Source organism: Psammomys obesus, unplaced genomic scaffold (genome assembly GCF_907164565.1).
Source record: "Psammomys obesus unplaced genomic scaffold, mPsaObe1.curated_primary_1811, whole genome shotgun sequence".
Lineage (NCBI taxonomy): Eukaryota > Metazoa > Chordata > Mammalia > Rodentia > Muridae > Psammomys > Psammomys obesus.
In genome coordinates, this window is record NW_026586550.1 from 533,359 (window position 1) to 605,447 (window position 72,089).

A 72,089-nucleotide genomic window follows, 5' to 3' on the forward strand; every position below is an offset into this window, starting at 1 on the left:
AGGAGTTCTCTGGTTGAATTTTTAGGGTCGCTCATGTATACTATCATTTCATCTGCGAATAGTGACACTTTGACCTCTTCCTTTCTGATTTGTATGCCCTTGATCCCCTTTAGTTGTCTTATTGCTCTAGCTAGGACTTCAAGTACTATGTTGAAGAGGTATGGAGAGAGTGGGCAGCCTTGTCTTGTCCCTGTTTTCAGTGGGATTGATTTAAGTTTCTCTCCATTGAGTTTGATGTTGGCTATAGGCTTGCTGTATATTGCCTTTACTATGTTTAGATATGTGCTTTGTATTCCTGATCTCTCCAAGACTTTAAACATGAATGGGTGTTGGACTTTGTCAAATGCTTTTTCAGCATCTAAGGAGATGATCATGTGGTTTTTCTCCTTCATTTTTTTTTATGTGGTCGATTACATTGATGGATTTCTGTATGTTGAACCACTCTTGCATACCTGGGATGAAGCCTACTTGGTCGTGGTGGATGATATCTTTGATGTGTTCTTGGATTCGGTTTGCAAGTATTTTATTGAGTATTTTTGCATCAGTGCTCATAAGAGAGATAGGTCTGAAGTTCTCTTTTTTTGTTGGATCTTTGTGTGGTTTAGGTATCAAGGTGACTGTGGCTTCATAGAATGAGTTTGGTAGTGTTCCTTCTGTTTCTATTTTGCAGAATAGTTTGAGGAGAATTGGTGTTAGCAGTTCTTTGAAGGTCTTGTAGAATTCTCCGCTGAAGCCATCTGGTCCAGGGCTTTTTTTGGAGGGGAGACTGTTAATGACTTCTTCAATTTCCTTGGGAGATATAGGGTTATTCCCTCTTTCTACCTGATCTTGGCCTAATTTTGGTAGATGGAATCTGTCAAGAAAATTATCCATTTCATTTAGATTTTCAAATTTTGTGCCATATAGGTTTTTGTAGTATGACCTAATAATTGTTTGGATTTCCACAGTGTCTGTAGTTATGTCCCCATTTTCATTTCTGATTTTCTGATTTGGATAGTTTCTCTCTGCTTTTTAGTTAGTTTGGCTAAGGGTTTGTCTATCTTGTTGATTTTCTCAAAGAACCAGCTTTTTGTTTCATTGATTCTTTGGATAGTTTTATTTGTTTCTAACTGATTGATTTCAGCCCTGAGTTTGATTATTTTCAGCCATCTGCTCCTCTTGTGTGTATCTGCTTCTTTTTTTTCTAGCTTTTTCAGTTGGGCCATTAAGTTGTTTGTATGTGATGTTACAAATTTCTTCTTGCAGCACTTAGTGCTATAAATTTTCCTCTGAGCACTGCCTTCATTTTGTCCCATAAATTTGGATATGTTGTGCCTTCATTTTCATTGAATTCTAGGAAGTCTTTAATTTCTTTCTTTATTTCTTCCTTGACCAGCTGTCATTGAGTAGTAAGTTGTTCAGTTTCCATGTGAGTGTAGGCTGTTTGTTGTTTCTGTTGTTGTTGATGTCCAGCTTTAGTCCATGGTGGTCAGATAATATACAAGGGATTATTTCAATCTTTTTGTATCTGTTGAGGCTTGCTTTGTGACCCACTATGTGGTCTATTTTGGAAAAGGTGTCATGCGGTGCTGAAAAGAAGGTGTACTCTTTTGAGTTTGGGTGAAAAGATCTGTAGACGTCTGTTAGATCCATTTGATTTAGGGATTCTGTGAGTGCTTTTATTTCCCTATTTGGTGCCTGTCTAGTTGATCTGTCCCTTGATGAGAGTGGGGTGTTGAAATCTCCCACTATTAAGGTATTAGGATCAATGTATGTTTTAAGCTTTAATAATGTTTCATTTACGAATGTAGGTGCTCTTGTATTTGGGGCATAGATATTCAAAATTGTGATGTCCTCTTGGTGAATTTTTCCTTTGATGAGAATATAGTGGCCCTCCTTATCTTTTTTGAATAATTTTGGATGAAAGTCTAATTTATTAGATATTAGGATGGCTACTCCAGCTTGTTTTCTGGTACCATTTGTTTGAAAAACATTTTTCCAGCCCTTTACTCTGAGGTGGTGTTTATCTTTGTTGCATAGGTGTGTTTCTTGGATGCAACAGAATGTTGGATCCTGTTTCCTTAACCATTCTGTTAGCCTGTGTCTTTTTATTGGGGAGTTGAGTCCATTGATATTGATAGAGAGTAGTGACCAGTGCATGTTAGTTCCTTTTGTAATGGAGTCGGTGATCTTACCCTGTTTCATTGCTTGTTTTCCTTTCATTTCTGTTGGGATGTTATCTGTATGCCCTGTTTTCTTGGGTGAAGTTGTTTTCATTGGATTGGCGTTTTCCTTCTAGTATCTTTTGTAGGGTTGGTTTGCTGTGTAGATATTGCGTAAATTTAGTTTTGTCATGGAATATTTTGTTTTCTCCATCTATGTTGAATGAAAGCTTTGCAGGGTATAGTAGTCTGGGTTGACAATTGTGACCTCTTAGAGTCTCCATGATACTTGCCCAGGCCCTTCTGGCTTTCATAGTTTCTGATGAGAAGTCCGGTGTGATTTTGATAGGTCTACCTTCATATGTTACTTGGCCTTTTTCCCTGGCTGCTTTTAATATATTTTCTTTGTTCTGTAGATTTAGTGTTTTGACTATGATGTGACGTGATGTATTTCTTTTCTGGTCTAGTCTATTTGGAGTTCTGTAGGCCTCTTGTATATTTATGGACATCTCTTTCTTTAATTTGGGAAAATTTTCTTCTATGATTTTCTTGAAAGTATTTTCTTGACCTTGGAGCCTGGAGTCTTCTTTTTCATCAATTCCTATTATTCTTAGATTTTGTCTTTTCATAGCATCCTTGATTTCTTGGATATTTTGTGATTGGAACTTATCTGATTTTACTTTTTCTTTGAGAGAAGTATCAATTTCTGCAAGTGTGTCTTCAGCTCCAGAGATTCTCTCTTTGTCTCTTGTATTCTGTTGGTGATGCTTACTTTTGTGGTTCCTGATCTTTTCTCCAAGTTCTCCAGCTCAAGGGTTTTCTCATTTTGTGTTTTCTTTATTGATTCTAATTCTGTTTTCATGCCTTGCACCATTTCTTTCATATGCTTGAATTTGGATTCCTGTCTCTCTACAATGGTCTCTATTTCCTTGTTCATTTCCTTTTTATATACCACTAATTTTATCTCTACTTGTGCCTCTATTTGTTTGGCTATGTTTGCCTGTGTTTCTTTAAGGCTTTTGTCTACTTCTTCTTTCTTTACAGCCAATTGACTGTCCAACTCTTTGAAAGATTTGTTCATTTCCTCCTTATGAGCCTCAAATAATTGGGTAAGCATGGCTTTAAGGTCATTTTCCTGTGCTTCTGATGAATTGGAGTATCCATCAATTTTGGGGTTTCCTGGTGAAGTCATGATGTCCTGATTTATGTTGGAAGTGATCTTTCGCCTACCCCTGGCCATTGGCTTATCTGAAACCTTCCCTGCTTGTTTTTGGATTCTGAAGATCAGACTGGTACTGTCTCTCTCTGGCATCTGGAGAGTTCTTCAGCAAGCTGAGAGAGATCCCGTGTCCTTAGCATGTGCTGAGGACTAGCTGTACCTGTGCGAGAAAAGTATGCAGGCGCAGACGGGGCAAATGCAAGTGTGTGTGTGTGTGTGTGTGTGTGTGTGTGTGTGTGTGTGTGGAGGTGTGCGTGGACATGTATCTCAAGGGACAGAGTGATGGCTAATGTTGAACCCTTGAGTGTGTGGGAGAGGCTCTGCACTGTATATGTCGCAGGTGCTAGTGATGATCGCAGTGCAATTTCTGGCATTAAGTGCCTTAACTCCTCAATTAGACCCACAGAGCAGGAACTTCAATGTCCCAAGTGCCTCTCTGTTTCCCAAAGTGGGTATATGGGTGGGAGGGGGTTCGATGCCTGGCTTCTGTTTTAGAAGGACCCAGGATCTGGGGATCTGCAGATTCTCAAGGGTGCACTCACTTACAGGCAGGTCACTTGGCAGAGATCAGGGTATCCGAGCTCTCTGCTCTCTGGTTTGGCCCTGCTTCTTTGATGTGCTCCACCAGCTCCGTGCTGCTGTCACTGCCAGGTTATGAGGTCTTGCTGCAACTGGAGATTTCAAGGTGGTTACGTCAGTAGGGATTGGGGTAATCAGGCTTTCTGTTCTCTGGTTTGGCCCTGGTTAGTCTTAAACTGGAGGGCTGATGTGCCCTGCTAGCTCAGTGCTGCTCTGCCACCAGGTTAGAAAGTCCCGCTGTAACTGGAGACTGGATTGCTAGTCCAGATGCTTTCTGGGAAGTCCTGGGGTCTATTCACTGTGCTCTCCCAGCGCCTGGTGTGCCTAGCTAGTGTGGCGTTTCTGCCTGGTTTTGGTGAGTATATAGCATATTTTCTGTCACTGTGGGATTGGGCGGGCCGTACTGTCAGTGATCACGATCCTGTGGAGCTAGTATGGTGTCTAGCAGACTCGGGCCCTGGGAGTATAGTACAGCTGCTGCGCGGATCTGGGACTCCGAGACACGTACTGCTGGCACCTGCTGCTAAAGGCTTGGAGCTCCGCCTCAGCCGCTGCAGACCCCAGGCAGTTACATCTTCCCCAAACAAGTCTCCGGGTGACCTGAGACCAAAGTTTTCGCCTACTGTGATGTTCCCTGTTGTTTAGGAAGCCTCACCGTTGTTTTCCTGGGTTAGAGGTCCTTCCACGCACCAACTCAGATGGTTAGCACTTCCACAGCTCAGAAACTGTGTGTGCTAGTCACCATATTGGCTCTGCCCCGAGCCCCTTGTCCCTTCTCAATCTCACTCTCCCTCCCCTTTTTCCTCCCATGCCCCTCCCCCTTCCCACTGATCCTAGCCTATCATGTCTTATCAGGAGTGGCTGTATTGTCTTCTTCTGTGGCCTGGTAAGGCTGCTTCCCCCACAGGATGAGATGATCAAAGAGCCAGCCACTGAGTTCATGTCAGAGACAGTACCTGTTCCTATTACTAGGGAACCCACTTGGAGACTGAACTGTCATGGGCTACATTTGTGCAGGGGTTATCTCTATGCATGGTCCCTGGTTGGAGTATCAGTCTCAGAAAAGACCCCTGGGCACAGTTTTTTGGTTCTGATGCTCTCCTTGTGGAGCTCCTATCTTCCCATTCTTTCATAAGATTCCCTGCACTCTGCTCAAAGTTTGGCAATGAGTCTCAACATCTGCTTTGATACCCTGCTGGATAGAGTCTTTCAGAGGCCCTCTGTGGTAACTTCTGTCCTGTTACCTCTTTTCTCCCTCTTCTGATGTCCATCCCATTTGCCTTTCTTAATGAGAATTAATCATCCCACCCAGAGTCCTCCTTCTTGCATAGCTTCTTTAGGAGTACAGATTTTAGTATGATTATCCTATATTATATGTCTAATATCCACTTATAAGTTAGTATATACAATGTGTGCCTTTCTGCTTCCTGGAATACCTTAATCAGGATAATCTTTTCTAGTTCCTACCATTTGCCTGAAATTTTCATAATTTCCTTGTTTTTAATTGCTTGGTAGTGTTCTATTGTGTAAATGTACCACAATTTCTATATCCATTCCTTAGCTGAGGGACACCTGGGTTGTATCTAGATTCTAGCTATTACAAATAAACAAATAAAGTCTTCTTAATCTTGAAAATTTTCTGAAGCCATTCTGTACTGAGTTAGCCATCAGAAGCTGAAGTCGGTGGCTCTAGCATCACTGTAGTTATAGGGTTACTTCCATCTGGCATGTTCTTGAAAAACAAAATCTGAGAAAGACTTAAAATATCCAGGTTGCCACAATATCACTCAGCTGTTTGCCAATAGAGAAGCTGCTTAGTTTGATAGCATCCTGCCAAAGCAGATAGGCACAAGGAAGTGACTGGCAGCTGTCAATAAAACTATCAAATTGACCAGATCACTAATAGCTTAGCTTAATTAAAGGAAATATAGTCTTTAAAGTGAGCTTCTTATAAAAATATATAATTAGCATTTTCAGCACAATTTAATCATTCTTAACTCATAGCCAAATATTTTAAGGAGAATTGAGCCTCCCTTATTTGTTTTATTAACAGATTTTTATTCTAGTATTAGATAACAATTTGAGCTTTTCTAATATTTAGTATTTCTCTAATCTTAGTGAATACCATCTGGATGTTATACAATTTAACATAAATCTGACTAAACACTGAATGTTAGAACAGACCTCACAGTTTAACAGCTCAGTCTTATCAGATTATCAAATAGCTTCTTCAGGTTTTAGGTATCATTGAGTCCCCAGATGATTCACAACATCTGTCTAATTTAGCTGTAAAAGAGAGGTTCCCAGAGTCTTCTCACAAGCAACTTCATTTTAATAATTTACTTTAACAATTACCAAGATATAGGGAAAAAGTTTGGTTCCTATTATTACTAAGGAATTTTTAAATATACAAATGAACATCTACAGTAAGAAATACATATGGTCATATCCTTAGTCAAAATACATGAATGTCTCCTCCTCTGTATATGGCTAAGTTACTGTGTTAGTCGTTCATGTGTACCTGGGACAAAATCTTTAGTTAAAGCAATGTAAGGGAGGAAAGGTCTAAGTTAGAAGGGAGGTCACAATGGCAAGGAAGTCATAGCAGTGTAGTGTGTGGTGTCTGCTCACTATGCAGCCAATCAGGAAGCAGAGAGATGAAAGCTCCCTTTCCCTGGTTTGTGCAATACAGAACCTCATCCCGTTCTGTCATACTGTGCACATTTAGGATGAGTCTTCTGACTTTAGATAATCTAATTCAGATAACCTTAATATTCAGAATATAGTCTTCCAGGTGATCTGAGACTCAAGATTCAAGTCACTAACTTTACGGTTAGTTCCTTTCAAAAAGTCACAAATTTCCAATACACAATAAATAGCACAGGATAAACATTCTTAGTCCAAAAGCGAAGAACGGAGGCAAAAGAAGGAGGGACTGAATAAAAAAAGATGGAAACCCATCAGGGCAAACCAAATTCCACAGCATTATGGCCAGCTTCTAGGAATGATTTTGGAATTGTCTTGGCTCCAAAGAACTTGGGTAATCTCACCTCTCTAGCTCAGCCACTAGCTGTATACATAACTGTTCTTCAGGAAGCTCTACTCCATTCAATAGCTTTTCTTGGTGAACAGACATCTCAAGTTCTGGAAATCTCCAACATCTTGAGGATGACATTAAAACTTGAATTTTTCCTTCACAGATTCATGAAACAACCTCTTAAAGGAACTTTTATCATGGAACATGAATTCTGTTTACATTGCCTACACTCAGAACCTCTCTGTAATTATCAACAAAGACTCTACATCCTTTTTAATCTTCTTTCTTTCATGTCGGTGAACCAGGAACTATATGCATGATAATGTCAAGTTCTGATGCCAGTTTCAGATAGAGCCTTACTCTCTTGGAACACAGTTACATTACCTTGTATGAGCTTGTAAGGCTGAGCATGCAGAAGTCCTTACATAGCTGGTTGTTTTTAAGTCAGAAAATGGTTCAGGTTCTTTCCTTTCAAACAACAATTTTCACAAGTTGGGAATTTTAAGGGATGGGCAACTTTCCCACTGTTCTCCTATAGAGTAAGTGGTTTCTCAATAAAAATTATAGATGTTGGAAACAACATAGATGTCCCTCAATGGAGGAATGTATACAAAACCTGTGGTACATTTACACAGTGGGGTACTACTCAGCTATTAAAAATAAGGAAATCATGAAATTCAAAGGCAAATGGTAGAAACTAGAAAAGATCATCTTGAGTGAGGTATCCCAGAAGAAGAAAGACACACATGGAATAAACTCATTCATAAGTGGATATTAACCATGTAATATAGGATAAACATACTAATCTGTACTCCTAAAGAAGCTAAACCCAGGCTCAGATGTAGCCAACAGACTCAGTATACAAATGGGGTCTCTAATAAGGGGAGCAGGGACATTCTCTGGCATTAACTCAGTGACAGGCTCTCTGATCACCTCCCCCTGAGGGAGGAGCAGCCTTGCCAGGCCACAGAGGAAAACTATGCAACCAGTCCTGATGAGACCTGGTAGGCTAGGGACAGAGGACCTCCCCTATCAGTGGACTAAGGGAGGGGCATTTGGGAAATAGAAGGAGGGAGGGTAGGATTGGGAGGAGAGGAGGAAGGGAGCCACAGACAGGATACAAATCGAATATATGTAATAAATGATAATACTAAATAAAAATTTTAAAAAAAGAATTACAGATGTCACTCAGCACTAACGCTGGGTGCAACTTAAGTTGCTTGTTTCTTTTTCTTCATCATGCTACATCTTTAAATTTTTCTTCTGTCCTAACTTTTGCTCATATTCATTGTGTGTGTGTGTGTGTGTGTGTGTGTGTGTGTACAGGAAGCAACTTCGAGCCACAGCTTGAATGCTTTCCTTTCTTAAAATTTTCTTCGTCAAACAAATTAACAGACGACTTGTGAATATAACCCCACTCTACTTACCAGTACACGGGCAGAATGCAGCCATATTCCATGCCAGAACATTACATAAATGGGACCCTAGCCCAATTCTTAACCGATTATTCATTCCTCTTTGAAAATTCTGAGTGAAGCTTTCATCATCTTTATTTTCCCACCATTCTGTGTGCCTGTCTTCTGGCAGTGTGGACAGTCAGACTCTGCTTACAGTATTAGAAGAGCATTTATCCCAAGGTTCTAATTTCCTTCATATTCCTCCAAATCATGTCTCCAAGCCTAAGAACTATGCAGTCGTAGCATTGCCCCAACTTTGTGGTGCTATTTTTCAGTAGTAGTTACTATGCTAATGAAAAGTAACCTGAAAAGGATAGTTAAGAGAAGGAAGTGTTTATCTTGAACACACTAAGAAGGAAGTTCATCATAATAGCAGGAACATCAGGTTTCTGGTCAAATTACACATACAATCTGGAAGCAGGGAAACACAAAAGCTAGTGTTCATTTCATTTTCTCCTTTCTTACTACAGGTTAAGACACAAGTCTATACTCCTGTGTCAGCTGACCTTTTTTAGATAAAGCCCCACAAAAATATGCACAAGCTGATCTAATGTAGACGTTTCATTGGCAATCCAAAACAATTGCTTTCCATTTGATTCTATAATATACTTTCAGATTAGCAATCAATATTATCAATTACATATACCTCGTCACCCGGAAGCTTACTAAACTCTATTGTTTATAATTTCCATGAAAGTTTTACTCTATGGGCATTGATTGACTAATTTGTGTTTGTAACTCAAAAATACATCTCTTCTCTTTAGAGACTGGGGGTATTTGGATTAATATTTTGACTTTGTCACTGTTTTTTTTTTTTTTTTTTTCCCCTTGGCAATCAGCTCCCCTAGCTCGATCAAAGTCACCTTATGAATTAATGAAACGTTCTTTTAGTTTTTTTTAACTTTTATTAATTACACTTTATTCATTTTGTATTCCCCCATAAGCCCCTCCCTCCTCCCCTCCCGGTCCCACCCTCCCCCCCTTTCTGCATGCATGCCCCTCCCCAAGTCCACTGATAGGGGAGGTTCTCCTCTTCTTTCTGATCTTAGTCTATCAGTTCTCATCAGAAGTGGCTGCATTGTCAGGGTTCTAGGTTATCTCCATGAATTGGAGTATGAGTCTCTGAGAAGTTCCCTGTGTTCAAATTTTCTTGTTCTTTTGCTCTCCTTGTGGAGTTCCTGTCCTCTCCAGCTCTTACTATTTCCCACTTCTTACATATAATTCCATTCATTCTGCCTGTCAGTTGGCCATCAGGCTCAGCATCTGCTTTGACAGTCTGCAGGGCAGAGGCTTTCAGAGGCCCTCTGTGGCAGGTTTCGAGGTTGTTTCCTGTTTTCTTCTTCTGACTTTCAGAGGCCCTCTGTAGCAGGTTCCGAGGTTGTTTTCTGTTTTCTTTTTCTTCTGATGTCCATCCTCTTTGCCTTTCAGAATGGGGATTGAGCATTTTTAGTTAAGGTCCTCTCTTTTGCTTAGTTTGTTTAGATGTAGATTTTAGTGGGTTTATTCTATGTTGTATGTTTATATGAGTGAGTATATACCGTGTGTGTCTTTTTGCTTCTGGGACAACTCACTCAGGATGATCCTTTCCAGGTCCCACCATTTACATGCAAATTTCATGATTTCCTTATTTTTCATTGCTGAGTAATACTCCATTGTATAGATGTACCACATTTTGTGCATCCATTCTTTAGTTGAGGGGCATCTGGGCTGTTTGCAGCTTCTGGCTATTACAAATAAAGCTGTTACAGACATGGTTGAGCAAAAGTCCTTTTTGTGTACTTGAGGCTCTTTTGGGTATATGCCTAGGAGTGGTATGGCTGGATCTTGAGGCAGTGCTATTCCTAGTTGTCTGAGAAAGTGCCAGATTGATTTCCAGAGTGATTGTACCAGTTTACATTCCCACCAGCAGTGGAGAAGGGTTCCCCTTTCTCCACAACCTCTCCAGCATGTGTTGTCACTTGAGTTTTTTAATCTTGGCCATTCTGATGGGTGTAAGGTGAAATCTCAGGGCTGTCTTGATTTGCATTTCCCTAATGGCTAATGAGGTTGTGCATATCTTTAAGTGCTTCTCTGCCATTCGATATTCCTCTACAGAGAATTCTCTCTTTAGCTCTGTTCCCCACTCTTTTAGTTTTAAAAGTATTGTTATAACTAAAAGATATTTGTTTCATCTCACTATTCCAATACTCTTTCAGAAACTTGGAAATTATAGAAAAAAGTCATTAAAATTATATTCTCTGTGATGGAGAGATGGCTCATTGGTTAAGAGCACTGACTATTCTTCCAGAGTTCAATTCCCAGAACCAACCAGGCAGCTCACAATTGTCTGCAAAGCCAGTTACAGAGATTCTAACATCCTCATACAGACATATATGCCAGCACAACAACAACAACACCTACTCCCATATATGCATAAATATATAATATATATTATATATTTATAGATGTAAATATATATAAATTATATATAATAGTATATATTATATGGAATATTATATATTCTATATAATATATATATTATATAAATATATATTTATATATTTACATTTATATATGCACCACCCCTATCATTTAGGAAGTTGCACAGTTTTTCAAAGAGTTCTATCAAGAACCATGTATGAACACTAATTGCACATATTTTTCAACACCCAGTGTCAGATAAAATTTGCTTTATAATACATTTCTTAAAAGGTTATTTGATTCAGGTGGCACACACCTGTTATCCCAGCACCCAGGGAGGCAGAGGCAGATAGATTACTACTCTGACTTCAAGGCCAGACTGGCTTACAATGTGAATCCAAGATACCCAAGGCTACACAGAAATCCTGTCTTGAACCAAAAAGCCAAAACCAAAACCAAAACTAAACAAACAAAAAGATTACCTGACCTGATTCATACAGACAATGAGTCCAAAATGTTAAAAGTCAAAGTATATTCATGTTCACAGTAACTGAGGTAAACTGTGAAAACGTTTTTTTTCCTCAGATGATGAGATGCGATGAGAGCCATACCCAATCTTTACTAATACATGGCTTGGGCTGAGCCCAGAGAATTTCTACCTAAGTATCCCTGGGCCTAAACCTGGAAGCTTCTAGCCTCCATACAATCTCATCTTTATGCCTGTACCTTGAAGTTTTCAGCTTCCAGTCTCTTTCTGCTCACCTAGGCCTAGATTGTTTTCAGCCACTGAGATATACTGCTGAATAAACTCATCCTTTCCAGTTATTTTTTTCCTGAAATATGACTGGATGATTTGACTCAGTTATTCTGGCCCAAAATTCCTCTTCAAACAGTCTAATTCAAATTGGCTTCTCTTAGCTTCTCACTGTATTGTTCTGCTTTGAAAAATGTCCTCTGAACTGCACCACTATATCCTTTACTGACTTCATGAGCTGAACTCTACTGTACTCATCTCTACTTTCTGTCTTTTCTATCCCCTACCTCTTCTCTGTGGAGCTCTGAAGTAGCTTCTCTTTCCTGTCATTTCTCATAAGAGTTGGAGTATCCCATCTCTGACTCATTCCTTCAAAAATTTCTCTGATTCATCACTTTGCCCCTCAATTAGATGTCATTATTCAGGATCAAATGTGTGTACTAAAGAGATATCTATATTCCAGTCAAAGGACTTAAAGGTGTGTACAAAGGACATGTCTGTATTTCTGTCGACATTACAAGGCTTAGGTCTTTGGATGTGATCCCTTGATGGAGCAACCATGTTGCTAGGTTAAAATTCCTTTAGAAATTGTCAACAGCTTAGTTTGCAGCAGTTTTACACTGAGGGACTTTAAGTTAAAGAAACAATCTACTCAAACTGAGAACTCACAGATTCTTTATAATAACATGCTCAGTCTACGTTTAGTTTTTGATTCCACAGTTGTTTTGCAATGTTACAGATGTAAAATACTATGCATGAGCATCATTTCTGTGAAGTCCTGCTAATGCTCAAATATGGATGAACAGAAAATGCTAAAGACAGAATACATTGGGTATTTGAGGATGATGTGACCACTAAACAGATAAGGAGCTGCAATCTGAAGAAAGTCCTCAGTGATTCTTATGGGCTAATAAGGGTCCTGAAAATCATCACTGCCAGTTGTTAGTAAAAAAGTTCACTGTAATTTGTGAATTATTTTTTAGAGTACTCATTAGAAAGATTGAAAGCAGAGAACAAACGCTGAGAGATTTTCATTGAACAGCAGGATTCAAAACATTTACTCACTTTCAAAATACTTTTTCTTTGTTATTCAAGTGTGAGTCTTGATATATAGCTCAGTTGTTGTGAAACGTCCCTCTCCTGAAAGAAAACTCTGTATTGGTGTCGTTGCTACTACAAAAATTGGACATGATAGCACATGTTTATAATCCAATGACTCAATGTGTGGAGGCTGATAAGCAAAAGTATAAGGTCATCCAGAGAGAAAAAGAAAGAAAGACTGAGGAAAGGAGGGAAATAGGGAGGGAGGAAGAGAAGGAGAGAGATAAAGAGAGTAAGCAAGAAAGAGAGCTGTAAGCTACAGAATAAGGAGCAAGGAGCATTCTGTCTCAAGACCAATGCTTTTACCCTTAGAAAAGGGTAAAAGAAACATTTTCTTTTTTTTCCTACTGTTTTACATTTTAAAATTTTTAAATTATTTTAATTATGTAACTGTGGTTTCTGCACAGGAGTGCAGGTGCCCATGGACACTAGAGATATTGGATCACCTTAATCTTGGTTTATAGGTTGTTGAAATTGATTCTGAGAGCTGAACTTGGGTTATGTGCAAAAGCAATTTGCATTCTTAACTACTTAACCATCTATACAGCCCCAAGAAGATTTTGAGGAAGACAGAGAAAAATGAACTTTCTCTGGTCCATGATGTTAGAGGGAGACTAAGATACTGTCTTATAAGGCAGAGGTAGTGTGGTGATTTCCCTTTTTATAATTTTTAATTATTTATTTACTTTATACCACTATCATAATCCCCCCTCCTCTTCTTCACAGCCCACCCTCCCTAGTTGTTACTCTTATATTCCGTTCCCTACTCCTTAGAGAAGTGGAGGCCCTGCTACCCATCCACCCACCCCTGCATACCAAGTCACATCAGAACTGAGCACTTCCTCTTCCCCTGTGTCCTGATGATGCAGCTCTGCCAGGAGAAAGAGGTCGAAAAATTATGTTTTGTTCTTTTGTTTTGTTTTGGTTGAAAGACTTTTCATATCTGCTTCTATTTCCTCTGGGGATATAGGACTGTTAAAATTGTTAATCAGATCTTGATTTAACTTTGGTAAATGGAATCTATCAAGAAAATTGTACATTTCATTTAGATTTTCAACTTTTGTGGAATACAGGCTCTTGAAGTAGGACATAATCATTCTTTAGATTTCCTCTGTGTCTGTTGTTCTATTCCCCTTTTCCTTTCTGATTTGAATATTATCTCTCTGGCATTTAGTCCATTTGGTTTACTCTAACCAAGCAAGTGAAATACCTTGAATCGCAAGAACCTCAAGTCACTGAAGAAAGAAATTGAAGAAGATATCAGAACATTGAAAAACCACACAAGCTCATAGATTGATATGATTAACATAGTAATAATGATCATTTTACCAAAAGCAAGGTACAGATTAAATGCAATTCCCATCAAAATTTCAACAAAATTCTGTACAGACTTTGAAAGAGCAATTCTTAACTTCATACAAAAAAAAAGGGTGTAGCAAAAAACAATCCTGTACAATAAATGATCTTCGGGAGGTATCACCACCCCTGATTACAAGTTGCACTACAGGGCAATAGTAATAAAAACTACATGGTATTGTAAAAACAGACAGGTTAATCAATGGAAATGAATCAAAAATACACAAACAAACTGACACAACTTGGACACTTAATTTTTGACCAAAAAGCCAAAATTATGCAACAGAAAAAAAGAAAGCATTTCAGGAAACTCCACCAAGAAAATATCTTAATTCTGAACATCTGCACACAAAATACAAGGACAGACACATTTGCAAAAGAAACATTAATAAAGCTTAAACCACACATTGATCCCTACACATTAATAGTGGGAGAGTCCAACATTCCACTCTCACCAAAGGACATGTCAATGAAACAGAAACTAAACAGAATGAAAATGACATTAACAGATGTCATGAATCAAACGGACCTAACAGATATCTACAGAACTTTTCACCCAAACACAAAAGACTATACCTTCTTTTCATCACCTCATGGAACTTTCTCCAAAATGGACCAAATAGTTGGTCACAAAGCAAACCTCAGCTGATGTGAGAAGATTGAGCTAATCCAACAACAGAAATAGCAAAAAGCATATACACACATGGAAACTGAATAATTCTCTACTCAATGACACCTGGGTCAAGGAAGAAATAGAGAAAAAATTTAAAGACTTCCTAGTATTCAATGGAGATGAAAGGCCCAACATACCCAAACTTATGGGACACCAGGAAAGCAATGCTAAAAGGAAAATTCATAGCACTAAGTGCTTTCTGAAAGAAATTGGAGACAGTGAATACAAGAAACTTAATGACACATCTAAAAGCCCTAAGGGAGGGGGGATAAGAAGAAGAAGACACATCCAGAAGGAGTAGCTGGCTGGAAATAATAAAACTCGGGGCTGAAATCAATCAATTAGAAACAAATAAAACAATTCAAGAGTCAATGAAACCAAGAACAGATTCTTTGAGAAAATCAACAAGATAGACAAACCCTTAGTCAAACTAAGAGGCAGAGAGACACTATCCAAATCAACAAAATCAGAAATGAAAAGGGAACATAACAACAGACACTGAGGAGATACAAAGAATGATTAGGTCTTACTTCAAAAATCTATATGTCACAAAAATTGAAAATCTAAATGAAACAGACAGTTTTCTTGATAGAGTCTACTTACCAAAGTTGAATCAAGCTCAGGTAAAAAAAGCCCAAGGACAGATGGTTTCAGCTTAGAGTTCTACCAGACCTTCAAAGAAGAACTAATATGAATTCTCTTCAAGCAGCAACTCCACAAAATAGTAACAGAAGAAACATTACCAAACTCATTCTGTGAGGTCCAGGCACTTTGATACCTAAACCACACAAAGACCCAATAAAGAAAGAAAACTTTAGACTCATTACCCTTATAAACATTGACAATACAATACTTGTAAACTGAATCCAACAACCCATCAAAGATATATTTCAAAATGACCAAGTAGGCTTCAAATCAGGCATGCAGGGGACCAATCAACGTAATCTACCAAATTAAAAAATGTAAAGAAAAATGACAATATCTAATATTATTTCATATTTAAAGTCTTAGAGTGATTAGAGATAAAAGGCACATAACAAAAAATAGTAAAGGCACTATACAGCAAACCTATAGCCAACATCAAACTAAATGGAGAGAAACTTAAATCAATTCCACTGAAATAGGGGGAAAGGAAAGGCTGCCCACTGTCTCTGTGTCTCTTCAATAGCACTTGATGTCCTAGCTAGAGCAATATGACAACTAAAGGTAAGCAAGTAGATACAAATCAGATAGGAAGAAGTGAAAGTATCACTATTAACAGATATGATAGTATACATGGATAACCCCAAAAATTCTACCTACAGCTTAGAAACAACTTCAGCAAAGTGGCTGGATACAGAAATAAAAAAAAATAAAAAATAAAAACATCAGTAGCCCTCCTGCATTCAAGAGTCAAATGGCTGAAAAAGAAATTAGGGAAACAATAGCCACCAAAAATAAATAAATAAATAAATAAAAAATAAAAAAATCTTGTTATAACTCTAACCAAACAAGTGAAACACCTTTATGAAAAAAATTTCAAGTCTCTGAAGTAAAAAATTGAAGAAGATGGAAAGATCTCCCATGCTCATGGATCTCTAGGATTAACATAGTGAAAATGGCCATCCTACCAAAAGCAATCTACAGATTCAATGCAATTCCTTTCAAAATGCCAACACAATTTTTTACAGACCTTGAAAGAACAGTTCTCAATTTCATATGGAAAAACAAAAAAACCCAGAATTGCTAAAACAATTATGAACAATAACAAATCTTCTGGCGGTATCTCTATCCCTAATCTCAAAATGTACTATAGAGCAACAGTAATAAAAACTGCATGGTACTGGCATAGAAATAGACTGGTAGATCAGTGAAATTGAATAGAAGACCTAGAAATAAACCCACACACCTATGGACACATGAAATTTATAAAGAAACCAAAACCATACAATGAAAAAAAAAAAAAAGATAGCATCTTCAACAAATGGTGCTTGACTAACTTGATGTCTAAATGCAGAAAAATGTAAATAGATCCATATTTATTACCCTGCACAAAATTAAAGTCCCAGTGGATCAAAGACCTCAATATAAAGCCAGACACACTAAATATGTTAGATGAAAATGTGGGGAAGAACCTTGATCTCCTTGGTACTAGAAACAACTTCCTGAACAGAGCACCAATAGCGCAGCCTTTAAGATCAACAATTAATAAATGAGAACTCATGAAACTGAAAAACCTCTGTATAGCAGAGGGGACACTGTCAACATAGCAAAATGACAGCCTAGAGACTGGGAAAATATCTTTGCCCACCCTATATCCAACAGAGGTCTAATATCCAGAATATGTAAAGAAATATATAAAGAACTCAAGAAATTAAACACTGACAAACCAAATAATCCAATTAAAAATTGGAACCCTTCTCCATTGCTGGTGGGAGTGCAAACTTGTACAATCACATTGGAAATCAATCTGGTGCTGTCTGAAAATTGGGGATAGGACTACCTCAAGATCCAGTTATACCACTCCTGGGTATATACCCAAAGATGTCCCACCATTCAGTTAGGACATTTGCTCAAATATGTTCATAATGGCTTTATTTGTAATAGGCAGAATCTGGAAACAACCTAGTTGTTCCTCAATGGAGAAATAGAAACAGAAATTGTGGTACATCTACACAATGGAATACTACTCAGCTATTAAAAACAAGGAAATCATGAAATTTGCAGGCAAATGGATATAAAACATCCTGAGTGAGGAGGACGATCTCCAGAAGTAAAAAGAGAAGACAGAAACAGAAAGACAGGCATGGTATACATTCACTAATAAGTAGATATTAGCAGTACAATATAGGATAGCCATCTACAGACCTAAAGAAGCTTAACACTAAGGAGGACCCTAGGGAAGATGCTTAAGTCTCATTTAGAATGGCAAACAGGATAGACTCTAGAAGAGGTGGAAGAGAGGAAATAGGCTGGGAGTCTACTCTAGAGGGAACTCTAAAAGAATTCACCTAACAAAGGATCAAAGCAGATGATGAGATTCAGGACCAAACTTTAAGCAAAGCACAGGGAGTCTTACGGAGGAAGAGAGGGATGGTATTAGAGGGACATGGAGAGGACAGGATCCCCACAAGGAGACCAACAAAACTAAAAGTTCTGAACCCAGGGGTTCCTGCAGAGACTGTTGCATCAAATGAGGACCGTGCACGGAGAGGAGCTAGAACCCCTGCTCAGATGTAACCCATAGGCAGCTCAGTCTCCACTTGGGTTCCCTAGTAAGGGGAGCAGGAGCTGTCTCTGACATGAACTAGGTTGCCTGCCCTTTGATCACTTCTCCCTAGAGGGGCAATCTTACTAACCCACAGAGGTAGAAGATCTATGCAGTCCTGACTATACTTAATAATATTGGTCAGATAGTAGGGGAAGAGGACTCTTTCAGTGGACCAGGGGAAGGGGAGAATGAGGGATGGTGGGGTTGGGAGGAGATGAGGGAGGGGACTACCATCAGGATATAAAGTGAATAAATGGTAAAAAAAAAAAAAACACAATTTTTAAAAGCATCTTCAACAAATGGTGCTGAGTGAATTGGGTGTCTACATATAGAAAAATGCAAATAGATCCATATTTATCACCCTGCACAAAACTAAAGTCCAAGTGGATCAAAGACCTCAATATAAAACCAGACACACTAAATCTAATAGAAGAGATAGTAGGGAAGAGCCTTGAACTCACTGGCACAGGAGACAACTTCCTGAACAAAACACCAACAGTTCAGACACTAAGATCAATGATTAATAAATGGGACCTCGTGAAACTGAAAAGCTTCTGCAAGGCAAAGGACACTGTCAATATAACATAATGGCAACTTACAGATTGTGAAAAGATCTTCACCAACCCTACATCTGACAGAGTGCTAATTTCTAAAATATATATAAAGAACTCAAGAAATCATACACCAAAACAAACAAACAAACAAACAAACAATCCAATTAAAAAATGGGTACAGAGCTAAACAGAGAATTGTCAACAGAGGAATCTAGACTGGCAAGAAGCACTTAAAGAAATATTTAATATCTTTAGTTATCAGGGAATTGCACATTAAAATGACTCTGAGTTTCAATCTTTTACTCATCAGAATGGCTAGGAACAAATATCAAGTGACAGCACATGTTGGTGAGGATGTAGAGCAAGATGAACACTCCTCCATTGCTGATGGGACTGCAAACTTGTACAACTACTTTAGAAATCAATCCGGTGCTTTCTCAGAAAATTGGAAATAGCTCTACCTCAAAACCCAGCTATATACCACTCCTGGTCATATACCCAAAATGTGTTCCAGCATACAAGGACATTTGCTCAACCATGCTCAAAGTAGCTTTATTCGTAATAGCCAGCATCTGGAAACAACCCAAATTTTCTCAACTGAAAAATACATAAAGAAATTGTGTTACAGTAACAAAATGGGATACTACTCAGCTATTAAAAAAGAAAAACAACAACAACAACAACAAAAAAAAAACCACAAGGAAATCATGAAATTTGCACGCAAACGGGTAGAATTAGAGTTGATCTTCCCTAATGAGGTAACCCAGACTCAGAAAGACAAACATTGTATGTACTCACTTAGAAGCAGATATTACTCCTATACTACAGGATAACCATACTACAATTCATAGATTCAAAGAAGATAAGTAACAAGGAAAACCCAAGGAGTGGAAATAGAATAGGTAGCAGAAGTGGTTGAAGCAAGTGATCAGGGTTGAAGAATGAGAAGAGAGAGAAATGAAGGTATAGACCATACTGTGGAAAGGAGGAGGGAGGACAGAGGGCTTGCAAATGGAGGAGAACCATGAGTGGAGACATCTCTGAAAGAAGTGGGAGACCTAAGAAAGGTTAAGTTCCGGGGAGGATGTGCGGTAACTCATGCTGAGACTCTTAGTAGCAGGGATCATAATAACTGAAGAGGCCACCATCTCACTAGATTGGACTCCTAGATGAAGGAAGGGAACACCAAACCACTCACAAAAACATATACTCATAGTTTACCCTGCTTTCGAGATGTGCAGAGGTAAAGTTAAAGCAGGTATTGGGGGAATGTCTAATCCATCCCTGGCCGAACCTGAGACACAGCCCACAGAAGAGCCAACACCTAATAGTACTGACAGTACTCTTCTATGCTTGCAGATAGGAGATTAGCATAGCTTTCCTCTGAGAGGTTCGACCCAGCAGTGGATCTAAACAGATGCTGATACTCACAGCCAAACATTGGGCATAGCTCAGAGAATCTTGTAGAAAATAGGAGAAGACTAGAATGACCCAGAGGAGATAGGAGCTCCACATGAAAACTAACAGAGCCAACTCTCTTGGACACAGGGAGGGAGGCAGCTAAGCAGAACTAACCAAGGACCATGCATGGACAAGACCTAAGACCCTTACACATACATAGACAATGAGTAGCTTGACCAACATATGGGTATCCTAGAAAGAAGAGAGGGACTGTTTCTGATATGACTCAGTTGACTACTTTTCAGTCACTTCCTGCTGGTAGGGCTACCTTGCCAGGCCACAGGGGAAGAAGATGCACTAAGTCCTGATGCTACTTGATGTGCTGGTATGAGGTGGTAGGGGGTGAGGTTCCTCTTATCTGAGGCACAGGGGAGAGGGAGAATTGGGAGGGAGTAAAAAAAGGTTCACAATAAATAAATAAATAAATAAATAAATAAATAAATAAATAAATGAAATGTCTGAGTCTTTTATTTTTTTAAAAATATGTTCTTAAGCCATTAGTACGAGTACTGAGAAGGAAGCAATGCACAAGCCAAATATTAGCACTCACTTGAGAATAAGTAACTCATATTATTACACACATAAACTTAAATGAATACTTCCTCTTTTTCAAATTCTGACTAGAGATTGCATTATGTAAAACACTGAGTAAAATTTATTGCAGGTGACAGATTTTTAGAGAAAGGGAGAAAGCTGTACACAGTATAAATATGCAAATGTGAAAATTGGTATAAACTAAATACCTATTCACATAGAAGGCCATTTTGAATTATAGATGCATTGGACTCTTCCAGTTCCCACATAGTCTCCCATTATATCTCCATAATGTCATAGATTATCCTAACCACAATTATTTAATTGACTTTCATAATTACAGCTGGTAATGCAGTTATATCATTAAAAGACTTTTCTTTTTGAAATACCCAATTCAAAATGTTATGTAAAACTCTGTTTGGTTTCTACTCTAATGGACACTATGTCTGCATCTAGCATTTCTATATAGTGAGTCCTGACACCTTCTCTCATTTGAATGATGTTATTAGCTTTTTAAATGAGGTAAATGTTCTTCAAAACATTATAAATTACACTTAAGTATCTGGTAATGTGTTTAAATGGGCACCACACCAACAATGTCTTGGGGAATCAATAATGAAGCTTAATTCAATCTACTCCAGCTCTGCTTGCTAGTACAGCATTTAAAAATTTAACACTATTTAAAGTGTTGAGAAATTTCCTGGCATCTTTAATAGCTGCTTTTATAGCTGCCTTTCCCTTCTTATGTAAGCATTTCAGAGCTCATTGTGGTTTTCATTCTTTTTTGGTTTTCCCCATTGAGAATACCTATTTTAGCCCATCATTTATTACTGAATATCCTGGCAGAAGAAAATTAGGTCCACTAATCAGATATAACTGCAGGGAACACTTTAGGTAGAGTCAGGATTCAGCCTTTATTATTCTAGAAATCAAGCATACAAAAGTAGAGAAAAATGTGGTGTTCCAGGGGTGTAAACAAACACCTGGAAACAACATGGAGTTACCCTGGGAGGATGTCAGTCTTGACCTTTCCACTAACTCACAGTTTCAGCTAACATTTTTGTGACTTTTGTCCCTATGTCAAATGAGATTTTTAAAACAACAAAGTAGACTCCTAAATTTCTATCAATTTACATTTCTGCCATTGAGTTAGCCATCAACTATACCAAGACAGCATAGAGATTTTTGACAAATAATAATAAAGCAGGGTGCACTGAAGAAACATTGATGTTTTCAAGATCTCAGACTTTAAATGTAGTAAAGAAGTTCAGAATTAAAATTTAGTAAGTGAATTTTGGGGAAAAGGACATTTCTGTATTCTAAATTATTTTAACATGTACATTGATATTCATCTGTCAGCTATCTGTGGCTATCTATCACCTGTTTATCAATCATCTGGCTTTCCTTTATTTTCCTCCAAAGTCTGTGGATGTTTTTATTTGTCTGGTTTTTATTATAGGTAGATTTTTAAAAATTAAACTTTCCCACTCCCCTCCAAATTCTCTCTCTCTCTCTCTCTCTCTCTCTCTCTCATTAGGATACAAACAAGCATCTAAAATAATAAAATAAAATGAGAACAAAAATCCATTTATTTCTTAAGTAAACCTAAGTAGTTTTATCCTTACTGATAATTCCCAAAAGTTAAAGAACTGAAGATTTTGCTCTTTTCCTAGCATAATTTTTGAGATTCTCAACTTACCAGAAATTTCTCTGTGTAGAATTTACTTTCTTTCTAATTGCCACAGAGGGTTTCTACAGCTCTCTCAAATCAAACATGTCTAACAACATGAATATTGTAATTTTTGTTATGTTTTTATAAATGAAAAATAGGAAGTGATTTCATGTAAGTTAAAATAAAAATATAACTCCTCATGTATGTAACAGTAAAATTTAAGAGGCTTTGTAATTTAGTGTAGCTCTGACAAGGACTATCCTTAATTTTTGCTGGCTCATTGAATGTCATAGGTCCCTATACACATTTCAGAATTGTTTGTCCAAATAAAGCAGGTTGCATAAACAAAAATCAGTTTGTTGTTTGAAGATAAATGTTAGCACCTTAATAGCAGGCATCTAGACTGCATTTGTAGAAAGTACCAAAGAAATGCTTTGTTATGCACATCTTATCAGGAGGCTCTTCTAAGAATAATCATCTCGGAGTTCAGGTGGATATTTTAAATTGGAAAATCTGCTTGGTCTTCATGTAGGTTGTCTGGTGAGTGTGTGTGTGTGTGGGGGGATGTTTCTAACATGACTCTATTGCCTGCTTTTGGATTACTTCTGCCTGGCAGGGTTGCCTTGCCTGGCCTCAGTCAATGAGGATATGTTCAGTCCTAATGTGACTTGATGTGCTGGGGATGGTTGATACTTGGTGAGGGGAGCTCCTCTTTTCTGAGAGGAGGGAAGGGGAAGAAGGGAAAAGAGAAGGAGAGGAAGGGCAACTGGTAGGAGAAAAGGGAGGGGTCACCCTTGAAATGGAAATAAACTGAAATAAAATTAAAATTTTAAAAATATCCTGTTATTCTTTAAATCTTTACGTACTCAAAACAAAACCTGAATATAATTTTTAAAAGCACTATCTGAGAGGCAGAGACAGATGGATATCTGTGAGCTCAAGGCCAACCTAGTCTACAAAGTGAGTCCAGGACAGCCAAGGCAACACAGAGGAACCCTGTCTCAGAAAACAAACAAAAATATCTAAGCTGGAATAATAATAAAAACACATAGCTATTACCATACAAAAACAACCATCAACGGATATAGTAACATGGATTAACTTCTTTATATTCTCTTATTTTGTATTTTTTTATGATGGTGATGATTTTTTCTTTCAGTCTTTTTAAATAATCAAGTAGATTTCCTATTTTTTTTTAAAGTTAGTACAGTGCCACATAGGAAGATTTCTGTTAGACATGGAGAAAAAAAAGAGTGAAGTAATACTATTATTTGATTCCAACTTGTTTGTGATTATGCTGAACAGACTTTTATTGGAATACAATTATACTGCATGGAGTACCAAGAAATTTTTAAACAATATTATCAAAATGAATAGAGTGTGAAAATGAGTGTTGATTTCTAATTAGTATAGAGAAATGAACACTAAACTTGATTTTGATTAATATGAATGCAATTTGTAAACACATGTACAAACCCAACCTGAATATTCTTGCTGTGCTGTCTTAGGTTATTCTCACATTTTTTAAGATAACTACTTCTATGAGAAAACTCAAAAACAAAACAAAACAGGTTAAGTATATTTCTTTACTCTCCTGATTATTGAAGCAGAACTAAGCTTTGCAACTCTTGATGCAATTTACACACATTTTAAAATATATATATATATATATATATATATATATATTTCTAGAGAGAGGAAGGGAGAGAAAGAATGCAGCCTATAAATATATCATTATTAAAGAATAAATAAAAATTTAAGACATTACCACAAAAATCACCTTCTCCTTTTAAGAGCATGTTTCAATCAAAAGAAATGACTACACAATATATAGCAAACATGTAAGTAAATTCATGAGTAATGCATATATGGAGTAACAGTGAAATTTCTTCTTTTTCTATATTGTTGTCTTGGTTGCTTGTTTTATTACTGTGTTAAGGCATTTTGATCAAGATGACATATAGAAGAGTGAAGAAAGACTTTACTGGGGCCTCTATTTCCAGAGCTTAATTCCATGACCACAAGAAAAAGAAATATGGAAACAGGTAGAAGGTGGCAGGCAAGAGGCTTGTGCTACAGCACTAACTTAGAAGTTAATTCTTGATCCATAAGTAAGAGGCAGATAGAGAAGTATCTAAGAATGGCTTGGGGTTTGAAACCTCAGATCCTACCACTGGAGTCTCCTGTACTACAACAAAGCCACATCTCCTAATCTTCCCCAAGCAATTCCATCAATTACAGAACAAGCATTTAAATATATGAGCCTGTATGGACCATTCTTATTTCAACAACCTCACCTTTATTTTCATTCTCAACTTCTAATATGTCATCAGTTTGTATAATTCCTGGTTTTCTATGCCTATAAAGATACTGAATTCAGTCATCATAGAGGCACATACATAGTTATGTGCATATACAAATACATACATAAAACAATAAGAAAACTGTAGCATTTAATAATTTTTATAAGTTTGGTTTTTCATCTAAAATACATTTTTTTTAATCTGTCCACATTTTTATGTTAGCTTTTTTTTTTTTTTAAATCTGCACAAGCTGGTGCTATGTGGATTGGGTATTGTTTAGTTTAATGTTTAGTATTCATAATGTTTACAGTTTTATGCTAATTAAAATAAAATTAATTCTTTAATTCCTCAGGTATACTGGAAGAAAAATCTTGAACTTGACTGATAGTATCCATTTCAGAAGATAAGATGCAGGAAATTTCAGTAGTCACTACATTTTTCACATCAGAAATTACTTTTGATTTTTAAAGTTTGAGTTATTTTCTTATATTTTATTTTTATTTTTGCATCATCGATTTATGCACTCAATATATTTAATTGAAAAACTTCTGTACACAAATAGCACTCTTTGTAAAACTGAGAACATAAGGATCAGTAATGTACATCTATTATCTGCTCAAGTTAGAGATTTTCATTCTAATAATATGGCAAAAAAATAGACTCAACAAACTTTTAGTAATTATTTCAAAACTATTTACTGTTAATTATGGACTCATCTTCATACACATTTTCCTGATATAACTTCCTTAATAATACCTTAAATATATGGTTATTTTAAAAAGCCTTGTTAACATTTTCTTTTTGTCAAACCAGAACCTTTTTCTAAAGATTTTCTCTATAAACAATCTAATTTTGCATTTGTTATTTTTACTTCATTTTTAAAATGTTTTATGTGAGACAGAATCATATGACTCCTACTTCTGTTATTTTATTGTTTTTAAGTGTGTGTGTGTGTCTACTAGTATATCACTAAACTGATGAGTCCTTTTTTCTTTAAACGTTTTATAGATCAATTTTAATCTAGCAACAAGGAAGTTCTGGCAAGGAATCACATCTAAAGACCTTCTAGGTCTTTGTGAACTGGCTAGAATGCAGACACCACCTTTAATCCCAAACAATGAAAGAAAGGTAAATTTGAAAGTGACATCTCATTGAGGGGCAGACAAAATGAGGAATCAGAGAAAAATCTGACAGAATGAGTAAGAGATAGTATTTGCCCAAGTCTCAGGAACAGGAGAAAGAGATTCCTTAGGGGAAGGGCAAGGGGAGCAGGAAGAGTAGAGTTGAAGTCCCTGAAGTAGTGGAGTGAGAAGGTATGCCTGATAGTTTTAAAGGGACAGTTGCTATGATATAAACATTAGTTGCTGTTCAACAGGAGTAGTGCAAAGAAGTTATTATGGGAAGTTGAGATAAAGACAGACAGATAGTGTGGGAGAGCTTACTGGGGAGTGAGACAGACAGAGGGACAAGCAGAGAATGCAAGGGAAGAGGAAGAAAGGTGATTCCCTACTGCCTCTTTCTAGCAGAGAGGGAGGTGAAGACATCAGATTGCTAAGCAACCGAGAGCAGAGCTGTCTATATGCTAACAACAGTTTTAGAAAGTCAGGTTGCAGAAAGAGCAAGCCAGAGAATGAGGAGGAGCCAGATTAGAATGTACTGCCAGAACAACTCAGTCAGAAGCTGAGAGAGAAGTCAGACCTAACTGGAGAGCTTGGAGAGGAGTTTGAGCCAGAACAGCTGAGTTGAACCAGGAAGGGAGAGTTCAGATAGAGTTAGAAAGGGTAAGTTAATTCATCAGTAAGTCTTGTAGGCTGAGATCTGTAGACCTAGGTTAACAGATGGAGTCTGGAAGCTGAAGCCTTCATGGCTCAGGTTTGCAGATTATATTGTAAGGAGGCTAGAAGCTTCCAGGCCTGAACCTTGTTAGAACAAAGAAACACTCTGCATAGCCCAAACTGTGAATTCCTACAATTCTCTTCCCAACTCCCCCTCTCCTTTTCTGAGGAAATAAACAACTTTTATACTTTTTATTTGTTCTTTGTAAATTTCACACTATGTACTCCAATCCTACTCATATCTCCCTCAGCTCATCCTCCACCACCCCAACTCCCTCAAGAGAGAAAAAAATCTTGTGGAAACCATAGTTGTTTCACAGTGTACCTTTTAGTCTACACTTGGCTTGCAATGTTCATTGCAATGACACATTGGTCTGGTTCAAGGTCTCTAGCTTCTGGTACTCTGCCAGTACTGGAACCTCACTGGGACGTCACTCAGATATTCTGTTATTGCCTTTTGTCATGGAGATCCTGTAGTTCTCGATCTGTAGGACTGGACCTCTCATGAAGGACAGCAGTTCATTGATGAGGAAGATGTTGGGGTGGACCATTTCAAATCCTGTATCTGGGCCTAAGAGGTAGCTGAGCTGGCCAGACTACCAGCAGCCCTGCCTTCCTGCCTTTGGGCCAGCTCACTGGCATCCTCTGCACCCGGGCATACCTCCACCCTGCTGCCCAGGCAAGGTTTTGAAACTGGTGAGGAACATGACTGGCTTTTTTTTTTAATTAAATTTTTATTTTTATATTTAATAAATAATTTATTTAGTTTTTATTTTATTTTATGTGCCTTAATGTGAAGGGTTGTCAGACATTTTGGAAACGGGGTCACATATAGCTGTGAGCAGCCAGATGGGTGGTAGGAGTTGAACCCTGGTCCTCTGGAAGAGCAGCTGGTGATCTTAATCGCTGAGCCATCTCTCCAGCCTCTATGACTGGCCTTTTTATTCTCATAACCCCAAGGCCAACTCTCCCACCTGCCATAGGTGGCAAGGAATGCTGGAAGGGGTGAGGGCATCTCTCCCTTGTCCACACCACCACACCAGAAGACAAGAGGCAAGGCTCTTCTGTGCTTACACCCTCGAGGGATGGTTCACTTGCAACCCCTACAACCAGAGTCAGCTCTTCTGTGCTGCTCAGGCAAGGTGCTTACTACAGCTGGTGAGGGACTGGACTAGCTCTCCTGCTCTCATGATCTCAGGGCCAAGTCTCCCTTTGGATGCAGGTGGAGAGAGGAAAGAGAATAATAAGGTATCCCTCTTTCTTCCATGATACCACATGGAAGAAGAGTGGTAGGGCCAGCTCTCTCTAGTATCCTCAGGGCCAATTCTTCTGAAACTCTCACAGTGTGTGGCCCCACACTCCTTAATACTGCACCCGGCTAGGGGTAGGGTCATCTCTCCTGCTCTCATGCTTTCAGGGCCAGCTCTTCTACAATGCCCAGGTTAGGTGGGACCAGTTCTGCACAGGCCTCAAACATCAACCTCTCCCCTGGTGACAACTCACATCAGAGGTGTCCACTAGAACTTTGATGGTAACAGACCCCTGCTCCTGAAAGGCCACTGACCCAGATGTGGCCACCAGTGGCAGCACAGGCAGGGACTCCACCATGGTCCCAGGTGCTATCACTGGCTACTCATATCCCTCACAACCCTTGAGTTTTCAATTTTGCCTCTCTTTATGTTTGCACATCTTCTGTTTCTCTTTCTCTTCCATTTATCCACCACTTTGTTGCACTTCTTAGTGATGTGGGGTATCTCTGAGTGTCATGGGTTGTCCCAGGAGTGATGTCAGGAGTGCTATGTTCACATTCTTGAATTAGGGCACTAGGCAGGGGTCACCTCAGGTGTGGTCTGCCTCTCCAGGCATGTGCACCACCAGACTGGTGGTCATCTCAGGCTAGCTACTTGTCTAGGCTCCATGGCACTGGTGTGGTGGTCATCAGCTCTGGGAACCCATCTGGGCTTATGTACCAGATTGGTGGTTATCTCTGGCTATCATCCTGTCTGGACTTCCTGGTGCCAGAATGATGGTCATCTCAGACTCACCTTTTTCAGGGATTATTTGGCTCCTAATTATTCTGATATCCACAGGTCAGAACTCTGAGCTTCGGCATAGCCTTTCTCCTCTCTGCCACATACTGTCATGCATGTGATACAGTAGCCGTCTCCAGCAATCATTAGTTGTTCTTAATTCTATATCTAGTAGGAGAACCCAATAAAATCTTACCCTTCCATTGTCTATTACTGCCATTGTTCCAGTCTTGTTTATACAGCCATTTCTAAAAAAGATACCATTTCACTTCAGAATTTTTAGTATTCTGTCTCATTGAGTATTTCTTCTCCCATCTTCTGTGATGCTCCCTGAGCCCCAAATGCAGCAACAGTAAGGGAGTTGTTTCAGTTTTACCTGGGTGGCCCAAGATCTCTATATTGCATCTCCTATGGTTTCTGTCACCATCTCCGTTTGCTGTGAAGAGAAGCTTTCTTGATGGTAGGAAGCATGTATACTTATCTGTGGATATGAAAATAAACACAGGGTATATATTCACTCATAAGTGGATACTAGACAAATAATATAGGGTAAACATACTAAAATCTGTACACCTAAGGAAACTAATCAGGAAGGATTAGTTGTGCATTGGCTAAAATGCGCAATCCCCATTCAGAAAAGCAAAGAGAATGGACATTGGAGGAAGGAGAAAACAGGGAACAAGACAGGAGCCTACCACAGAGGGCCTCTAAAAGGGTCTACCCTGCAGGGTATATCTAGGTAGTTGTTGAGACTCATGGTCAAACTTAGGGCAGAGTGCAGGGAATCTTATAAAAGAATGGGGAGATAGAAAGACCTGGAAAGAACGGGAGCTCCACAAGGACAGCAACAGATCCAAAAAGTCTGGCACAGAGGTCTTTTCTGAAACTGATACTCCAGCCAAGGACCACTCATGGAGATGGCCTAGAACCCCTGCACAGAGGTAGCCTATGGCAGTTCAGTATCCAAGTGGCCTCCATAGTAATGGGGACAGGAACTGTGTGACATGAACTGATTGGCCTGCTCTTTGATCACCTCCACCTCAGGGGATAACAGTCTTATCAGGCCACAGAGAAAGACAATGCAGCCACTCCTGATGAGACCTGATAGACTAGGGTCAGAGGGAAGGGGAGGAGGATGTTCTTTTTCAGTGGACTGGAAGAGGGACACAGGTGGGGAAGAGGGAGGGGAGGATTGGGTGAGGAGGAGGGAGGTACAGGGGGAATACAAAATGAATAAACTGTAATTAATAGAAAAAAATAATTTTAAAAATTAAAAAAAAAGAAACCTTAGTGTACAGATAACCAGAATATACAAATAACTCAGGAAACAAAGATTAAAGAAACAAATGACCTAATTAAAAATAGGCAGGGAGACAAAATATCATATATACATAGAACAAAAATTAATAATAAAACAGCATGAAATTGAAAGACCAAGGTATATTACATTACAGTGATATGATATTATAAATTCAAGAAAAGAAATAACAAAAAATGGTCTAAGCATCTACACAGAGTTTCTAGTAATAGAAATTAAAATGACTAAGAAGCACCTCAAAAATTTTTACCATTCCTTTTTTTTATTTAATCTCCTATTTTTTTATTTTTTTTAATATTAGTTACATTTTATTAACTCTGTATCACAGCTGTATCCCGCTCCCTCATTCTTTCCCAATCCCACTCTCCCTCCCTCAACTCCTCCCTGCCCCTTTCCAAGTCCACTGATTGGGGAGGACCTCCTCCCCTTTCATCTGACCCTGGTTTATCAGGTATCTTTAGGACTGGCTGCAAAGTCCTCCTCTGTGGCCTAGCAGGACTGCTCCTCCATTGGTGGGGAGCATCAAAGAGCCCACCATTAAGTTCCTGTCAGAAATAGTCCCTGTTCCCCTTACTAGGGTAACCCACTTGGTTACTGAGCTACCATGGGCTACATCCGAGCAGAGGTTCTAGGTTATATCCATACATAGTCGTTGGTTGGAGAAACAGTCTCAAAAAAGACCCCTATGCCCAGATAGATTTGGTCCTTGTGGAGCTCCTGTCTTCTCCAGGTCATATTAACTCCCTCTTCTTTCTTATGATTCCCTGTACTCTGCTGAAGGTTTGGTTATGAGTCTCAGCATCTGCTTTGATACACTGCTAGGTAGAATGTTTCAGAGGCCCTCTGTGGTAAGCTCCTGTCCTGTTACTTATTTTCTCCTACATCCAATGTCCATCCCATTTGTCTTTCTAAGTGAGGATTGATCATCTTACCCCAGGTCCTCTTTCTCGTTTATCTTCTTTAGGTGTATAGATTTTAGTATGTTTATTCTATCTTATAGGTCTATGTAAGTGAGTATATACCTTTTGTATCTTTCTGCTTTTAGGATTTTCACCATTCTTAGCAATTACAAATATGTGAATTAAAAGTAACTTTGAGATTTTTGCCATACCCCAGTCAAATTGAATAAAATAACAAAACACCTGACAAAAAATGCTCTCAAGACTGTGTAGAAAAATGAACCCTCATACACTGTTGCTGGGAAGTCAAATTGGTGTGGTCCTGCTGGACATCAGTTTGGAGAACTCTCAACAAAAACTCAACATAAATGTTCCACATGACTCAGCTATGCCATTCCTTAGCAGAAGCCCAAAGGCCTGGACATCTTTCTTTACAAACACTTGCTCAGCAATGTATATAACTGCCCTATTCAGTTTCCGGGAAATGGAACCAACATAAATATCCATCAAAAATGAATAGATAATGAGCAGGTCTGAATACTATCAATTAGACACTATTCATATTTTATTATTCATTTAAATAAAAATAAAATCGTGAACTCTTCAGGCAAATGATTGAGTGAAGTAGCAAATGCCACATGTTATATATTATCTGTGGTTCCTCAAAAGTGAATATACAACATGAAGTCACCACAGAAACCAGGAAAGTATAGAGAGACCATAGCAAGGATATGGGTGGAACTTCAGGGGAACACAGCAGGATACATGATATGAAGTGAATAATCAGAAAAGGAGAGGATGCTCCAAGTAAGGTGAAGGAAGGAGGTCAGTAATATCTAAAGTAGGACAAAGGACAAATAACACCAAGGTTGTTTGATAAACTTTCAAGGAATCATTTTATTTTAAATTTCCCTAAAATTATACACAATAGATATAAGCATGTGTGTGGATGGATTATGTGTTTGGGGGGAAGGAAGGTGTGTGTGTATGTGTGTGTACCTGTGTTTGTGTGAACTGAAGAAAATTAAAGCACTTGAGCATATAACATTCCCCACATAAAGAAACAAACAAAACAATAAACAAAGAAAGAAAACAAAAACAAGCAGACAAAAAACATAGTCTAAAAAAAATCCAAGTACAAGACAAAACCTACTTTCAAATGTTTGGGGAGGGTAGACCATGTGAGTGCTAAAACAATATAGATTTATTAGAGAAACCCTGATGGGTTGCAGTTCTCACCTGATCCAGATGGCCATTGTGAGCTGGGTGTTAAAGGCAGGACTCCCTCCCCTCTGAGGTGTCCCTGCTCTCAGCATGACTTCATTTGGAGAGTATCTTTAGACACAGACTTCCTTAGCCATACTTGATAGATGGTTATATGGCCTCTGACACATTTGCCTGCTTTCTACCCCTTCAGAGCCCACATGTTAATTAGGTACTGAGTTTCTATTCTTATAATAGAAGCAGGCTGTATAATGCAAATCAAGCATTCTTGAAGGCCTATTTCCAACCAGTTATGTGCACCTATTCTTGGAGGCCCCCCCCCAAGGGTTATATAACCTTTGTTCTTTGGAATTATAGTTGCACTAGCCATCAGCTCTTCCTGGAGTGTGTGATCCCTGTGTGGTTCTTGTCTGCCCATTCCCAGCAGGTATCTAGTCTCCTGCCCTCCTGACTTTGTGAGATGCTGGGAGACAGCCTCCAGGCAGGAGTTCTTGTTTGTATTTCAGGGATTGAGTAGCTGGCTACACTGCTCAAGACACTACACATCAGGACACAATACTCAGATGATTCAAGATGGATCTGACATGTAAACCTTTTTCCTGTGGTCTAGCCTCCATAATTCTAGAAAAAAAAATCAAGATAGCAAAATAGGAAAGAAATTAATTTGTTCTACCCAGATGCAACACTTATTAATCATGACAATTATCAGCATGGCAAGATATGTATAAAAAGATGCAATAAGTAGTAATCTCATATCAGTGGCAGCTGTGTAGTTAGACTTACGACCCACTCAATAGGAGGGGAATGATACCCGGTACTAGAAATCTACTTAGCTTCCTGGGACCAATATGCACATGAACATTAGAGAAGACTCTACTACCAATATTTTTCAAGATCAGCATAATTCATATCAATTTTTTAAAGCATAGGACTCATACACTTATTGATTTTAATTATGTTAGTCATAGAAATTTAATTTTTATAAAAAATAAACAGTAAAGTTTTGTCTTATTAGGATTTCATTGCTGTTAAAAGACATCATGACCATGGCAACTCTTAAAAAGGACAACATTTTAAAAATATTTTTTATTTTAATTTTTATTAATTATACTTTATTCATTTTGTATACCCCCTGTAGCTTTCTCCCTTCTCCCCTCCCAATCCCACTCTCCTTCCTCCTTATCCAAGCATTCCCTTACCCAAGTCCACTGATAGGGGAGGTTTTCCTCTCCTTCCTTCTGATCCTAGTCTATCAGGTTTCATCAGGAGTGGCTGCATTGTCTTACTCTGTGGCATAGTAAGGCTACTCCCCTCTCAGGGGGAGGTGATCAAAGAGCAGGCCAATCAGTTCATGTCAGAGACAGTCCCTATTCCCATTACTAATGGAACCCACTTGGACACTGAACTGCCATGGGCTACATCTGTGATGGAGTTCTAGGTTATCCCCATGAATGGTTCTTGGTTGGAGTATCAGTCTCCAACTGTTTTTGGTTCTGTTTTGGTTCTGTTGCTCTCCTTGTGGAGCTTCTGTCCTCTCCAGGTCTTACTATTTCCCACTTCTTTCATAAGATTCCCTGCACTCTGCCCTAAGGTTGGCTGACGTGGCCTACAGGTCAGTCAAACAAGACCCTAAGAGAGGGCGTGAAAATGGAGTGGGACAAGAAACTCCACAAGACAGTTTATCTAATTAAGGTCTCAGTTTATTATTTTTAGTATATCCTTTATATAGGCAGGGTGAAAGGAATGTAATTGCCTTTAGGGGGGTTATTAAGTAACTAGGAATCACAGGATGACTCACCAGAGGAGTCACAAGATGTGCTAATAATGGTGTATCATAGGACAACCCAACAAACAAGTCACAAAGTGTGTTAATTACGACTGTTTGGAAAGTTCCTCACAAGTGTTACTCGGTAAGCCCTGAGGGGAGAGGAGGTTTTAAGGTGTTTCAGAAAGATGACCTTATCACAAGCCCCAGGTCAGCCAGGAATGCACTATAGTCATTAAACCAAATGCCAAGAATTCTGGGGCAGCAAGGTGCCAGAAGGCCCCCCACAGTTAGCCATAAGTCTCAGCATCTGCTTTGATACCATGCAGGGTAAAGTCTTTCAGAGGCCCCCTGTGGGAGGCTCCTGTCCTGTTCCCTGTTTTCTCCTTCTTCTGATATCCATCCTTTTTGCCTTTCTGAATGGGGATTGAGCATCTTACCCAGAGTCTTCCTTCCTGATTAGTTTTTTTTTAGGTGTACAGATTTTAGTAGGTTTATCCTATAGTATTTGTCTAATATCTCCTTTTAAGTGAGTATATACCCTGTGTGTCTTTCTCTTTCTGGGATACCTCACTCAGGATGATCTTTTCTAGATCCCACCATTTACCTCCAAATTTCGTGATTTCCTTGTTTTTTATTGCTGAGTAATATTGCATTGTATAGATATACCACAATTTCTGTATCCATTCCTCAACTGAGGAGCATCTGGGTTGTTTCCAGCTTCTGGCTATCACGAATAAAGCTGCCACAAGCATGGTTGAGAAAATGTGCTTTTTGTGTACTTGAGCCTCTTTTGGATATATGCCTAGGAGTGGTATGGCTGGAACTTGAGGAAGCGCTATTCCTAGTTGACTGAGAAAATGCCAGATTGATTTCCAGGGTGTTTGTACAAATTTACATTCCCATCAGCAGTAGAGGAGGGTTCCCCTTTCTCCACAACCTCTCCAGCATATGTTGTCACTTGACTTTTTATCTTAGCCATTCTGATGGGTGTAAGGTGAAGTCTCAGGGTCATTTTGATTTACATTTCCCTGATGACTAAGGATGTTGAACATTTCTTTAAGTGTTTTTTGTCCATTTGCTATTCCTCTATTGAGAATTCTTTGTTTAGCTCTGTACCCCATTTTTAAAATTTTTTTAATTTTATTTTTTTCTTATCAGTTACATTTTATTAACTCTGTATCCCAGCCATGTCCCACTCTCTCATTCTTTCCCAATCCCACCCTCTCTCCCTCATTTCCACCCTGCCCCCTTCCAAGTCCACTGATGGGGGGACCTCCTCCCCATTCATCTGATCCTGTTTTATCAGGTATCTTCAGGACTGGTTGCAGAGTCCTCCTCTGTGGCCTAACAGGACTGCTCCTCCCTTGGGGGTGGGGAGGTCAAAGAGCCAGCCATTGAGTTCCTGTTAGAAATAGTCCCTGTTCCCCTTACTATGGAAAACCAATTGGTTACTGAGCTACCATGGGCTACATCCGAGCAGAGGCTCTAGGTTATATCCATACATGGTCCTTGATTGAATGTCAGTCTCCGAAAAGACCCTGTGCCCAGATATATTTGGAGCTCCACAAGTGCCCCATTTTTTAATTGGATTACTTGATTTGTTGCTGTTTAACTTCTTAATTTCTTTAGTTCTTTACATATACTGGATATTAGACCTCTGTCAGTTATACGGTTAGAGACGATCCTTTCCCAATTTGTAGGCAGTCGTTTTGTTCTGATGACAGTGTCCTTTGCTTTACAGAAGGTTTTCAGTTTCATGAGGTCCCATTTATTGATTATTGCTCTTAGAGCCTGTGCTGTTGGTGTTCTGTTCAGAAAGTTGTCTCCTGTGCCAGTGAGTTCAAGGCTCTTCCCCAATTTTTCTTCTAACAGGTTCAGTGTGTTTGGTCTTATATTGAGATCGTTGATCCACTTGGATTTTGTTTTTGTGGATGGTAATAAATATGGATCTATTTGCATTTTTTTACATGTACACATTCAGTTAGACCAACACCAGTTGTAGAAGATGCTATCTTTGTTCCATTGAATGGTTTTGGCTTTTTATCAAAAAACAGGTGTCTGTATGTATATGGATTCATTTCAGGGTCTTCTATTTGAGTCCATTGATCCACCAGTCAGTTTCTATGCCAATACCATGCAGTTTTTAGTATTGTTACTCTATAGTACAGCTTAAGATCAGGGATACTGAATACAAGAACACATCAAAGATATCATCCACTACGACTAAGTAGACTTCATCCCAGGCATGCAGGGATGGTCCAACATACAGAAATCCATCAATGTGATCCACCATATAAACAAACTGAAGGAGAAAAACCACATGATCATCTCCTTAGATGCTGAAAAAGCATTTGACAAAATTCAACATCCATTCAGGTTTAAAGTTTTGAAGAGATCAGGAATACAAGGCACATACCTGAACATAGTTAATGCAATATATAGCAAGCCTGTAGCCAACATCAAACTCAGTGGAGAGAAACTTAAATCAATCCCACTTAAATCAGGAACAAGGCAAGGCTGTCCACTCTCTCCATATCTCTTCAACATAGTTCTTGAAGTCCTTGCTAGAAAAAATAAGACAATTAAAGGAAAGGAAGAAGTCCAAGTATCAATATTTACAGATGATATGATAGTACACCTGAGTGGCCACAAAAATTCTACCAGGAACTCCTACAGCTGATAAACACCTGCAGCAAAGTGGCCGGATACAAAATTAACTCAAAAAAATCAGTAGCCCTCCTGTATACAAAAGACAAAAGGGCTGAGAAAGAAATTAGGGAAACAACACCCTTCACAATATCCAGAAAGGACATAAAATACCTTGGTGTGAACCTAACCAAGCAAGTCAAAGACTTGTATGAAAAAAATTTCAAGTCTCTGAAGAAAGAATTAGAAGAAGATATGAGAAGATGGAAAGAGCTCCCATGCCCATGGCTTAGCAGGATTAATATAGTAAAAATGGCTGTCTTTAAAAAAGCAATGCAGATTCAATGCAATTCCCATAAATTACCAACACAATTCTTTACAGATCTTGAAAGAAAAATTCTCAAGTTCATATGGAATAACAAGAAACCCAGAATTGCTAGAACAATTCTCTACTATAAAAGATCTTCTGGAGGTATCTTCATGCCTGATCTCAAAGGACAACTTTTAATTAAGGCTGGTAATAGTTTCAGAGGCTTAGTCCATTATCATCACGGTGTGAAGCATGACAGCATCCAGACAGACAAGGTGATGAAGAAAAAGCTGAGAGTTTTATATCTTGAAACACAGGCTGCAGAAGGGGAGTGTCAAACTATTGGGCATAGCCTGAGCATATATAAGACCTCAACACCCAGCTCCACAGTGATTCACTTCCTTTAACAAGGTCATACCTGCTCCAACAAGGCCATACCTCATAATAGTCCCTTAACCCCTGTTGGTTAAGCACTCAAACACACGAAACCATGGTGGTAATACCTGCTCAAACCATCACATTGTATTCCTTGGCCCCCATAGGCATATAGTAATTACATAATACAAAATTAATTCAGTCCAACTTCTAAAGTCCCCCTACTATGTCACCATCTCAACAATGTTTAAAATTCCAAAGTTCAAATCTCTCCTGAGATTCATCTAATCTCTTTACATTAATCCTTTCTATTACAAAAATTAAAAATAGGTGACATACTTCAAACACACCATGGCAAAGGTCATACATTATCATTCTAAAATGTAGGGAAGGGAGCATAAGAGAAAATACTGAAACAAAGTAAGACCAAAAACCAGTTCGGTAAATTCCAAACTCTGTATTTCTATGGCTAATGTAAAAACATCCTTCATATCTTCAATGCCTTTTAGCTTTGTTGACTACAACACATTAGTTTATCTTGAGCTGTTTCTACTTCTTGTTAGCAGCTTACCTTGGCAGGTATTCCACTGCTCTGGCATCTCTAACATTTTGAGGTCTCTAAGGAAATCCAGGCTTCACCTTAATAGCTTTATGCAGTGACCTGTCTAGTCTTCCATGAAGGGACACACTTGTCACACTCCTAGCCTCAGCAACTTTCCTCAAATATGGAGGAAGATTCTATAACCCTTTTCACACAACGGCTTCTCTGGGCCTCCATGCAGGGACACCCTTGACATATTCCTGACCTCAATTGCTTTCTTTAGTCATGGATGGACATTCCAGGACCCCTTTCTTCTATCCTTGATTCTAAAGCTGAAACTACAAACTTCTGCAGCTTGCTGAGGTTGGAACTCAGCCCCCTTGTTCAATTACATCTTTACCAGCTTTCTGTTTTAAATTTGCTTTACTGCCTTAGCTTGGCCATCCTAATAATCATTGGTAGACTAGGCTGAACTTGAACTCAGAGATCTGCATGCCTTTTTTTCCTGACTGCTGGGATTAAAGACATGTACCCCAATTTCTTAATTTCATTTAACATCTTTAATCTGTTTAGCCTTGTAAACACAAGATTTAGTTCCATTACACTTTCTGTTACCTTTTAAATTTTTTTAACAATACATTTTGCATCTTTTTATTCTAAGATTGCTCCACTTCATCAAAATGCTTTTCATAAGAGTGAACCATGTATCTTCAGGACAGGCTGCAAAGTTCTCCTCTGTGGCCTAGCAAGGCTACAACTCCCTTGTGGGGGGAGAGGACAAAGAGCCCACCATTGAGTTCATGTCAGAAATAGTCCCTGTTCCACTTACTAGGGTACCCACTTGGATACTGAAATACCATGGGCTACATTCGAGCAGAGGTTCTATTCATACATGGTCCTTGGTGGAGTTTCAGTCTCAGAAAAGACTCCTATGCCCAGATATATTTGGTCCTTGTGGAGCTCCTATATGCTCCAGGTCATGTTAACTCCCCTTTCTTTCTTATGATTCCCTGAACTCTGCAGAAAGTTTAGTTATGAATTTTAGTATCTGCTTTGATACACTGCTAGGTAGAGTCTTTCAGAGGCCCTCTGTTGTAGGCTCCTGTCCTGTTACTTGTTTTCTCTTACATCCAATGTCTATCCCATTTGTCTTTCTAAGTGAGGAGTGATCATCTTACCCCGGATCCTCCCCTATCAGTGGACTTGGAAAGGAGCAGGGAGGAGATGAGGGAGGATGGGATTGAGAAGGAATGAGGGAGCGGGATACAGCTGGGATACAAAGTAACTAATATTAAAAAAAAAAAAAAAGAGTGAACCACAGGGCAGAGTCTGTGCTAGACTGTTTTGAGTTTTCCTTTCCCAGTGCAACTAGTCTAAATGTCTTTACCTTAGTCTCAGGCAGACTCTTCAGCAAGGGCAAAAAGCTGCCACATTTCTCACCAAAATATCACAAGAACAAGTCCTAGGCAACTCACCAAAATTCACTTCCTCTGAAAATTCTTGGGCCACATCCCTACAGTTCAAATCACCTTCAACACCACTGTCTTCCATGTTTCTACTAATATGGCCCACTAGGCCCCACTTAAATCATTCCCTGCTTCCAAAGTCCCAGGGTCTACATTCCTTCAAACGAAAGCAAGGTCTGACCTATTACAGAAATACGCCAGTCCCTGGAACCAACTTCTGCCTTAATTCGGGTTTCAATGTTGGGAAGAGACATCATGACCATGGCAACTCTTAGAAAGGACAACATTTAATTGGTACTGGCTTACAGTTTCAGAGGCTTAATCAACTATTATCATGATGGGAACCCTGGCAGCATCCAGACAGACATAGTGCTGAGAAGTAGATGAAAGTTCTACATCAATATGAGTGGGCAGCAGAAGGGGACTGTCTGCCATACTGGGCATAGCTTGAACATAGATAAGACCACAAAGTCTGACTCCACAGTGACTCACTTTATCCAACAAGACCACACCTACTCTAAAAGGCCACACCTCCTTAATAGTGCCACTTCCTATAGTCAAATATTAAAACATAAATCTAAGAGGGCCATAACTATTCAAACCACCACAGGCATTATGGTCAACTTTTCCATAAGTATTTATTAAAAAAAAAAAAAAAACAAGAGTTTCTTCACAGACTGTCATTGACAATTTGTGTTAGACTTCTATAATTGTAACAAATTACTTGAGAGTAATTAGTTGCAGAGAAAAGCCTAATTGTTGTTCATATTTCAGAGGTATTTGACCATTATTGCCTGACTCAACTGTTTTTATTATCTGTGGCAAGTTAGAAAAAGCATCCTGATGGGAGTGGTGGAGAAAAACTATGCAGTTCAAAACAATTAGCTAAGAGAGGGATTTCAGGAAAGAGTGGTCCAGGGCAAAATACACTTTCAATTGCATGGCCACAATGACCTATATTTTTACAAATTAGATATCACATCTTAATAGCCCATTCTGCCCAAAACCTTCAATGGACTACCATGTGGATGATGTGAACTCCTTCAGTATCCTATATCCTCTCAATATTTTCATTGATAAAAATCAGATTTCAAAACATCAACTTGTCTCTATATCAATAACACATAGATGTCTACCATTTTTGTTTCTATTTCAAGGAATATAATTTTGAGTCTCTTAAAAAAAACTCTCATCACTTTTTTTCTCTTTCCAAATAGGTATTCAGTATATATTAAAATCAAATTGTATCATCCCTCTTTCCTTCCTTCCCTAAACCTTTCCCATGCATACCTCTTTCTCTCATGTCTCTTAACATTTTTCTTGTTGTAGTTCACCTTGTAAAGGGAGAGATTTTCAACAACATGACTCATATGGTAGTTAAAATAAAGAAAATGGACATTTCATATTATTGTTTGTTACTAGTTTTTGTTATATTCATTAAATGTCCTCTCAATAGCATATAGATTTGGGTTTTGAGGCTTTTTGGTTGTTTAGTCTTTAGTACAACCCATTTTTTATGATGTAATTATCATTGCCTTTAGTTTGAAAACTTTGAGTGATAAAATTAATTATTTATTCGGTATACCATGAAAATTAGATGGTAATTTAAAATAATTTTCTTGCAAAATGCTTATTTTAATAACTGTTAATTATATTAAGTTTAAAATTTTTTATCTTTCTTAAAAATGATTTTAAAAATTTTCTCTCACTGTCTAGAATATCTAGAGCATTCCTAAAAAATATATATATATATATATATAGCGACAGTAAATCCTCCTATTTTTCCAAAAGGAAGTTTACTTTGAATTTTATTATTTCATAAAATGACTGTTCCCTAGGACATTTATTAATTTTATTCCCAGTTTTCCCCCACGTTTCTGTTTTTTTCTGCTTTGAGGGTACAATATTTCATAGATATAGAACTTAAGATTTGATTGATTTTCTAAACTCAAAGTTTCTGTCTTTATTCTTGTCTTACCAAAATTTTACACACACAAACACACACACACACACGCACACACACACACACACACACACACACACACATAAATATATATATAAAATAAATGCATAAATAAAATGCATTGTTTTAACTCTTATTTGTTAAAACAATGCATTTTATTTATTTATTTGTAAATATATATTTACAAATAAGAGTTAAAACAATGCATTTTATTTATGGGAAAACAATGCTGTTTATCTGAACTGCTATTTTAGCCAGTAACTAAAAATGTTGGGTTTTTTGTTACTTCTTTTTGTTTGTTTGTGTTTTAATCACAAAATATGAGGTTAGTTGACAAACATCATTTTTTAAAATTTTACAAAATTTCTAGTAAATAAGACTTTCAGTGCAGATATTCCCAAATAAGGGTAATCTGTAGACAACTCTTTCCCACTTCATAAACCATGAACTCTGGTTAAGAGCCAAGACTGATAGTTTCAGTTAAAAGGAAAAAAAAATCACAAATTTTTGGCAATCTCACAAGGCTGAAGAGCCAAAAATAAATTAAAAAAGAAAGAAAAAGGGAATGAGAAAGAGAGAGAACAAATTTAAAAAGAACGAAAGGGAAATATAATCATGGTACAATAACAGCCAAGAATTGGTGGGAGCCAGTACAGTGCGGAGAAAAGAGGACAGAAAATCCATCAAAGAAATTTTAAATTTCCTGTGAGACACAGAGTGAATACTTAGACCACAAAGACAAGAATACTAAAGAATCCAGACCATAAGCTGCTGAAGGGAAAGGGCATTCTTTCCAGTCTCAGGAAACTCTGGAAGTTCAATAGAGAAGGCAACATTAAATCCTAGACTTGGCAAGGAGGTGAAGATTCATGAGCATCTCAGGACTCTATAGAAGATCTCTGAAGGGTGACACTGAAGGACAGAGTGCACACAGGTAGACTGGATGTCACCACACTCTGATGAAGACTCAGATCCTTAGAACAGTGCCTGGAGGATACAAATTATAGTTTCCAGGGTTGAGGGATTTGTCAGAATTGTCAGGATTATATGACAGCAATATAATACACAGGATTTTAAATAAATTTTATTTTAATGCTGACAAAAAATTAGTTGTGTCCCAGAACTGATCTGTGAATTACAATAAAGAGTTAAGTTTATAACCTTACAGTAACTCTGCAAAAATCAATAGCATCAATGGAACCATTAGAAAAGCAAGCAAGTCCCATTGGAAAGATAAATTCTAAATTATCTGGCAAAAAAAAAAAAAACCCCACAAAGATTTATGAGAAATTATAACAAGAAAAAGAAACTTACAGAAAGAGACATAGCAATCAAATATGTTATGAATTGGATGTTGGGACAGAAAAGATAATAAAATATAATAAGGAAATCTCAACAAAATCTAAGGATTGATCATCAGTGTGACTCATCATCATGAAATAGGGTACACTATAATTTTATATATGTCTCACTAAGAGGTCTTTATTAGAGAAAACTGTTTCCTGTCTAATATTTAGAGAACATTTCTTCCAATCAATAGTTACAGCGCTGGAGTTGTGATAAATCCAATACCAGAGTTCAGGGAAAAAGAACAGATGCTTCTCTGAAATATATTAAAGTGTTTTTTCCAGAGAAAAAGAAAATTGTAGACAGTATTTTAAGCCATTGGAAGTCAGCCTTGCAAACTGAGTATGAACTTTTGCATTATGAATCAGTTTTCTGATAAAGAGAAATAGCATATGCTTTATATTAGTGATCAGGAGTAGAAAACTGGAATAAGACATAGTGAAAAGAAAAAAAAAATAAGAAACCATTAGAAGGGTTTAATGCAAGGCGTAGAGAGAACAGTGTGTTAGGAAGTCAGTCCCTACAGAGGCAAGGGTGTTCCTACTCTGGTTTGCTTATTATTGGTAAACCTTAGTTTTCTTAATTTGTAACCTGTGTCTTCATTGTGTTGGTGTTGAGGTGGGAGCACATTTCAGAGGTCTAGGTGAGTGAGAGGAATTTAGGTTACTAAAGATACCTCCCTCACTGGAGAATGTACTTCTTTCAAGAGCCTTGAATAAGTTAGATTTCATTAGATGAATATTATACACCTAAGAAGTCCTGACACCTACTGCCACTTCCTGCCTTAGGACAGAATCTCTTTCTCTTACACATTTCCACACTAGTTTGATGCTGTCATGAGATATTTAAAAGAGTCAAACTGAAACTGGTACCATGCTCCTGCACTTCAGAAGTGTGAGATAAATAATTTATTGTTTTGTATTCACACTCCCCATTTTATTTCAATTATAATTATTGTTTCTTATTATAATTTCTTGTCTGAGATGGATGTACTTAGACTTTACACTGAGTCAGATATATTCATTATTCATTAATCCATAAGACTGAGTAAATATAACACAGTGGTAATGCTTTTACTATTGCACGTTGAGAGATTATGCAATAATTGAGACAAAGCCTGAAAAATAAACTAGCGTTGAGATTTTCCAGATCAAATTGCACATATTAATAAGTGTCTTAAGCTGAAAGACTAACATATATATTCTATATAAATGTATGCCAAGTACTTTTAAAGTGATTGTTTTTGTAAGATTTTAGTGAGCCTTGGTACTTTATGATGAATATTAATGTAATAATTCATTATTATTCATAAGAAAGGAGTAAAGATGATGCTTATAGTATATGTATTTTTTCTGTGCCTTTTAGATGTCTTCTCCCTATTTTTCCAAGAGTATTATTATTATCATTCTTAATTACAATCCATTCACTTTGTATATTAGCTGTAGCCCCTGCCTCATTTCTTCCTGGTTCCACCCTCCCACCCTCTTCCCTTCCCTTGCCCCTCCCCTAGTCCACTGATAAGGGAGGTCCTCCTCCCCTACTATCTGACCCTAATCTATCAGGTATCATCAAGACTATCTAGATCTTTCTCCCTACTAAGGCCATCTCACCAGGTGGAGGTGATCAAAGAGCAGGCAACTGAGTTCACATCAGAGACAGCCCTGCTCCCTTTACTCAGAAACCCACAGGGTTACTGAGCTGTCTATGAATAACATCTGAGCAGAGGGCTTAGGTACTCTCCATACATAGTACTTGGTAGGTGCATCAGCCTCTGCAGGGCCCCCTGGGCCCAGAATTTTTTTGCTATACCCCTTCTGGGCATATACATGAAAGATGCTCCACCATTCATCAAGACATTTGCTCAACTATGTTCATAGCAGCTTAATTCGTAAGAGCCAGAATCTGAAAACAACCTAGATATCCCTCAATGGAAGAATGAATACAAAAATTATGGCATGTTTACACAATGTAATACTATTCAGCTATTAAAAACAAAGAAATCATGAAATTTTTAGGCAAATGAATGGAACTAGAAAGTGTTAGCCCAAGTGAGGTAACGCAGAAGAAGAAACACACAAATATATATTCACTTATAGGTGAATATTACCCTTATAATATAGGATAAACATATTAAAATTATCTATTTTTAATATATTATTCTCATAAATTCTTTCAGAATTCCATGAATACATGTTATAATATCTATCCCTCATTTCTCCCTAACTTCTTCCAGATACATGACCACATCCTATGTACCCTCACTTTTAATATCAATAAATAAAGGATAATTCAACTCATAATGATAGTTACTAAAATAAATACAAGTGAATTATTCAGGAATATAGATATTTTTATTGGATGAAACCAGACATGTAGAAAGAATGAAGGACCAGTAAATGGTAACAAAGCCTGGTGACATGGAGAAAAGAAAAAAGGAGAACAGAATTAAGGGGGTCAGATTTCAAAGTTGGACATGAGTGGAAATCAATTTCAGGAGAAATAATGTATTCTGCTGGGTTTAGTATGAAGAATACTGTCTTAATGTTCTTTTTTATGTGAAGAGACACCATGACCTTAATGACTCTTATAAAAGAAGTCATTTATTTGAAACTTAGGTATAGTTTCAGAGGTTTAGTTCATTTTCACTATTGTGTGGCACAATGGTGTTATATATTGGCAGACATGGTGTTAGAGAAATAGCTGAGAGTTCTATATCTGAATCCATAGGCAGCAGGAAGAGAAAGACCTACTGAGTCTGACTTGGCCTCCTGACACACCAAAGTTCACCCTCAGTGACTTACTTCCTCCAAGGCCAGACCTACTCCCACAAAGGGATACCTCCTAATCCCTCTCAAGTAGTGCCATTCTGTGAAGACTAATCATTCAAATATAAGAACCTATGAGTACCATTATTATTCAACCACCATAATTAACAACATGTGCCTTTTACATATACATTACCAAGTCCGGACATACACAGTATTGTGTCACTGTCTTTAGATCTGTTACATTAGTTACTTGCCTCTTTCTTGTCATCAAATATGAAACTAAAACAAGTTAGAGAAGAAAGGGTTTTAAGCCACATGTTGAGGGTATTTATGTCATGGCAGGAAAGTCATGGTGGTAGGAAAGACAGCTGGAGAGCAAGTAGATTGCAATAACTGCTCATGCCAGCTCGCTCTCTTCTCCTTATGAAATCCAGTACCCTATTCTATGGAATCGTGCACCAACTTACAGAGTGAGTTTTCCCTCCTCAGTTAACTTAGTCTAGATCAGTGTTTCTCAACCTGTGCATAACAACTCCCACATATCAGATATCTTGTGTATCAGATATTTATATTATGATTTATAACAGTACCAAACTTACAGTTAAGTATTAGCAATGAAACAGCTTTATGGTTAAGGTCACCACAACATGAGAAACTGTCACAGCATTAGGAACATTGAGAATCACAAGTCTTTTTGTCCCCTCAGAGTTGTGCTTGTCATCTGGGTTATTCTAGAAACCATCAGTTGAAAATTAGTATTAGCTACCATGCTCTAGTCACAACCCACAGGTTGAGAAACATAGTCTGGGATGTTAACTTTCCTTAGTTCCTGCCGTGCAGTCTTCTTTGCTACTGTCATTGTAAGTACAATGATCTATCATATTTTTATAACTATTTTTCATTTAATCCTATGATGGTCTACATTTGTTACATTTATAAAATATTAATAGACTTTGTCAAAACTTTCACAATGACCAACAATTGTTTTGAGGAAGAATTAATGCCTGTCACCTGTTTTGAGGCAAGTAGACCAGGGGAGCCAGGGACCCAATATAAAAATACATTATGTACCACCAAAGAGAGAGAGAGAGTTTAATTATATTTAAGAGTAAGAAGTCACATGAAACAACTGGGTGAGTAAAAATAACCTTTAAATTCTTTTATTTTCATGGCATGTTTATTCATAATAGTCCCAGACTGTCAAGATTACAGATGTCCTTCAACCACTAAATTGTTAGACAAATCATTTTGTACCTGGGACGGTCCTCATTGGTACATGTGAATGTGGATGAACACTTAGGAAATGATGCTGGGTGAGAAAGCCAGTTGTGAATAATTCATAGTACATATTGCTACTTATGGAACAGTTTTAAAAAGTCTCATGTTAGGACTAGAGGACAGATTTAAACTGTTTCAGACATTACTAGGTGGAGCTCTGAAAAGCTAGGAGTGATCAAAGGATGCTTCAGTCAGTGGCTTTGCTCAGGATCATGACTGACAAGTGATGTTTCCATGAACCTGCACATATAATATAATTATATGGAGTGTAAACATGTAAATGAGTACAGGTAGGAATTGGAAATCTAAATAAGGCTGGATTCCATCAGTGTCACTATCTGACATTTGTCACTGTAGTATGGTTTTTAAGTCTTTATTGTTTGGGACCTGGTAAAGGGATGTCACATCTGTTTTTGTTTGTTCAGTTGGTTTTTATTTTTTGAGGTTTTTCTATTTATTTTTTTCTTACGTATTACACACCAACAGTACTTTTCCTTCTCTTTTCTCCTTCCAGTCCCCAAGCCCATCCATGCCTTTTGTATTTTCCTTCAGAAAATGGCTGGGCTCCCAGGGATATCAACTAAACATGGCATATCAAACTTCAATAAGACTAGGATCCCACATGAAGGCTGAACAACATAACCAAGTGCGATGTAAAGTGTCCCCCAAACAGTCAAGAGTCAGAGACAACACCACATACACTGGGTCCCAAAAGCTATGCTACCATAACATGTGCACAGAGAGTCTATGCCAAACTGATGTAGTCTCCCTGAGTGTCAATTCAATCTCTGTGAGACCCTATGGAAACAGTTTAGTCGATTCTGTGGGTTTTCTTGTGGTACTCTTATCTCTTTTGGCTCCTGCAATTCGTCTTCACCCCTCCACCCTTCCACAAGATTCCCCTACTACTTGGCTGTGGGTCTCTGTTTCTGTTTTCATAAGTTGCTGGAGAAGCCTCTCTGGTGACAATTATGCTAGGCTTCTGCCTTCAAGTATAGCAGAATATCATTAGGAATCATTTTGTTGACTTTCTTTCTCTTTCCTCCTTTTCTCCCTCCCTTCCTCCCTCCATTCTTTCCTCTCTTTCTTCTTTCTTTCTTTCTTTCTTTCTTTCTTTCTTTCTTTCTTTCTTTCTTTCTTTCTTTCTTTCTTTCTTTCTTTCTTTCTTTTGCTGGTCATGTTTGATTCTATCCTAGGTCTCTGGGATATCCAGCCTGTGGATCAAAGGAGTTTCAGGTGTGGGCTACCTCTCTGTGGCTTGAGTCTCAAGTTGAAGTAAGTAATCATTGATTGGCCACTTCTCCAAATTCTGTGTCACCTTTAGCAAAGCACAACTTACAGGCAAGACAAACTGTAGGTCGAAGTTTTTGAGACTGGGTTGATGTAGCAATTGCACAACTGCAAGTCTTCCCTGGTTATGGAAGTTGGCTGGTTCAGACTCTTTCCTTACTAGGAATCTTAGCTGGGTTTCTACCACACCCTTAATTGTTCTCCAGTTCCAGTTATCTCTCTTAGGACTCTTTCCATCTCCATCTTTCCTGCACCTGGAAAATTATTCTTACATATACTGGATCAGCATATGGTCTTCCAAGTGTTCTATACGGAGTTCAGCAATATTATCAATTAACAATAAACTGAATGCATAGACATTTACAACCCGACTTGAGACGAGAGAATTAATGTCATTACCAACTCTGACATATTTCTGAAATTACTTTCTTTTATATTTTTCTTTTTTCAGGTACCTTAGAGACTGAGAGTGATCCATGATTGTCTCTGACATGTCTCATTGTCCTTCCCAAACTGAACTTTCTTTATATAAAGTTATTTCTTTTTCTTTTTAGTTTTAGAAACTATGGTACAGGTGCCTTATAATCAGCTTCCTTATAATAAAATAATATAGTAATACTAAAATAATACAGTAGAATGATATCTGAAATTAGGCTAAAGACCAAGTGTTTACTTATTCTGGGGATTCAGAAGATAGGACACTAAACAAGAAAAACCCAGCTTTTAGTGATCACTAAACTTCTGCACTCATTCACTTTCGTAGTGGCATCAGATACTGTCCTTGACTTCTTGGTGTTCCCTTGCTATTCCTTAGTTACAGGAGTAAAAAGGACAAAGAGAACACCTTAGAACACTAAGATTCAGTGTATCAGAGCTGTTTCTCATCTGGAAACTCCTACAAAGACAATGAGCATTTTCTTTTTCTTTTCCTTTTTCTTTTTCTTTTTTTTTCTTTTGGCAGACGTGGGAATGGAACTGAGATACTCATCCATGCTAGGAAAATGATCTATAAGCTGAGGTACATCCCATTCTCTCAAATGTCCAGATGGAGGTGGTAAGAATAAAATAGGAGCATCATATTTGTAAGGCATTCACTCTATTATCCCTCCCACCCACTGGGAAGCACTAAAACACTATAATGAGTAGTTTTGCAAATTTCAACAGTGAAGTTTTATTTTTGTAAATTGTTGTGTTAACTATGGAAGAGTAAGCTATATAAAGTGTTCTATTTCCATTCTCCTTTTGGCCCATTTTCTGAGTTCCTTATTTTGAAGTTAGTATTCTCATTCTTTTTTCTTATTCAAATTCAGTGTTATAACTTTTTAGTAATAACCTTAATTTAGATAGTTGATGAAAAGCCACACATGCTGCATGAGTGACTAGCAATTCAAAGTGCATTCCTCCTGGTTAAAAATCAAACAGATACTGGATACTTAGCTATGCCAAGATGCATGTTCTTGTTTATATTTTTTCCAGTTAGTTCTTTAAGAGTTTTGAGTTTTGTGCAACATATCTTGACTATATAAATTTCCCCAACTCTTACTAGATCCATACCCAATTCCCTGTCCATCCTACAATGTAAAACCAAACAAACATGAAAAACCTGAAACCCTTTTGTGTTCCCTTACACATTATTGATATGTGGTCTTCCATTGGAGTGTGCTCTGTTTTCTAACGGCTTACGCTGTTAGAAAAAAACTGATCCTTTCTGAGCAAAACTTGCCAGTTTCTTCATGGCTATGGTTAGGATTATGTTCCTGGTCTGGCTTCTCCTTCTCTAGGTATTATACATACTGTTTCAACCACTTTGATTTCATATATTTAACTGTCATGCTATCAGCAGAGGCTGTTTCTTTATAGTTGTCCTGTAGTTATCTGAGGCCCTCTTCTGCTATTATTAATGAGCTTTGAATAAAGATATTTTATATATTCCCTTAGGGCTGAGGTTCCTTGGTCTTTTATTTTCTGTAGTTTGGCCAGTTGTGGATCCCTGTGTTAAACACTATTAAAAGCATCTCAGATGAGAGTTAAGAAAGGCATTGATCTATGGGTGGAATGGTAAGACAGTAGGATTTGATTAAATGTTATGTTCTTTTAGCAGCATAATAATGTTAAATTTTCTCTAGGACTTATAACTTGCCTAGTCATAGGTTCTTGGCCTGATAATGGTGACATTTATGGGTTTAATCTGTGGAGTCACAGTCAGAAAGTGGTTGTTTACTTCCACTGATATTTTTTTTGCTGTTATTGCACAGGTGTGCAAATCTTGACAGATCCATCATTGCATCTCACAAGTGTTCATATCTGTATATGATTGATGATGATGCTTCTGCACTGTTAGCATATATAATGCTTACTCACACCATAACTGCTAACCAAGTGGTGTGAAGTTAGTATTGTTTGTGTTAAAAAGCATACATAAACAATATGAGGAAATAAGAATATATTTCTGTTCATTTATATTAATGAATATTCAAATATTTCTGCAACAATTGTACATATAAATTGTGGGTTTTGATTAGTTGTTTGAGGCAGGGTCTTCCTTTGTAACTTAAGCTAGCCAAAAATGCATGATTGTCTTGTCTCAGATGCCAAAAGGCTTGAATTATAGACCATTTCTGCAGAAAATTATGGTAGCTATATTTTGATAAAAAATTCTAAAATAAATGATAAAAATATTGTGCATTTGTTGGATAGCAATATTAATTCAAGTTGACCCTTTTAATATATATAGATAGTAATATATATTATATTTAATACTAAAAGGTTCTATATTAATATATTATATAATATATATTAACATATATTATATAATATATTAACATATATCATATTTAATGTATATTAAAAGGGTACATAGTAATATAATATATATATATTAATATGGATATACAACCAAGAGCTGGTTCTTTGAGAAAATCAACATGATAGAAAAATCCTGAGCCAAGCTAACTAAAAGGCAGAGGGACACCATCCAAATCAACAAAATCAGAAATGAAAAGGGGGACATAACTACAGATACTGAGGAAATCCAAACAATCTAAATGAAATGGACAATTTTCTTGATCGATTCAACTTACCAAACTGAATCAGGACCAAGTAAATCAATTAAATAGTTCTATATCACCCAAGGAGATAGAAGGGGTCATCGAAAGTTACCCATCCAAAAAAAGCACAGGACCAGATGGTTTCAGCACAGAATTCTACCAGACCTTCAAAGAAGAGCTAACTCCAGTTCTCTTCAAATTATTCCACAAAATAAAAACAGAAGGAAAATTAGCAAACTCGTATTATAAAGCCATAGTCACCTTGGTACCTAAACCGCACAAAGACCCAACAAAGAAAGAAAATTTCGGGCCAGACTCCCTTATGAACATTGATACAAAAATACTGAACAAAATACCTGCAAACCGAATACAAGAACACATCAAAGATATCATCCAATATGACCAAGTAGGCTTCCTGCGAGGTATGCACGGGTGGTTCAATATATGGAAATCCACCAATGTGATCCATCATATTAACAAACTGAAAGAAAAAAAATGATCTCCCTAGATGCTAAAAAAGCATTTGACAAAATCCAACATCCATTCATTTTCAAGGCACATTTCTAAATATAGTAAAGATGATATACAGCAAGCCTATAGCCAACATCAAACTGAACAGAGAGAAACTTAAAGCAATCCCACTGAAATCAGGGACAAGACAAAGCTGCCCACTCTCTCCATATTTCTTCAACATAGTGCTGGAAGTCCTTGCTAGAACAATAAGACAGTTGAAGGAGATCAGGGGATACAAATTTAAAAGGAAGAAGTGAAATTATCACTATTTGCAGATGATATAATAGTATACATGAGTGACCCCAAAAACTCTACCAGGGAACTCCTACAGCTGATAATCACATTCAGCAAACTGGCAGGATACAAAATTAACTCAAAAAAATCAGTAGCCCTCCTGTATACAAAAGACAAAAGGGCTGAGAAAGAAATTAAGGAAACAACACCCTTCACAATAGCCAAAAATGACATAAAGGACCTGGTTGTAACCCTAACCAAGCAAGTCAAAAACTTGTATGAAAAAAATTTCAAGACTCTGAAGAAAGAATTAGAAGAAGATATCAGGAGATGGAAAGATCTCCCATGCCCATGGCTTGGCAGGATTAACATAGTAAAAATGGCCATCTTACCAAAAACAATCTACAGATGAAATGTAATTCCCATCAAATTACCAACATAATTTTTCACAGATCTGGAAAGAAAAATTCTCAAATTCATATGGAATAACAAGAAACCCAGAATTGCTAAAACAATACTCTACAATAAAAGATCTTCTATGTATATTTGTTTGCTACCTGTGCTTTTGGCATATGTTTATAGAAATATTTCAATGCACAACCGTATTTTGTTAATGAAAGTTGATTGTCTGTAATTACAGCTGCACATTGGATTTTAAAGCAATTAATTGCAAATGTCATCATTTCAAAAGAAATGAAGGAACCATTGGGGAAAAGGTAAAGGACAGAGTTGAACTAGCTTGAAAGTCTAAATGGTTCTTCTGCCTTCCTGGTTTACTAGACATTCAGAGCCCACAGTGCAACATTTAGTAGCTTGCACATGTCTTCACGTTTATATCTGTCACTTTAGGAAGAACTAAAACCCTTGCAATTACGAAGGTGCTGAACTGTTAGCACACTATCATAGGGATATTTCCTTAGAAATCAATAACTGCATCTTTAGGTACTTAGTATTTTAGCTGTGGCTTCTAGAGAACTTAAGAGCAGTATTGTATCAGTAGCTCCTTTAAAGAATAGAAAATGTATATGACTCTGTGTTTCCTGCCCAGCCCACTTCTGAGTGAGATTCAACATAATATTCCATTATCTACTGTGTGTATTTAGAATTTGAGGAGTGATAAGAGATTTGCATATCCATCACATGCTGAGGTTCTTCGGCTCCATTAAAATACTAAAATTGAGCCTCTTGAGTGATTGGGAAGATTATTTATACAAAAGACTTCCATATTAATGGCAAGTATAGTCCCAATTTGAGATAGTTACCTTTTTTAAACTTTCAATTAGTTCACTAAAGAAGTAAATACTTTGTGCCGCTTATGTGGAAATATATGTATATATATTATTTTAAATGATACTTTCTAACAAAATAAGTGAGATGACAGAATAATTTTAGTACATTTATAACTAAGTCTCTATGACTTTCCCTCTTTACATCAGAGAAGAATAAGCTTACATTCCTTCTTTAAAAGCCCCGAATACTGGTAGAAGGATACTCAAGGTACTTATAATTGTATTGCTGAGTTCATTATACTGTGGATTGGTTATATTTAAATGAATTTTAAAAATATATTTATTTCTTGTTGATTAAAAAATAGTGTTCTTTATACAGGATTCTTAATGGATTTTCATCATTTCATGCTCTGAAGATTTAGCTGTAGTTCCATAGAAGTGTTGCCAACTTTCTGGTTAGAGGGTAAGAGACTCATTGTTTTAGATATGCAATAAAGAGCTGTACGATTTTTTTTTTAAAAAGATCTTCTGGATCTTCTGGAGGTATTTCCATCCTTGACCTTAAGTTGTGATATAGAGCAACAGTTATAAAAACTGCATGGTACTGGCATAGAAACAGAATAGTGGATCAATGGAACAGAACAGGAGACCCAGAAATAAACCCACACACTTATGGACACCTGATCTTTGACAAAGATGCCAAAACCATACAATGGAAAAAAGATAGCATCTTCAACAACTGGTGCTGGTACAACTGGATATCTACACACAGAAAAATGAAAATAGATCCATACTTACCCTGCAAAAAACTGAAGTCCAAGTGGATCAAAGAATACAATATAAAACCAGACACATTAAATAAGTTAGAAGAAAAAGTGGGGGAAACCCTAGAACTCATAGGTACATGAGACTACTTCCTGAACAGAACACCAACAGCACAGGCTCTAAGAGCAACAATCAATAAATGGGACCTCATGAAACTGAAAAACTTCTGTAAAGCAAAGGACAATGTCATCAAAACAAAAAGGACTGCCTACAGATTGGGAAGGAATCTTCACCAACCCTTTATCTGACAGAGGGCTAATATCCAGTATATATAAAGAACTAAAGAAGCTGAAAAGCAGCAAACCAAGTAATCCAATTAAAAATGAGACTCATACCCCAACCAAGGACTATTCATGGAAATAACCTAGAACCCCTGCACAGACATAGCCTATGGCAGTCTGGGCAGTCAGTTTCCAAGTGGGTTACCTAGTAATGGGAAGAGGGACTGCCTCTGACATAATCTGATTGGCCTGCTCTTTGATCACCTCCCCCTGAGGGGGGAGCAGCCCTACCAGGCTACAGAAGAGGACAATGCAGCCACTTTTGACGAGAACAGATAGACTAAGATCAGAAAGGAGAGGAGAACCTCCCCTATCAGTGGACTTGGGAGGGACATGCATGCAGAAATGGGAGGGAAGGTGGGATCGGGAGGGGAGGAGGGAGGGGCTTATGGGGGGATACTAAATGAATAAAGTGTAATTAATAAAAAATAAAAAAAAGTTTAAAAAATGAGGAATAGATCTAAACAAAGAACTTTCTGTAGAGGAATATCGAATGGCAGAGAAACACTTAAAGAAATGTTCAAAGTCATTAGCCATTAGGGAAATGCAAATCAAAACGACCCTGAGATTTCACTTTACACCCATCAGAATGGCCAAGATGAAAAACTCAAGTGACAACACATGCTGGAGAGGTTGTGGAGAAAGGGGAACCCTCCTCCACTACCGGTGGGAATGTAAACTTTCCAACCACTCTGGAAAGCAATCTGGCGCTTTCTTAGACAACTAGGAATAGCGTTTCCTCAAGATCCAGCCATATCACTTCTAGGCATATATCCAAAAGTGGCTCAAGTACCCAATAAGGCTATTTGCTCAACCATGTTTGTAGCAGCTTTATTTGTAATAGCCAAAGGCTGGAAACAGCCCAGATGCCCCTCAACTGAAGAATGGATGCAGAAATTGTGGTACATCTACACAATGGAGTATTACTCTGCAATGAAAAATGAGGAAATCATGACATCTGCAGGTAAATGGTGGGACTGGAAAGGATCATCCTGAGTGAGCTGTCCCAGAAGCAGAAACACACACACGGTATATAGGTATATACTCCCTCATATAGACATATAACATAGGATAAACCTACTAAAATCTTTACATCTAAAGAAACTAATCAAGAGAGAGGACCCTCACTAAAATGCTCAATCCCCATCCCGAAAGGCAAAGAGAATGGACATCAGAAGAAGAAGAAAACAGGAAACAACCTAGAAACATGCCACAGAGGGCCTCTGAAAGGCTCTGCCCTGCAGACTATCAAAGCAGATGCTGAGACTTATGGCCAACTGCTGGGCAGAGTGCATGGAATCTTATGTAAAAAGTGGAAAATAGTAAGATTAGGAGAAGGCAGGAACCCCACAAGGAGAACAACAGAACCAGAAAATTTGAATAACAGGGGTCTTCCCAGAGACTCACACTCTAACCAAGTACCAGGCATCAAAATAACCTAGAAACCTTGCACAGATGTACTTCATTGCAGTTTAGTGTCCAAGAGGGTTACATAGTAATGGGAAGAGGGACTGCCTCTGTCATAATCTGATTGGCCTGCTCTTTGATCACTTCCCCCTGAGGGGGGAGCAGCCTTACCAGGCCACAGAAGATAAAAATGCAGCCACTCCTGATGTGATCTGATAGACTAAGATCAAAAGGAAGGAGAGGAGGACCTCCTTTATCAGTGGACTTGGGGAGGGGCATGCGTTGAGAATGGGGAGAATGGTACCTGGAGGGGAGGAAGGAGGGACTTATGGGGGGATACAAAGTGAATAAAACGTAATTAATAAAAAAAATAAATAAATTTAAAAATACTAAAAAAGAAAATTGTATGTGTCAGAAAGATTAAAATAATATCTACTCTTTCTTAAAAATTCACTATATACCATATATATATACCATATATTTCAAACACAATTCTAAAATGCATTTATGTTATTCATTACATAAATATATTATACAAAAATAAATATATATTCAGTAACTAATATTTTGTTTTTATGATTGCATGTAACTTCCTGGAAACCTGTATTATGTGATAGCGTTCTCACAAGATAAAATAAGTAACCCAAAGTATACTTTCAAATGAAAAACAAAAAGAATAACCTAGAATCACTTTAATTTCTGGCTTATGTGACTATAAAAATTTTGATAATGATATCTGAGCTGTTTTTCTCTATATTTTGGCTCAGTTCTTTCTTCTCAGGGCTCTGATTTGGGCTCAGTTCTCAGAATATTTTTTATTTACATGGCAAGATGGCTTGAAGCCAATGAATCTTGAATGTCCTGATGTTAAAGAGTAAAGTGACTCAATAATCACATAAGCAATGCTCACAGTAGTTATTTGGGGCTTGGTTATGTCCATCTATTCACTTGCATGGAGATCATGTAAGAGTCTTATAACAGATTCTAATGTAGGCTAAGGGTTCACCCCTGAGGCTGGAACAAGCAGTTCTATGTGAATTACATTGCATAAATATGTGGGACAGGGTTTGTTTCTCTTCAAAAACTAATTTGGCAACTGAAATGAAAGAAAAAAAATGATGAATCATTTGAAACAGCAGGTATCTGAGCAAGAAGATACCAAATTCAGAGCCATTTTATGGAGTATTTTGTCTCAAATTAAAATAAAAGGCCTGGATAAGTAGCACAGTGATAGCACACTAGTCTAGAACACAGTGGGTAATTAGCCCAATAGTCCACCCTGAAAAAAACAAAGTTTTTGGGAGGCATTTGTAATAAAGCTTTAAATTTAGAAATTTGTCTTTCTGCTTCTGGGATAACTCACTTAGTATGATCTTTACCTGCAAATTTCATGATTTCCTTATTTTTCATTGCTGAGTAATATTCCATTGTGTAGATGTACCATGCTTTCTGTATCCATTCCTCAATTGAGGAGCATCTTGGTTGTTTCCAGAATCTGGCTATTACAAATAAAGCTGCTACAAACATGGTTGAGCAAATAGCCTTATTGGGTACTTGCGCCTCTTTTGGGTATATGCCTAGGAGTGGTATGGCTGGATCTTGAGGAAGTGCTGTTCTTAGTTGTCTGAGAAAGTGCCAGATTGTTTTCCAGAGTGGTTGTACAAGTTTACATTCCAACCAGTAGTGGAGGAGGATTCCCCTTTTTCCACAACCTCTCCAGCATGTGTTGTCACTTGAGTGTATGATCTTAGCCATTCTGATGGGTGTAAGGTGAAATCTCAAGGTCGTTTTTGATTTGCATTTTCCTGATGACTAATGACATTGAGCATTTCTTTAAGTGTTTCTCTACCATTCCATATTCCTCTATCGAGAATTCTCTGTTTAGTTCTGTTCCCCATTTTTTAATTGGATTACTTGATTTGTTGCTGTTTCAATTCTTTAGTTCTTTATATACACTGGATATTAGCCCTCTGTCAGATATAGGGTTGGTGAAGCACACGGTATATACTCACTCATATAGACATATACTATAAGATAAACCTACTAAAATATGTACACCTAAGGAAAATAATCAAGAGGGAAGACTCTGACTAAAATGCTCAATACCCATCCAGAAAGGCAAAGAGTATGGATATCAGAAGAAGAAGAAAACAGGGAACAAGTTAGGAACCTGACACAGAGGACCTCTGAAAGGCTCTGCCCTGGAGACTACCAAAGCAGATGCTGAGACTTATGGCCAACTTTTGGGCAGCGTGCACTTATGAAACAAGTGGGAAATAGTAAGATCTGGAGAGGACAGAAGCTCCAAAAGGAGAGCAACAGATCTAAATTCTGAGCACAGGGGTCTTTCCTGAGACTGATACTCCAACAAAGTAGCATGCATGGAGATAACCCAGAACCCCTGCACAGATGTAGCCCATGACAATTCAGTCTCCAAGTGGGTTCTGTAGTAATGGGAACAGGGAATGTCTCTGACATGAACTGATTGGCCTGCTCTTTGATTACCTTCCCCTGAAGGGGGAACAGCCTTACCAGGCCACAGAGGAAGACAATGCAGCCACTCCTGATGAAACCTAACAGACTAGGCTCAGAAGGAAGGAAAAGAAGACCTCCCCTACCAGTGGACTTGGGGAAGGGCATATGTGGAGATGGGGGAGAAAAGGAGGGATTGGGAGGGGAGTAGGAAGGGAGCTACAGGTGGGATACAAAGTGAATAAACTGTAATTAATAAAAAAAATTGTCATATTCTCCACATAGAAGTTAAACAAAAATGTCATGTGATAATTGAATTTTCTGAAGTCTCATCATCAATCCTGTCTATCAGACAGCTAAAGACCTCATAGGGATGATGTGCCCACTTTTATTTCTATAAGGTTTTTTTTTTAAGCTTTGGAATGATGTCTGTATGAAGAGTTACCTATGTTGGTCATTTCTATATTCAGAAAACAGTACAAGGTAACAAAAATGTGTTTGTTCAATTAACGAAAGAGCTCACATAAATAATCGACATTCCATCAACTTATGAATTTTGCCAACACCTTTTATTTTCTATTAGTGTATTTTCTATCATTGTCGAATCTAGTCAAACTTAGAAGCAGATAAATGTAAAGCATTGCTGACCTTTGAAGTCTAGTCAGACTTCATTTTATAAAATGATAGTAAATCGTTGGCCCAAGGTAAACTGATTAATCAGGAATAATTATAAGTTCATTTTCATTCTCTCTACTGTAAATAAAAGATAGAAATATATTCAGTAGTATTATAACTCTAAGATCTGGAGAAATGCCTGCAAAAGTCAGAACTATCTCTGTTAAAGCCTTTATCATGTGGCTTCAGAGTATTTGTTAAATGTCAGTCTGGAAGTTGGCACTCCACTCAGAGTTTGCAGTATTTTCCAGCATATTTGTTAGATTTGGCATAAATCCAATAAAATAATTTATAACATTATAAGTCACTGGGAGGTTTTGCTGAAAACACAAACCAAGATAAAAATAAGATAAAAAGTCAGTTTTCTTTGGTTCTAATATTAAAAAAAATTGCATGTTTGTGTTTTGTTTCAGATTTACATATATGCAATTTAATGCAATTTTGGGAATTGGTAAAACATTTTAGGGAAAGATACAAAATGGAAGTTTTAGAATAAAATCATAGATTCTAGTTCTTCATGAGTGTGGGTTAAAAACACTTCCCTATTCAGTATCCATGAATGGTGTAACTGAAGCAATTTTTAGAAAGATACATGTCAATTCAAATCTTTAATGGTTAACTTTAATCTGAATCAGATTTTACTTAGAAATTTGTTCACATCTTTTGTCCGAACCATTGCTAGTGATGAAGACAGAGTGTTCATTGGGAACAATAAAGTCTTCAAATATAACTAAAGAGAAACAAAGTGAGATGCTCTGCTAGGGAGCAAGTACAAAGTAAGCATGGTATATGATTATAGGTTCACTTGTTCAGGAAGTAGCTGGTTTAAAAATCATATGAAAGAAGAGGTAGTTATTAAGACCAGGAGAGTACAGGAGCTCCACAATGAGAGCAACAGAACCAAAATATCAGGGCTCAGGGAAATTTTGTGAGACTGATATTCCAACCAAGGTACATTCATGGAGATAACCTAGAACCCCTGCTCAAATGTAGGCCATGGCAATTCAGTCTCCAAGTGGATTCCGTAGTAAGAGGAAGAGGGACTGTCTCTGACATGAATTCAAGGGTTGGTTCTTTGACCTCCCCACCACCTAAGGGAAGTGCAGCCTTGCCAGGCCACAGAGGAGGACATTGCAGCCAGTCCTGATGAGACCTGATAAGCTAGGATTCGATGGAAGGGGAGGAATCTCCCCTATCGGTGGACTTGGAGATAGGCATGGGAGGAGATGATGGAGGGAGGGTAGGATTGGGAGGGAATGAGAGAGGGGGCCACAGCTGGAATACAAAGCGAATAAAATATTATAATTAGTGTATAAAATAAAAATTTAATTAAAAACATTTCTATGCAGGGATATGCAGGCAGGGAGCTAAACTGGGAGTGCTTACTTTGTCAACTTCCCTCTGGAAATGAAAGGACTGGATAAAGGTATTCTGAGGGCCACTCTACAGTCACATAGAAACTTCTGGAGTTAAGATGACAGTGAATTGGCCAGAAACAGAGAAAATAATGTGTGCATAGAGTATTGCAATATTATCAGTCCTTGGAAATATGTTACTTTATAAAGGTCGTTTAGCTGAAGTGACTTCCTTCAACTGAGCACCAAGCTTCAAAGAGGGGACTGAGACATAAATCTTTACTTGGCCATATACCCTTCACTTAGAGAAATGAGAGTTTTTCATTCAGCAATTGTGTTGGTAGTACAGGAATAGGACCATAGGGCTTTTGTAAACAACCGGGAAAAAATAAACCCTCTGGAATACTGGATGTAAACAAATCCAAAACTTAGTTATGGTACAAACACTAATTATATGAGCAGCAGTGACAATTAAGAAATTAAAAAAAAATTATCTTATATATGTTTGTTTTGCATGCGTATGTGTGTTTTCATACAGTGCATGCGTATCTGCCTGTGTTTCTCTACATCTGTGTGCACACACATGGAGACCAGAGGTTGAGTCAAGTGTCTTCCTTTTCTGCCTCTACCATAAATGTATTCAGGGAGGTTTCTAAATTGAACTCAGAACTTGCATGGTTAGCTAGCAAGCTTACTCTGGGATCCCCTGTGTCCACTTCCTGAACATGGGGCTGACAGGAGGAGGACACACCCATTCCCTTTTACTCATGTATGTGTTGTGTTCAGAATTCCACTCCTTGCAGTTGCACACTTTATCTTTACCAAGAGAGCCAGCTTGTCATTTCCTAAATTACTTATCTTTAAAATAAGAATAAGCACAAAACAAACACATCCCATACCGTGAAATAGAACATTTTAATCCACAGAAAATCCATTTAAAATATTTGAGAAAAAAATAAAGAAACTTATTTTCCATTTCTAAGTTCCAGCAGAGGTGACATGATGTTGTTTGTGAGCCTATTTTTCTGATCAGCAAAATGTAGAATCTTCCTCCTTTAATTTTCCAGCAGGCATGGCTCAGGGTATGTTTCTGTTACCATGTTCTTTGTGTGTTAATGGACACAACAGGGAGGGAGTTAGAACCTATGCAAATAAAAAACATTACATTTTAGCTAAAAATGTTCAAGACTTCCAGTAATCCAAAACAAATAGCCCAGATCTACACAGGGGATCATTTAAAGGTCAATTTTCAGAAGCATATGCTGTTAAACCCAGAAAAATAAACATAATGTTCTTACACTTATTAAGCTAGAACAGTTTAAACAGGAGGCATGAGCCAATTAGATCGGCCTGTAGTACATGATTGTTAAAACAGTCATTGTCTTTACTACTGGGTGAATTAGTAAATTGGTGCTGACCTGCTTTCACATCTATTCATAAGATAAACCAGAATACCATTGTTTTTCTAAGGATTATAACCACTTTGATGGCCTCGGTGTTGTAAACTTGAACTCTGAACAAAATTATCCCAATAAAGTATGAGACTGTCTTTGCAGAGCTATGTCTTTGACTGCAGAATGTCTAACCCTTCAGAATATCTCTCACAGCTCTTTTTCTTTCAGTAAAATTAAAGGAATCATCAGCATTTTTCTCTAGGTATTATCAAACCTCAGACACTAAAAAAAAATAGAATTGAAGCATGTCTTATAAATCTTTAAACAAGAACATTTTCATTAGAAAATGTATGAAACATGCACATGTTTTCAAATGTGTAGGTTAGCAAAGATATTTAGACTCATCCACAATTTTCAAGCATGCTTTTTCTGTGTGTCAGTTACAGGTGAAATTGAAAGTTAACCTCAGAGCAATACGTTTTGATCCAAAGTTGTTAATGTAAGATTTCAAGTTAAGAGGAGGGCCAAGATGGCGGCACCGGGAGAACACCTTGTCTGAGAAGCAGGACAACACACTCCATGCAGCGACCAGGAGACTGAACTCTGGGCCCTAAAACAACAGCTATCGTGTTTCCCAGGTGAGGGGAGGCTCCCACGGCTTGGGAATCGGTCAGGTCCACTCTCGGCTGCCCAGACAGAACCCGGAAGAGAACCCGGCTAACGCGGGCTTTGGGTCTCCTGGTTGGTGCCGCAAGCCTGCGTGTCCCGATCACTTTCCCAGGCTGATCGATGGGCACAAGGGTGCCTGAGGCTGAGAGTCCCAGTTGCAAAAAAACACCACGGGGAAGGAAAGTTGCCAGACTGGTCACAGGTCACCCAGTCTCTCCCTGGAAGGTCTCTTTGCATTTCTTTGAGGGATTTATTTGCTTTCTCTTTAAAGTCCTCGAATATCTTCATAAGTATAGATTTAAGGTCATTTCTATGTGTTTCTGCTGAATCAGGATACCCATTGTTTATTTGTAATCTGGTAGAGTCATTTGCCCTGGTTTGTTGATTGAGTTCTTAAAGTGGGCATTAGCTCTCTGACGTTGACATTGTCAGGTTATTTTGTCGCCAACTGGGATTTTCAGGCATGGAGGGCCAGCCCTTCATGGTTTGTGTGCTGGAGGATAGATCCCTGTGATATGCCAACAGCTTTTTTATTCTAGTTGTGTTTCAGTTTGACATATAGTCAGAGAGATTGTGGTTTGGATGTTTACCTTGTGTGAACCTGAGGTTCATCTGGTCTGCTCAGGACAGCTAGTAGAGATATGAGTTTTAGCCTAGATCTGTGAGTCTCTGGAATCCACACTCGTCCTTATTTGATGGGTTAGCTGAGACTTTTGTGGTTGGATCTGTGCATATCTGGGTTCTAGGATCGTTTTTCTCCAGGGAAACATGATTGGAAACTGGCATTTTAGGTCAGCAAGGCAGGCCATTTCCTGCTCGCAGTTCTTGCTCTCTGGGTAGATCTTCAGATTCTATGGGTGTTGGGCTTCTTCATCTTGTGACCAGATTACATATTCTCCAAACGATCATAGGAAAAGAGGTAGAAACTTGGGCCAGAGGCTGGGTATCATGTCCCTGGTGCTCTGAGGCTGCTCTGACCTCTGGGAGTGGGAAGAATCTGGTAACTGGGTTTGGAGCCCAGTGTCCTTGCTGTTTTGGAGTTGAGCTCAAGTAAGCAGAAGGCACTAGGGACCATGTGTTCCTTGGGTCTGGGAGACAATCCACAGGAGTCTGGAACTGTGGGTCTCTAGCCCTCCGGAAACCTCCTTTCCTCTGGGAAACACAGAGGGTGGTATTTTGGATTCTACATGAGGGCAGTACACTTGGTCAACAGGCTCTGCTTGCCTGCTTGTCAGATACCATATGTACAATGTGGCACCATCTTGGAGTGTTTCTCAAAACTTTTGAAAAACTACAGCTCTCTCTATTTCACTATCAGTTGAGAAAAATGATATAAAAAGAAAATAACACTCAGGAAACAAACAAAAACTAAGGAAACACAAGGCCACAAATATTCAAAAATATATTAGCTATCAAAACAAAAGTGATAATTTTTTTTTACTATATTTAGAGGATCATCTGCTTTCTTCTTAGAGCTCAGAACCCATTTTTGGAAAAAAAAATATTCTCTTAATGTGCTTGCTATTCTTATGTCCACTGAACTCCAGCTACTATTTGGGAAGAGAGAAACACAATTGATAAAGTGCTCACAAAAGATTGGCCTATAGGCAAGCCTGAAGTACATTTCCTTGTTTGATGATTAATATTGTTAGGCCTAGCCTACTATGAGACATCCCACATCTGGACTGGTGGTTCTGAATGTTCCTATAAACAAGCTGAGCAAGTTACAAGGAGTAGTCCAGTAAGCAGCACTCCTCCGTGGTTCTTCCATGAGTTTCACCCTCAAAGATTCTGCCTTGAATTCCTGCCTGTTGCACCTAAATGATGGATTGTTACATGGAAGTGTAAGATGAAACCCTTTAGTCCCAAGTAGCTCATGTTCATGGTGTTTCATCACAGCAATAAAAATCCTAAAATAGGAGGGGCCAAGATGGCGGCACCAGGAGAACACCATGTCTGAGAAGCGGGACAACACACTCCATGCTGCAACCAGGAGACTGAACTCTGGGCCCTAAAACAACAGCAATCGTGTTTCCCAGGAGAGGGGAGGCTCCCACGGCGTGGGAAGCGGTCGGGTCCACTCTTGGCTGCCCAGCCAGAACCCGGAAGAGAACCCGGCAATGCGGGCTTTGGGTCTCCGGGCTGGTGCCGCAACCCTGCTTGTCCCGATCACTTTCGCAGGCTGATCGATGGGCACAAGGGTGCCTGAGGCTGGGAGTCCCAGTCGCAAAAAAACACCACGGGGAAGGAAAGTTGCCAGACTGGTCACGGGTCACCGAGTCTCTCCCTGGAAGTTCTCTCTGACCACAGGTACCCACCCCCATCACAACTGAGCTCCCGCCGATTACAGAGAGCAGCTGCACGCCCAGCTCAAAATCCCTACTCCCTCTTGGGAGGAGGCAAAGGGTGGCCAGCAGAATCTGCCACAGACCACATTGTCTGTACCTCAACCCGAGATCGGGGCTGAGAAAACCCAATCTTTTCTGGCACTCTCCCAAATGCCGCCATAACCCTGCCACGGCGGAACAGAAGGATAAAGAGACGCACTTCACAGTGCCAGAATTCCAGTGCTGCCTGCTGCTCCCAGCAAACAAACTACAGCTCGAGATTGGGGACTCTAGTCATTCTACACGTCCTGAGATTCTCCTGGGTCCAACGCAATAAGGTCTAGCAGCTAGTTCTATCACCGGCGCCCCCCTCGACCCCTGGCAGAGAAATGCCAGCTCAGGATCTGACTGAGAAGCCCCAACCCCTGCTGGCACTCCCCTGAGAGCACCTCCATAAGCTTGCCCTAGCAGAGGGGAAGATCAGAGGGGAAGGATAAAGAGGCAGCCTGCCAAGGACACAGTACCCTCTCTCCAGCACACCCAGCGGCCCCTAGCAGAGAAACCCATGCTCTCGATCTGAGGACACTCAACCCTACCTGGTACTCTCTCAGGATCAGCAAACATAGATTCTACCGCCAGGCTGCTTCTGGCAGAGAGATCTGGGCCCGGGATCTGGGATTGAGTACACTCAACCTAACTCTTTCCCGTGCCAACCAGGGACCAGTCAACATAACCCATCCTGCAGAGGGAAAGGACAAAGAGGCAGCACACAGGAAAGGTGGACACTGAGTCCTGAGTCCTGCGGCCACAGTGTCACAGAGCTGACAGTTAGCCTACCCGTGCACTTCCGCAGCAGGACCAAATCAGAGAGTAGTGAGCAAGGGGAACCCCTGTGCATTCCAACTGGTCCTGCAAGAGAGTGAGTGAGCCTTCTAGGGAGAGATTGCCCCAGACCCAGGACCTCTCCACAGAAGCAACCAGATGAGATCCCTGCCACCCACACCCCTAGTGTGGGCATCATGGGGATTCTTGGGATAGCGACCCCAACACTGAAGCCTCTGCCTTGCGTGTCCACCAGTGTAATCCAGGCAAACAATCCCTGGATCTCGGTCAGAACTGCGTAATAGTGGCTTGCAGGCCACTGGAATAGTCAGAGAATCCGGGCATGCACACTGCCCCTGCTAAAAGCACATGGGAATAGTGCCAGCATCACATTCCTTACTTAGGCAAAACTGAAACCATACTGCACACTCCCAAACGAGTGAACCTCTCTCATCTTCCTGAAAAAACAGTCCAGAAAACAGAAAGAGAGGATCATAGCCGAACTACAATCTCGAGGAAAAAACACTGAGGATTATAAATAACCAGATGGCTAGAGGCAGACATAAGAACTCTCCCAACAAAAATCAGGACATAATGACCTCACCAGCAACCCCACAAAACAATGGACACTTCAATTCACTAGATATACAAGAAAACTACCTCAAAACTATGTTTCTCCAGCTATTAGAGGCCCATGAAGATGAAATGAACAAAGCCCTCAGAGAAATAGCCAAAGAAACTGAGACTAACCAAGAGGAAATAAATCGTGGTCTCAGAGAAATGACCACGAAAATTGAGGCAAACAAAGAAGAAATGCACAAAGCTCTCAAAGAAATGTCCACACAAATGAAGGCAAATAAAGAAGAAATAAACAAAGCTCTGATTGAAATACAGGCAATTATAGCCAAAGAAGAAGAGGCACAATTAATGATACATAGAGGGGAAATGGACAAAATAATAGAAGCTGTCATTGAAAAGCAGGACTCCACATTCAAACAGATGAAGGAAATGGTGCAAGACATAAAAACAGAATTAGAATCAATAAAGAAAACACAAATAGAGAAAAACCTGGACCTGGAGAACATAGAGGAACGATCAGCAACTACAAAGTTAAGCATCACCAACAGAATACAAGAGAAGGAAGAAAGAATCTCAGGAGCCGAAGATATACTTGCGGAAATTGACATGTCTCCCAAAGAAAAAATAAAATCAGAACAGTTCCAAACACAAAACATCCCAGAAATCAAGGACACCATGAAAAGACAAAATCTAAGAATAATAGGAGTAGGAGAAAGAGAAGACATCAGGCTCAAAGGTCCGGAAAATATTTTCAAGAAAATTATAAAAGAAAACTTTCCAACATAAAGAAGGAGATGGCCATAAACATACAAGAGGCCTACAGAATACCAAGTAGACTAGACCAGAAAAGAAATTCTTCACATCACATCATAGTCAAAACACTGAACCTACAGAACAAAGAAAAAATTCTAAAAGCAGCAAGGGAAAAAGGCCAAGTAACATATGAAGGTAGACCTATCAGAATCACACCAGATTTCTCAACAGAAACTATGAAAGCCAGAAGAGCATGGACAGAAATCATACAGTCCCTAAGGGACCACAGATTCCAACCCAGACTACTAGACCCAGCAAAACTTTCAATCTACATAGACGGAGAATTCAAAATATTCCATGACAAAACCAAATTTAAACAATGTCTACATAGTAACCCAGCTCTACAGAAGTTACTAGAAGGGATACTCCAAACCAAAGAAAACAACTATATCTAAGGTAACAGAGGAAATGGATAATTATACAAAAAAAAAAAAAAAAAAAAACAAAAAACGAAAAGAATACAAGCAATGAAACTCAGTGACACCACCAACCCCACATCAAAAGTAAGTAACAATTATTGGTCAATAGTTTCTATCAACATCAATGGACTCAACTCCCCAATAAAAAGCCACAGACTAACAGAATGGTTGCAGAAACAGGATCCATCATTCTGTTGCATCCAAGAAACACACCTATGCAACAAAGATAAACACTACCTCAGAGTAAAGGTCTGGAAATATGTCTTTCAAGCAAATGGTTCCAGAAAACAAGCGGGAGTAACCATCCTAATATCTAATAAAATAGACTTTCAACCCAAGTTAATAAAAAAAAGATAAAAACGGTCACTATATTCTAATCAAAGGAAAAATCCACCAAGAGGACATCACAATTTTGAATATCTATGCCTTCAATACAAGAGCACCTACATTCATAAATGAAACAATAGTAAAGCTTAAATCACACATTGATCCTAAAACCCTAATAGTGGGAGACTTCAACACTCCACTCTCACCAAGGGACAGATCAACTAGACAGAAAACAAATAGGGAAATAAAAACACTGACAGAGACCCTAAATCAAATGGACCTAATAGACGTCTACAGATCTTTTCATCCAAACTCAAAAGAGTATACCTTCTTTTCAGCACCACATGGAACCTTCTCCAAAATAGACCATATAGTTGGTCATAAAGCAAGCCTCAACAGATAGAAAAAGATTGAAATAATCCCTTGCATTCTATCTGACCACCATGGACTTAAGCTGGACCTCAACAACAACAGAAATAACAAACCGCCTACACACACATGGAACAACTTGTTACTCAATGACAGCTGGGTTAAGGAAGAAATAAAGAAAGAAATTAAAGACTTCATAGAATTCAATGAAAATGAAGGCACAACATACAAAAATTTATGGGACACATTGAAAGCAGTGCTCAGGGGAAAATTTATAGCACTAAGTGCCTGCAAGAAGAAATTCATAACATCACATAAAAACAACTTAATGGCCCCAAAGGAAACCCTAGAAAAAAAGAAGCACATACACCCAAGAGGAGCAGAAGTCTGGAAATAATCAAACTCAGGGCTGAAATCGATCAATTAGAAACAAATAAAACTATTGAAAGAATCAATGAAACAAAAAGCTGGTTCTTTGAGAAAATCAACAAGATAGACAAACCCTTAGCCAAACTAACTAGAAAGCAGAGAGAATCTATCCAAGTCGACAAAATCAGAGATGAAAAGGGTGACATAACTACAGACACAGATGAAATTCAAACAATCATTAGGTCATACTACAAAAGCCTATATGCCACAAAATTTGAAAACCTAAATGAAATGGACAATTTTCTTGATAGATTCCATCTTCCAACATTAAGTCAAGATCAGGTCGAAAGACTGAACAGCTCTATATCCCTCAAGGAAATTGAAGGAGTCATTCACAGTCTCCCCTCCAAAAAAAGCCCTGGGCCAGATGGTTTCAGCACAGAATTCTACCAGACCTTCAAAGAAGTGCTCACACCAATTCTCCTCAAACTATTCCACAAAATAGAAACAGAAGGTACATTACCAAACTCATTCTATGAAGCAACAGTCACCGTGATACCTAAACCACACAAAGACCCAACAAAAAAGAGAACTTCAGACCTATCTCTCTTATGAACATTGACGCAAAAATACTCAATAAAATACTTGCAAACCAAATCCAAGAACACATCAAAGATATCATCCACCACGACCAAGTAGGCTTCATCCCAGGCATGCAAGGGTGGTTCAACATACGGAAATCCATCAATGTAATCCACCACATAAACAAACTGAAGGAGAAAAACCACATGATCATCTCCTTAGATGCTGAAAAAGCATTTGACAAAGTCCAACACCCATTCATGTTCAAAGTCTTGGAGAGATCAGGAATTCAAGGCACATATCTAAACATAGCGAAGGCAATATAGAGCAAGCCTATAGCCAACATCAAACTCAATGGAGAGAAACTTAAATCAATCCCACTGAAATCAGGGATAAGACAAGGCTGCCCACTCTCTCCATACCTCTTCAACATAGTACTTGAAGTCCTAGCCAGAGCAATAAGACAACTGAAGGAGATCAAGTGGATACAAATCGGAAAGGAAGAGGTCAAAGTGTCACTATTTGCAGATGATATGATAGTATATATGAGCGACCCCAAGAATTCAACCAGAGAACTCCTCCAGCTGATAAACACCTTCAGCCAAGTGGCAGGATACAAAATCAACTCAAAAAAATCAGAAGCCTTCCTGTATACCAAAGACAAAAGGGCCGACAAAGAAATTAGGGAAACAACACCCTTCACAATAGCCACTAATAACATAAAGTACCTTGGGGTGACACTAACCAAGCAAGTGAAAGACCTTTTTGAGGAAAACTTCAAGTCTCTGAAGAAAGAAATTGAAGCAGATCTCAGAAAATGGAAAGATCTCCCATGCTCATGGATTGGTAGGATTAACATTGTGAAAATGCCATCCTGCCAAAAGCAATCTACAGATTCAATGCAATTCCCTTCAAAATATCAACTCAATTCTTTACAGACCTTGAAAAAAACATTCTTAGCTTCATATGGACAAACAAAAATCCCAGAATCTCCAAAACAACCCTGTACAACAACAGATCATCTGGAGGTATCTCCATCCCCGATCTCAAGCTGTACTACAGAGCCATAGTAATAAAAACTGCATGGTATTGGCATAAAAACAGAAAAGAGGATCAATGGAACCGCATAGAAGACCCAGATATAAACCCACACACCTATGAATACTTGATTTTTGACAAAGAAGCCGAAACCATTCAATGGAAAAAAGACACCATCTTCAACAAATGGTGCTGGTCCAATTGGATGTCCACATGCAGAAAAATGAAAATAGATCTATATTTATCACCCTGTACAAAAATAAAGTCCAAGTGGATCAAAGACCTCAACATAAAACATGATACTCTAAATCTGTTAGAAGAAAAAGTGGGGAACAGCCTAGAACTCATTGGCACAGGAGACAAATTCTGAACAGAACACTAACAAACAGCACAGGCTCTAAGAGCAACAATCAATAAATAGGACCTCATGAAACTGAAAAGCTTCTGTAAAGCAAAGGACACTGTCATCAAAACACAACGACTACCTACAGATTGGGAAAGAATCTTCACTAACCCTTTATCTGACAGAGGACTAATATCGAGTATATACAAAGAACTACAGAAGCTGAAAAGCAGCAAACCAGTAATCCAATTAAAAAATGGGGAGCAGAGCTAAACAGAGAATTCTCAACAGAGGAATATCGAATGGCAGAGAAACACTTAAAGAAATGTTCATCCTCATTAGCCATCAGGGAAATGCAAATCAAAACGAACCTGAGATATCACCTCACACCCATCAGAATGTCCAAGATGAAAAACTCAAGGGACAACACATGCTGAAGAGGTTGTGGAGAAAGGGGAACCCTCCTCCACTGCTGGTGGGAATGTAAACTGGTACAAACACTCTGGAAATCTATCTGGCGCTTTCTAAGACAATTAGGAATAGTGCTTCCTCAAGACCCAGCTATACCACTGCTAGGTATATACCCAAAGTTTGCTCAAGTACACAAAAGGTATATTTGCTCAACCATGTTTATAGCAGCTTTATTTGTAATAGCCAGAACCTGGAAACAACCCAGATGTCCATCAACAGAGGAATGGGTACAGAAATTGTGGTATTTTTACACAATGGAATACTACTCAGCAATCAAAAAGAAGGAAATCATGAAATTTGCAGGCAAATGGTGGGATCTAGAAATCCCATCCTGAGTGAAATATCCCAGAAGGACAATGACAAACACGGTACATACTCACTTATATAGACCTATAAGATGTGATAAGCATAATGAAATCTGTACACCTAAAAAAGATAATCAAGAGAACGGACATGGGGTAAGATGATCAATCCTCGTTTAGAAAGACAGATGGGATGTGCATTGAATGTATGACAGGAGTCTACTGAGGGCATTTGAAAGACTCCAGCTAGCAGTATTTTCAAAGCAAAGACTCATGACCAAACCTTTGGCAGAGTACAGGGAATCATATGAAAGAAGGGGAGTTAGTCTGATGGGGAAAGGATAGGAGCTCCACAAGGACCAAATATATCTGGGCACAGGGTCTTTTCTGAGACTGACATTCAACCACGGACCATGTATGAATGTAACCTAGAACCCCTGCTCAGATGTAGCCTGTGGTAGCTCAGTAACCAATCTGTTTCCCATAGTGAGGGGAACAAGAACTATTTCTAACAGGAACTCAATGACTGGCTCTTTGGCCTTCCCACCACCCCCCCCCCCAAGGGAGAAGCAGTCCTGTTAGGCCACAGAGGAGAGCTTTGCAGCCAGTCCTGAAGATACTTGATAAAACAGGATCAGATGAATGGGGAGGAGTTCCCCCATATCAGTGTACTTGGAAAGGGGCATGGTGGAGATGAGGGAGGGAGGGAGGGACTGGGAGGGAATGAGGGATCAGGACACGGCTGGAATACAGAGTTAATAAAATGTAACTGATAAGAAAAAAATAAAATTAAAAAAAAAGATTTCAAGTTAAGTGGTAGTACTGTCACATTCACTGTCTGCATGTTGTGGATGTGTCCATTTTAAGGGCATATAGAGGGAAAGAATTTACACTGTCTGAGGAAATTTTTACAAAAAGCAGTTGTACCTGAAAGAGAAAGGCACATGAGGTTATTTTCTACTAGATAACATTTTCTAGATTCTTATTGCCTGCCAAATTCCTATCATAGCCTTATATTATTTGAAATTAAGTTAAATGATAGTTCCTGTTGGGTTGAAATCTTATTACTGATATTTCCATGGCTGAAGAAGATAGCAGTAAAAACTGGAGTGCACTGGTTGGCAATTTTTATTTTCATCTTAATACCGATGATGAGAAATGTTCTAAGATGCCTATTAAGCAGAGAGCACAGCCTGCAAGCCGATGGGTGGTAAAGCCTCTGCAAGCAGAAATTTCCTTTGAGCAGCTGCAGAGGGAAAAACTCAGTGGGTTGGAAGGAGAAAGATTTGAGGAGGTACGGCTTGAGGATGACATAAGCTTTCCTCCCCACATGCACATGTGATCTCTCTTGGAGTGAAGCATGGTTTTTAAGTTCACACAGATGTCAGGATACAGTAGCAAGCCCCTAGATATGTGTAGAGAATGTTCATATTTTAACTCTGTTATTAACACAATGATAACTTTTTGGTCTAGTTTACTCTCATGAATTTTCAGTCTTTCTTTTTCATAGAGTGAACATTTTTTAAATCACTATTTTAGAAAATCAGACTGTAGTGGGCATTATCTGTCCATGGGATCCAAACTAAGAACTGTATTTGACAATTACATCAGTTTTAAATTTTCATTCTCTTTCTCTCTCTCTCTCTCTTCCTCTTTCTGTCTCTCTCTTAATCTCCTC

The 72,089-nt window shown here is 38.4% G+C and overlaps 1 pseudogene; it reads right to left on the reverse strand.

The window, feature by feature from the left end:
• Positions 1-28,382: 28,382 nt before the first annotated feature.
• Positions 28,383-28,500, reverse strand: LOC129672647 (small nucleolar RNA SNORA17; annotated as a pseudogene).
• Between the last annotated feature and the right edge of the window lie 43,589 nt (positions 28,501-72,089).